We start from the raw sequence: 66,716 nt of genomic DNA, 5'->3' as shown, positions 1-66,716 counted from the left end.
TAAGAATTTCTCAAACAAGTAAAATTAATCAAAGCACCAACTTGAATGATTAAAATTCAAACTTTAGAATAAAAGAAGAAGTAGAAATACATAACCATATTCAAAAGAAATTGTTAGGAGCATGAGTCATCCATCCAAAGATTGGATGCTTTGAGTTCCAAATGAGATTACAAAATTGATTTTTGCATCTCATTTGCCTTCTCTTTTTCTCCTCTTGAATTACAAACTAAAATTACAAAACTTACCTAAAAAGAACTTCTAAGAACAAGAAGAGAGAATTGTTTTTCCAGGAAGAAGCCAAGAAGATATGATATGAAGTGTTGTGAAGTCCTTTTTGTTCGAATGGAAAGCCTCCTATTTATAGAAATTTCCTTGGGGATGTTGAGCTACTTGTTTGCACCGCTCAGCAATTGTCCAAACCCTTCAGCATGGGTTTGGTCACTTGATCAAGCAGCTTTGTCACCTCCTTAAGCTTGACTCACCAAAGCTAGTTGTGACTATGGGACCAGCTATGGTGAGCTACTCTGAAAAGCCTATGGTGGGCTACTTGAAGTGATATAATTGGTGACTTCATGGTTTGCTTGATGGCTAAGTGAAGTCTAGGTGCACACCACTTAGCACACTTGTGACACCACTCAGCTGCTTGTTGAGCAGCTTTGATCACGCTGACTGAGACGTGGCTTGGTGCTTGCTGACCTGGGCAGGAGTCTGTTTCACCGTTGAGCACACATGTGTCACCGTTGAGCACACATGTGTCACCGTTGAGCTGCTTGTTGAGCAGCTTGGGCGTGTGTCAGACTTGTGTCTAACCGTGCCAAGCTTGAGTTCTGACTGTGCCAAGCAGGTCCTCTCAGCTGCTTGCTTGAGCAGCTTGGTCCAGGTCAGCCTGGTGTCCAGGTCAGCTTAGCATGGCTTGGTCCACGCTCAGCTGCCTCCTTGAGTCTTTTTTCTCTTTGGCCATGAGTCTTTTTTCTCTTTTCTTCTTCTTTCTAAATCCTACAAAACACATAAAAAGGAATACAAACACGAATATACAAAATTTTGATATTTTATACAAAAAGTAATGTTTTAAGTTGGTTTTTCTCAATTATGCTTAAGATAAGTGTCATAAAAGTGTATGAAATTTAGGTATGTTTGGCACTTATCAAAGTGCCCAAAATCATGTATGCATGCTAAAATATGTTTTAATCATGTTATGTATGACAATTCTCTTTTATGCAATATGCTCATATTATGTCAGATTTATCAAAGTTTCACCCAACCTAGACTCTACTCATTCAAAGCATCTTATTGGACCTAAAAACATTATTCTTAGTCTTCATGATCCTTGCTTAAATATGAGTCTTATGATGTTATTGTTGATGGGTTCATTGTCTTTAAGCTTTAGTCTTTTGTTTTCATCAAAATCATGATCTTACATGCTTGCATTCATACATTAAGATCGAGATTCTGGTCCATTCTTTATTTCATTTATCATTAATGGTTGGTTTGCTTCTGTTCATGGTAGTTAAACTCAGATATAGCTTCTGCTATTAATGGTTAAGCATTGGATTGTTAGCTTATGTCCATGGTGGTTAAGCTCGGATATAGCTTCTGCCATGAATGGTTAATTTATTTCAATGCATGGATAACCATTGGATGATATAGTTTCTATCATGGGTAGTTAAGCATTGTTATTTCTTAAAATCAAGATTCCAAGTTGGGAGTTATAAATAATCACGCAACAACTTGAGGAAGTATTAGAGTATATCATTATGTTCAACACAATCATTTTCAAGTTTGGAATACATTACACATTCCAGCTGGTGAGGGGATGTTAAAGCAAGGTATGTGTCTCTTAGCTAGTTTGTTGAGATAATTGGTTATGTTAGTTTTTCTACTTTTCCATTTTTATCATTTCTTTGATGTATATAAATCATTATATTCCTCTTTCTAATTCAACAATTGAGAAATATTATGCAGTGTAACAAAAATATGTTCTTATTCTTGATTCTTTCTCCTTCTCCCTTCTTCAAGTATATGTTTCTCATCTTTCTTGTGTTCGTCGAGAAGTAATGTCATGGCTGCTACCATTGTAATAAAACTAAACGGTTTATTTCCTACCTTCTCTCCATATGGATATTTTATTACCTTCAATCACACTCTTAGACTATTTTTGAAAGTGTGATTTTGGAGGGGGACGAAACAGAAAGGAATGGATGGCTTTAGAAAGCCTCCTCCTTATTTAGGAGTTGAACGAAGGAGATGAGAAGGTTCTGGAGGGTTTTTTAACTATTTTTATACTTCCCCCAATTTAGGATTTTTCTAGAGACAAAGTGTAAAAATACCTAAATATTTTTGGTAAAATTATATAATTATATATTATTGTCTATTTCTCATTTTGAATTACATTTTTAAAAGAAAAATAAAAAATATTCTAATATTATCATTAGCTTACCCTCCCCGTCTAAATTTCATAATCACAAACATGGGAGAAGATTGTCTTTTTCCCCTTTCATTCCCCCTTCCTAGCCTTTTGATCTATCTCATTTCTTATCTCTCACAACTCCCAAACATAACCTTAATGACAATAGTGACATGAAAATCATCATATCTAACTGTTCTAAACGATAGACTTTGCTTAAGGGTTTGATTGTGAGTTCGCTTTTAGAGGGAAAGGAAAGAAAATGAAAGACTTTATAGACATCCCACAGGTATATTTCATAGAACTGAAGTCTTTCATTTCCCTTCATTCCTTTCCAAAACCTAAGTCACAAGCAAACCTAAAGGAACATGTTTCATAATGCATGAAGACCATTGAGAAAATAAGGTTTTCGTCATGGTTAAAGGTTAAAATTAAGGGTAAGTTTTCTTTTTCAAAAATTGGAACTCAAATCCAATATAGTGTCTAGAATGATAATGCATTTAAATTCTTGCATTATTTCTTTGGAATCTTACTTGTATGTCAGTATCAATTGTACTAAAATAGGAATTGGATAATTGGGGAAGGTATTCACTTCATTATATTTTTGTATTTTTTAAAGGTGTTATTAAATTTGAGCTGGTTATTAACTTGATCAATGTACTTGGTCAAAGGATCACTAGTGGAACTAGTGGTTATTGGTTTATATTTAAAAAATGTAATAAAGTCATAATGTAGCATTATTTAATAATATTTTATTCTAAATATGAAAATTTAACATTATACTAATTTAATTGCAACAAAAGCGTACAAATAAATTTTAAACTCGATTAAACAACAAAAGTTTTGTTTCAACATAAGGTAAAATAACAACTATAATTATAATAATAAGCATAATTAAAAAAGAGTTAGAAGGACAAGATTGTTTTACTCTCAAAACAATGTCCTTTTACAATTTTTAGAACTAATTGAACCGAACGAGTCGAACCAATCTAGGTGGTTGAGTCACCGGTTTTATGCTCAAACAGGTCGAGTTGAACCAATCTAGTGGGCTAAGACATCAGTTTTATGCTCAAATTGGTTGAATCGAAACGGTTCATACTAGTTTTAGTGCATAACTAGTTAGAATAGCGGCTCGGACCAATCAGATGCACAGTTCCTAGTTAGAATAGTCGGGCCGACTGGCCCAAGTCGAGTTTAATCATAATGGTTTTTATATGATAAATTCATAATTTACTATTCATTTACATTACTTTTATTCTGGAGTTAATAATAATTAATGCATGAGTGATAGATTATAAACTCACTCTATCAAAAACTAGTTCATATATATTAAACTTATATGTTTTAGGTCTCTTTTAATCAAAATTAAATTGATACAATAAATAAGCATGTTTCTTCCCTCACTCAACCATGTAATATTGGTAAGAAATTATGGGAAAACAATATGTTAATACAATTAGGGGTGAGCAAGACTCGACTTGACCCATGGACATATTTCAACCCGATGACTTAGGGATGAGTCTGATCTGTCCAAATAAATAAAAACGGACAGACCTGATTAAAAGGGACAGGCCCGCTGTCAAAAAAGGACGGTTTTGGGTCTATGTCTAGATCACCTGACACGTCTCTTATAGTTATATATCAAGAATAGTTGAATAAGTATCTACCAATACTCATTATGTTTAGTCCACATAACTCAAATACTTACAAGCCCACACAATATATCTACACCATTTATCATATACAAGAACACTTCAGCTTATGTTGATACTGGACAGTTTAAATTGTTCTGAAATTTTCAATATCTTCTATAATTTTCAGTCACGTGATTGTAATAGTTTTTAGTTTGAAGGATGCAATTTATGGCTTATAGTTTATATACTGATGTATGTGAGATGCATATTTTAGTTGAGTTTATATACATATTGTGATAATTTTGATTGTGCATGCTTAAAGATTTGATTAAAAAAATATGTTTGTCATTTTGTCCTTTTCCAACCTGGACGTACTCATCCCTATCTTGACCCATCTTATTTTGGACTTGTCCCTTACGTGTCCCATCCTAGTTAGGGACGGGTTCGAATTCAAAAATTGACTCAATCAATATTTAGGGACGGGTTCGAGATCAAAAATTGACCCAATCAATATTTAGAGACGGGTGAGGGACATGTTTAACCCGTCCCAACCCATCCTACGCTCACCCCTAAACACAATTATGTTTTTTTTAAAGTTAAAGACGTTATCAAATGGCATTGTTTTATACTTAATTGTTTTTCTTAAAAAATTAAAAAAAAAATGACATCATTTTCTAAATGTGATTTTAAAAAATTAGTCTTTTATTTTAAAAATTTGGCAAAAAAAAATGAAAACAACATCATGTTAATGTCTTCTACAACATTCTAGCAAGGATTGTACATTGTGAAGAAGATTTGGCTCCTGACCTTGGCAAGGTTTTGATGAAGACACCAACATCACATAAAAGAAAAAAATGAAGAATACTTATGAAGACAAAGCTTCAAGAAATTAGAATATAAGTCTTTACATACTTCTATCCTTATACTCTAACTATATGCTTAGTAGTAATGCTCAAAAATATTTTAAAAGAAAATTGATAAATACAAGTATAAATGAAAACAATTTTCAAAATACTGTGTAACAGGTTACCAGATCTAAGTAACAGGTTACTGTTACTAAGTAACAGGTTACCAGAACTAAGTAACAGGTTACATGAGTGAGAAATGAGTTATCCAACAAAATTGATCAGGATAATCGATTAACACATGTGGATAATTGATTACACAACACGGTAAATAATTACCCAGTTGGACAAAACAGTTGGATAATCGATTACACCTTTTGAGTAATCGATTAGTGCTTGTGAAAATTAATTTCTCAGTTGGACAGACTCGTTTGATAATCGATTACTGAGAGCTGTTACACCAGTTTTTCATATTCAAATCACAGAGCTTTCAACCCAAACGAAATGGTTTCATTCCAAACGAATCCTACCTTTTCATAAAGGTATTCTAGTTGATTGGAAGTCTATATAAAGGCTTTGAAACTCATTTCAAATATACATAATTTCCTAAAATAACTCAGATTGAAATCACTCACTCAAACTACAATTTTTTGAAATACTTGTTATACACTTGGTGCAACTTGTTCATAACTTTCAGAACTTGATTTGCAAAGTTGCCTTAAGTGTTATTACAAGGTATTCAAACCTTCTGAGCATTAGTACTAAAGTATACATTGAGTTACTGGATTGCAAGAGTTTATAACTTCAAAATCTTGTAAAGACAATCCATTGCCATTGGTAAACGTTTCTTCATTCAAAGTTGTGAATTACTTTCTTTCACAATGGTGTGAGAAGAAATGGGATAGAGTCACTTGAAAATGGTGTTTTCCAAGAGTGATATAGGTATTACAGAGTGAGTAAGGTACAAGGACTCTCGGGGTGAGAAATTGTAATTATTACTCTCAATATCTAGTGAAGAAATCTCTTGTGCTACAAGAGTATTGGGTGTAGCCTTCAGTGGACAAGAATTTGAACTAGTATAAAAATATATGTGTACTCTCTTCTCCTTTATCTCCTTACATTTACTTGATTATTTCTGTATATTATTTTCCGCTGCTATTAACTCTTGATTTGTGCAGAAAAATCAGTCATAGTTTTAAACAACTAATGTATCTCCCCCCTTAGTTGTCATCTCAGTCTTACATACATGTGCACACAGGTTAATACTTAATATGTCATGTGATTAACTCTATTAAAGTAGACATATGAGTAAAGACAGAAGGATTAATATTATTTTATGTTGCAAAAATTAGGGACTACAATGATAATTTAATTAGGGATTGAGTTGGTAACGTCGAAAAAACTTGAGTGCTAAAATAGATAATTATTCAAAATTTTATTTATATTTCTTAAAATTGTGACATGACCAGGTTTAAGCATTTTTGAAAGTTTTGTTTTGGTACTACTAATAGTATCTCTTCACCTTTTTTAAGGAACTAATCATTTTTTGGGTTCGTGGTTGTCCCTTCCAATAAGTGTCATTCCAAAAAATCGAATCATTAACCTTGGGGATCCAGTGGAGCCTTACACCATTAGACTAACGGCTTGTTGGTATTTTTGAAAGATTTATTGTGAGCATTGGATTTTTATGGTGATAAAAGTTGTTAACAAGTGCCAAGTATTTGGATTGAAGATTTTATATATGTATATAAGTTTGATATATAGAGATTTGATGATTGATAATAGAGTGAATATATACTTGAAGAATTAAAAACCTAAACTAATTTTCGAATATCGTGTAAGTCAGAATAATATTAAAATTTTAAAATAATTAACTTAACTCACATTTGATATTCTTGAGGATAATTTTGAATTATCATTTTTTTCAAGGATCAAATTGGTAAAAAAAAATTGAGAGATCTATTTTTGATAATATGATAATAGAATAGTAATTAACAATATATAATTGTTTTTTATGAATACTATGTAATTGATTATATTTGTATTAGGATGATCATAATATAATTATTTTTCACTACTATCAATCAGCGTTTATATTTTATCGTTCATCAAATTGGTTAGGGCACTGATATAGTGTTATAGCGATTTAACTAGTAGTTTACTCATTAAACCATATACTGGTGAATTAGATATACATATATAATATATTAACATTAATGTTGAAAAATCAATAAAAAACAAATATATTTTTTATTTTCATTAAAAAATTAATTTTAAATAAAAATCTGTCGATATTACTAGTACGGTTCAATTAAAAACCGGCTTATCTGACTAATTTAGCCAGTTTTGACCGGTATAATTATTGTACCATACCAATATTTGGACCATTTCACCGATTTACCGGTATCAAACGGTTTTAACAACACTGTTATCAATGATATCACATCACCTTATGAGTAAGTAATCAATCTTTTTCAGGGTTTGTAGTTGTCCACTTCAACAAATATCACTCACAGGAATCAAACATAAACATTTTGATTATCTTGTAGATCTAACAAAGCCTTATTAATTATATATCATTTGTTTTCATAACAATTTTTATTAATAATTTTTTAACGAGTAACAATTTAATAAGAGCCACTTGTAATTGCTTAATGTTTTGGTCTTAAAAAATAAATGAAGATAAATTTGGCATTGATTAAAGTCTGCTTATCCTTTATCTCCATAAAACCTGGATGTGAGAAAAATTAGAAATAAAATATAGAAATAGAATAATGATATTTCCTCCTATAAAATTATTATAAATATTCTAACACTACAAACAAGAAGTAACATATATTATCTACAGACTAATCATTAAGAAAAAATATTACTTTGTATCATATATTATAGAAAAATATATAATTTTATATTTAAAATATGATATTTGATGCTTTTCCATCAAGGTTGGGGGAAATCTCGAGAGAACCGGGCCTATCAACCACTCTTATCAAAATATGTTTCTGCTAGGTAGTTCAACTGGTGCATTGACCTTAATATCATTATAATATAATATTTATACTATGTAATTATATCGGTCAAAATCGATTAAAATCAGTAAAAATTGGTCATATTGATCGATTTTTAATTGAACCGTATTAATCATACCGACTGGTTTTATTTAAAATTATTTTTTATTGAAAATGATTTATTTTTATAAAAATATTTGTATGAAGAATCAAACATACAACTGCTACATTTTTTATACATTTAAAATATGGTCTATCATATGCATTTTTAACAAGTTATATAAATAAACATAGTTATTGTCTTCTATATTGATTATAACATTAATGTTCGTATAATATATATATAACTTTAGTAGTATATGATTTAATTAGTGAACTATCATATATTATATCAGTACTATGACTAGTCTAATGATCGGTACAAGTATTAATAATATTGTCATCAACTGTTTTATTTTTTTATAATTATATTAAGTTAAGTATATAATTCCATATAAAATTGTATCAGATATTTTTAATTCAAATCATATATAAAATATAAATCAAGAATTTAAAGAAACTAAGAATCAAATCATATTTTAGTAAAATATATGAATTCGGTCCATTATTTAACTATTATCACAATTTAAATTATTTAATTATTTTATCAGAGTAGATTGTGATCAAAATTAGATGTTAAAAATCACAAACTCTATCATCACAAATCACTTTAGATTCACTTTTTCCTCTAATCTAATCAAATATTTTTGTGTGACTATCAAAACTTTATCCCAACAAATAATTCCAACAACTATAAAAGTACTTGTCTCAATTTGTATTTTCCACGAGTCTGGTGCGAATATGCGTGGAGAGAAATAAGAAGATTCTTCACTCATCAGCATCTTCTTCTCTTTATTCTCTATTCCTTTTTTTCTTTCAAATCTCTACAAATTCAAATAAATGTTCTTCCTTTTTTCATCTCTGACCACTCGTTTAAACAAACCTTATAATTTCTCAGCATTTATCCTCAGGTTTCTCTCTTTCTCTCTCACACACCAAAAACACACTTTCACACTTAACAATTATTGGGTTTTTGCTTAAAATTTGAAGGAAGCACATCTACAATCCTACGGTGTGTCACTTGATGTGATCGGATGAAATAAATATATCAAATTTAAAAATTTAATACTCAATTGTTTTTCTAACTAATCACATCAAGTGACAGTGTAAGTATTATTCTTGTTGTTGTTATCTTTCCATGTATTTAGATTGTTAATTGAGGACCCTTTGTGAATTATAGGGGAACTTTGTAGTTGAAGTTGTGAATTGAGTAAGTAATCTAGTAATCTAGATAATTGATTTTACTCTTAAGTCCCTTTTTTTGACTTAAGTCTTATCTAAGACCCTTTTGGCTTGTTGGATTTTGATTAAAGGGAAAAACTTTATGGTTGAAATTGTGGAGTGAACTAGATAATTAGCTTGCACAACAATGTTATATTGATTATTAATTAAACAACATATCTTAACAACAAGCTCAAAATTTGAGCTATCATATCTGATTGCAGTTGGCTTTTAACAAGTACAAGTACAACTTTGTCACTGATTAGCTATTGTCGCGTCAGCTGTCGCGATCCGATCCCCGGCAGCTACGCAACTGCCATCTATGTACTTATGTAGGTAGAGATAGGAGAGTCTACAAACACTAATAGATGAATTCAATTGGATGCTCATAACATGATATATTTTTATTTTTCCAAAATGTAAGTCATCAAATATTTTAAAGTTGGAAGTGAACCTAATTTTGATTTCGGTGAACTAACTAACATATACATCATCTGTTGGCCTTTGGTTATGAGCATGTTCATCCTGTTAGGGAGCCATTTAAATGAAATCTAGTTACAAAAAATGCAGGAAGGTTACCTGAGTTAAACTCTTGTATAGTTTGTTACATGATAATCACCATCTCTAGCTGTTGTTCGTGCTTCTATGTTAACATTTATCATTGGATAAAAACATTTTTACATTCCAAATTTTAAAAAGTAATGCCATTATGATATTATTTGTACAGCATTTTTGGCTAGAAGTAAGCAGTCTCCATCCGACTGGTGCCAGCAATTTCTTGCTGGTGCTCAAGTTAAGCTGCATTTCGTGTGAGCAAACACATGAGTCCTACGGAAACCCCAAATCGCAGTAGAGCCCTTGAGGGTGTGCGCGGAGTCCATGTTGCACCTCATTCACCATTTTCATTGAGAGAGACTAATCAAAGTGGGGAGTTTCATCCATCAACATGTGGAACTTCAGCTACTGTAGAAAATCATCTGCTGTCAATGCCGTGAGTGAAACATATATATTAGACATGCCTGAAATTGTTAAATGATTGTAATTTTTGTGATGGTAAAATACTTTAAATTTACTAAGCCATGCACAATAACCTACTACTTGCATGTTCTCCAGACGGGTATGGGAACAAATACCAGCATGCTTGAGACCCATCCATTGCAGTACTAGTTGTCATGGTACTATTAAATATTTTCTTTCAGTTTGATATTACATTATTGTTTTTGCATGAAAATCCAATTTCACATGAATAATTGATATATTCAGCAGGTGATATGCATCTTGCTGAAACAGTTGCTAATGTTCTTACTTCAATTCCTTTTATAGTTCTTGGAATGCATACCCCAAGGTAATATTTTGCTCCAAGCATCATAAGCTTATTTGACTAGAAAACTGTCTGTATTATCTTATACATAATTTAATGTAGGAAGAATCTCAATTCTAAGTTGTATGCTAATTCATTAATTGGAGTTGGAGTGGCCTCAAGCGTGTACCATTCTTCCAGAGGAAAGTTGAGGAAATATTTCAGATGGATTGACTACACGATGATTGCCACAGCAACTGTTGTAAGTAACATATTTATAGATAGATATAATTATAGGCTACCCAATAAATGCAAAAATCCGACTATAGATGCTATATTCCGGACTTGGAAGCATTTATTAGTGTTAATGTATACCAAGTTACTGCCATGTGGCACTTCTTTAAATCTATTGAGCTCTGATCAGGAGGACTGAGAGTTTGAGTTTTCACAGCAGTTAAGTTGTGAGTGTCAACATGCCAACTAAATTTAGAAATATACTTTAACTTTGTTCCAGGATGAAGTTTCCTGTACAAGTTTTACAATATTTAAAATGAATCTGGAATTCTGGATGCCTATAATTTTGCTTCAAGCATGTCTTGAACAGAGTTCTTATAACTTGTTTGTTACAGAGTTATTCAGCAGGCCTATAGTTGGTGATTTTTAAAGATCACATTTTTTATATTTTTATTATACCGATAAGAATGCTGGCTCACTGACATATCCCTTTGATTGTTTGCTAACTGGTGGTCTAAATTTAACTAGTATTGAATTTTATCCTGTGCATGTGTGACATAATCTAAAATGTTTTCCCTATATTTTAAGGTTGGCACTTTTCTGCATTGCCTAGTTGCTTTGGTTTCTTCCATGAGTCATTCACTTGGATACCACTTCTGAACTTAAAAAATGTTTTGCAGTGTCTGTCAAGGGCCCTCAGAAATGAGAACCCAAAGATACTGATGGCGGCAACTGCAGCAGTTCTTCCAGTTCAGCCATTAATGGTGTCACTTATTCACACTGGAATGATGGAGGTACCTTTTCCACTCTTTATTTATGAGAAATTAATGTTCATTTCTATAATAGATAACTATGTTGCCCCAGAAAACAATGCTGACCAAGTTAATAATTTAAATGACCAGTCCTATATTAATTTGATTAATATATTGATTCTATGACAATAATCTAATAAATCCAATTATGAACATTATCAAGATATACTTAATGAAATATGATGGTTCAAGTGTCAAACAAATTGCAACCAGTTGCACAATTGGCTTTTACTTGGGTGAACTTTCATCTCCTCACGTCATTTGATCTTTGTTATTGCGTGAACCAGAACATCAGCCAAGCCTTTAGACTTTGTTTGCGTACTAGGTACAGGCCAAGAAGTGAACTATGGTTTCCAAATATTCAGTATCTTCAGCCACTTAGTCAGATTAAAGATCAGCAGCTAGATCTTGAAGTGGGCACTCCATTTGAGTTGCCATTTTTTTTATTTAATTTCAAATGGATCCTACATGGGACATTATCAATGCTACTTTTAGTTAATATTTCAAGGATCAGATGCATGAAAGATGCTGCATACATAGCAACTACAAAAATAATGTACATAGATGAAAAATTATACGAGGCTCCCACCTAGTGAAATTTGGGGAAGGTTGATCTACTCAGTTTTACCCCACAAGCGAAGAAGTTGTTTCCATTGTTTGAACCTGTGACCTCATGATCACTAAACAGCTACCTTACCATTGTATTGATAGATATATAAGTACATCAGTTAATGTAAAAAAGTATTATGTACAATATGTTTAATAAGTATGTTTTAAACATGTTTAGGGCCTACCTAAGAAGTTTCTGTTTGATATACTATATAGAGGCCTTAAGGTCACAAAGTGTTGGTATCCAGTAGGTGTTAAAGTTACACTGGCATGACCATTGTCTGGTCTTGGAGTGTAGATATGTAAATAATCTGAATCTATTTGTATGTGATATATTAGTTAATCTTCTATTACTATTGCTATAGGTAGATACCCAGTAGGAAGTTCATGTTAGAGCTTACTTTATAATTAATTAATTATTTCTCCTCTAAGAAAACATATGTTTATTTTCAGGTAGCATTTGCAAAAAGGGCATTGAAAGATCCAGACTTGAGGATGGCTCACACTGTGCATAAAATGTCGTCATTGCTGGGCGGTATGCTTTTCATAGCCGACGATTTATTTCCCAGAACCCCATACCTTCATGCTGGATGGCATCTAGCTGCTGCTGTTTGTGTAGGCACCTGCAATAAGCTTCTTGAGTAGGTCTTCATAATCTATTTCAAATCTGGAAAGCATTCATACTGCAAAGTAAGAATAGCATCTAAGATAACTTGCCGACTTTACCTTATCTGCAATCTTTAAGATTAGAAACTAGTACATTATCATGTACCAAATAAAAAAGAAACTAGTACATTATCCTTGTGGATTAGATTTATGTGGTAGATGAGTTAAACTCGGATTAGATTGGCCAATTTATTTTACCTTCTCCAATGTTAGTTGTAAGTTCATTAGTTGTATTTATTGGAAACTGGCAATTGATCTTATTATTCAATGAATATGCAGTTATAAAACCTCTTTCATTATAATCTCTATTTGAACATGTATTTTGAGATACTATATTCTTATAATTGTCAGTACTTGTCAATACTAATAATGAGATAACAACCTTAATGTTGGTTACACTAAGGTTCACATAAAATAAAATATAAAATATGAATGATAGGTGGCAAACAAGTATTTTATTCTAAACGTAAGGCGTGCAGCTTAATTAGCTTATACAATGATATTTCTTTTTTCTTCTTTGCATTCATTTAGGGTGCAGGAATACCTTTCCATTCCAATGTGCTGTACAAGTAAAATTACATATTTTAATTTTATCATGGTACTTCAAGATGACAATAACTATAGGTAAATTTAATTGTCGGGAAAAAATTATATGGTACTGTTCTTAGTTGGTTGTTAAGTATAATAAATTAATAACACTTAAAATATTGCTATGTTTACAAATATATTTTATAGTTTCAAACATTCCACCTAAAATATTATTAGGCATTCTGTAAAGTAGTATATATTTTAAGTGTAGGTTTTGTTTAATGATTAAGCTTCTATTAGTTCTTTTGTTTATTATAAAGTAGCTGAAATTCAAATTGTGATTAAGTGGACATGAAAGTCACGTTTATTAATTTTTAGCTTTAGGACTAAATAATAAATACATTTGACATTGTGTAAGGGCCAAAAATTTATTCTGGGTGCTGATATTTTATACCTTGTACTGAATAGATTCTATCAAAAAAAACTTTTATAAAGGTCATGTCCCATCTCTTTCATTATAAATGTGTTATTTTCATTAAACATAACTTTCTATCATCATTCTTCCCCATCAAATATGAAAAGGAAGAAAGAGAGAAATTATTCCTAACAGTTTGTCCTAAGTTGATTTTTAGTGGAAAAAATGAAATGTCTGATGGTCTTTTTATAAAGTAATTTATGATTTCCAAACTTTCTTCACTCTTCCCTCCACTTTCCCCAAAAGCCAACTCAATTGAAGTGCACATTGTTAGATTGTAATTCAAAAGTTAGTTAGAAGTGATATATGTACTTACTATATAAAGGAAGGTGCACTTAACTAATAAAAACCAGAAAATTTCCTGATATAGAAAGTGGTTATTCACTCACTCAATTGCTTATCATTTTGCACAAATTCTCTCAATTTCTTTCTTTTGTTCTTCTTTAATCTTTCATGTTCTAACAAAATTGGTATCAAGAGCTAGGATTGATTCTTCTTCTCTACCTAATTCTTCTTCTACTCAATCAACTCTGCGAATTCTTCAACACCAATGGGGCAAACTGGTTTTCCAGCAAATCTGCCAATACTCGATGGAAAGAACTGGAATAGATGGAGAATCCAAATGACAGCTATTATGGGATTCCAAGATGTAAGTGAAATTGTGGAAGAAGGACTTCCAAAGCTGACAGAGGCTTCAACTGAAGCACAAAAAGCAGTATACAAAGAGGGCAAAAAGAAAGACTGCGAGGCTATGTTCCTGCTACATCAATGTGTTGATGAAGCACACTTTGAGAAGATATCAGAGGCAAGGTCAGCAAAGGAAGCATGGCAAATTCTAGAGAAGAGCAATGAAGGAGCTGAACAATTGAAGAAGGTAAGGCTACAAACCATGAGAAGACAATATGAGCTCATGCAAATGAACTCGAGTGAAAGGATTGCAGAATTCTTTAACAGAGTAATTAGCCATACTAATGCAATGAAGGCAAGTGGTGAGAATATCACAGATCAGACTATAGTTGAGAAGATATTGAGAACCCTCAACCCCAGATTTGATCATATTGTTGTTGCAATTGAGGAGTCTAAGAAGATGGAGGAATTGAAGATAGGGGACCTTCAAGGATCACTTGAAGCTCATGAACAAAGATTGATAGAAAGATCAATGGAGAAACCAGTTGAACAAGCTCTACAGGCTTACACCTCAAGAAGAGAAGGATATGGAACCAAGGGAGGTCAAAGGGGCAGAAACAGAGGAAAAGATCCAAGAAAAGGGAATTTCAAGAATTCTCAATACACTGACCAAGAAAGGCCTGAGGTTGATCATGGAGAACAATCATCAAGGAGAGGAGAATATCAGAGGTGGCAAGGGAATAAGAAAAGGGTGGACATGAAGAAGCTGAAATGTTTGAACTGTGAAAAAATTGGACATTTCAGTAGTGAATGTCAATCAACTCCAAGCCATGGAAGGAGTCTTGGAAAGTCTCAAAATGAAGCTCACTTGGCCAAGAAAGAGAGCACTGAAAGTCTAGATGATGAACCAGTATTGCTAATGATGACTACATATTTTGAGTCAAGCAATGATGATAGATGGTACATTGACTCAGGTTGCTCAAACCACATGACTGGAAATAGGAATTGGTTGGTCAATTTTGATGACAGTAGAAAGAGCAATGTGAGATTTGCAGATAGTAGGCTCATCCAAGCAGAAGGGACAGGGGATGTCTTGATCAGTAGGAATGATGGGAGGAATGTACTGATAGTTGATGAGCTCTATGTTCCCAACATGAAGAGTAATTTATTGAGCTTGGGACAATTGGTGGAAATGGGGTTCTCAGTGCAAATGCATCAAGGCATCCTAGAAATCTTTGATGCTGAACACAAGAAGGTTCTAAGGGTACCTCTAGCACAAAACAGGACCTTCCAAGTGAGTCTAAGAGCATTCGAAACACATTGCCTATCAGCTACATCTCAAACAGAAGAATCATGGTTATGGCACCTGAGGTTTGGTCACTTGAACTTCAAAGACTTGAGCACACTAAGAAACAAAGACATGGTCAAGGGACTACCACAAATTCATGCTCCTAACAAGGTTTGTGCAAACTGTCAAATAAGCAAGCAACCCAAATCCTCATTTAGTGCATACACCCCCTCAAGAGCAAATGAATTATTACATGTTGTATACTCTGATGTGTGTGGTGCTTTTGACACACCCTCATTAGGGGAAGTAGATACTTTGTAACATTTGTGGATGAGTTGAGCAGGAAATTGTGGCTGTATCTCATAAAGGCAAAAAGTGATGAGTTCTCTGTGTTCAAGATGTTCAAGAACTTGGTAGAAAAACAATCTGAAAAATGCATAAAGATTCTGCGAAGTGATGGTGGAGGGGAATTCACATCAAGTGAATTTGATGATTTCTGCAAGGAACAAGGGATTGTGCATGAGGTAACAGCTTCCTACACACCTCAACACAATGGCATAGCAGAAAGGAGAAATAGAACCATCTTGAATATGATCAGAAGCATGCTAAAAGGAAAGGAACTGCCACATGAATATTGGGGTGAGGCAGCATCAACAGCAGCTTATATCCTAAACAGGTGCCCAACCAAAAGACTTGTTGGCCAAGTACCTGAAGAAGCTTGGTCAGGAGTAAGACCCTCTGTGAAACATCTGAGAATTTTGGATCTCTTTGCTACAAACACATACCAGATCAAAGGAGGAAGAAGCTTGACAACAAAGCTAAATCTATGATTCTGTTGGGATATAACTCTACAGGGTCATACAAACTATACAATCCTGATACAAAACAAGTCATGTTTAGTAGGGATGTGCATTTTGATGAGTCAAGCTCATGGAAAGGTCTAAAGGAAAATCCAAATTCTCTAACTAAAGTGCATCTAGACTAGGATCATGATGAATCAGTGATAGATGAAGGAGTACAGGAAACAACCTCATCACTCCAACAAGAAAGATCTAGGCCAACAAGAATGAGGAATCCACCCATGTGGCTATCAGATTATGTCTTGAGCACTGATGATATAGTAAATCAAGAATGAGAAATGGTTCAACATTTAGCATTGTTTGCTGATGCTGAACCTATCAGTTTTGAAGAGGCAGTGTCAAACAAAACTTGGAAAGCAGCAATGATGGAAGAAATCAAGTCAATAGAAAAGAATGACACTTGGTAATTGGTGGAGTTGCCAACTAAAAAGAAACCAATCTCTGTCAAATGGATCTTCAAAGTAAAATTGAAGCCATATGGGACAATAGCTAAGCATAAAGCTAGATTAGTTGCAAGAGGATTTATGCAGAAGGAAGGACTTGATTACTCTGAGGTGTTTGCACCAGTGGCTAGATTGGAGACAATAAGACTAATAATAGCTCTGGCCAGTTGGAACAAATGGAGCTTATGACAACTACATGTGAAATCAACTTTCTTAAATGGTCCATTGGAAGAAGTAGTGTACATCACACAACCTCCAGGATTCATCACTAAAGGAAGTGAGCACAAAGTGTTCAGACTAAAGAAGGCACTCTACGGATTGAAGCAAGCACCTAGAGCATGGAACAAAAGGATTGACAAGTTCTTGTTCAACTCTGGTTTTCATAAGTGTGAAGTGGAATATGGTGTGTACACCAAATCAACAAACCAGAACAGAGATATCCGCTTATTTGTCTCTATGTTGATGATCTCCTTATCACTGGAAGCTGCTCAAAGGGAATTGAAGAGTTGAAGGTAAGCTTGAAAGAAGAGATCTAGGACGACTCTTATACTTCCTTGGTCTAGAATTTCAACACACAAAGCAGGGCTTGTTTATGCATCAGAGGAAGTATCTACTTGAAGTATTGAGCAAATTCAATATGATGAATTGCAATTCAACTGAAACTCCAGCATAAACTGATCTAAAGCTAGGAAAGTGTGAAGAAGAAGATGATGCAAATGCCACTGCATTCAGGGAGATAGTGGGTAGTCTCAGATATATTTGTCACACAATGCCTGAAATCTCCTTCAGTGTAGGACTAGCAAGCAGATTTATGAGCAAGCCAAAGAACTCTCATGTACTTGCAGCCAAGAGAGTTCTTAGATACCTAAAGGGGACTATTGATTTTGGTATTGTCTTTCCTCATCAAACAGAATCTCTCAAACCTCAACTAAGAGCTTATTCAGACTCTGATTGGTGTAGTGATATTCTGGATAGGAAAAGCACAATAGGATACGTCTTCTTTCTGGAAGGAGCTCCAATCTCTTGGTGCTCCAAGAAGCAAAAAGTAGTGGCCTTGTCAACATGTGAGGCATAATATATTGCAGCTTGTGCAACAGCATGTCAAGCTTCATGGCTCTCTGCAGTATTTGATCAGCTTGGTGCTAATGATGGAGAAGGGGTTGAACTAAATGTGGATAGCAAATTAGCCATAGACTTGGCAAGGAATCCAGTCTCACATAGAAAGAGTAAGCATATAGAAACTAAATATCACTATCTAAGGCAACAAGTGGCAGAAGGAAAGGTCAAGTTGTTACATTGCAAAACCGAAATGCAGGTGGCTGACATTCTAATTAAAGTTATGAAGATTGAAAAATTCAAAGAGATGAGAAGAATGATGGGAGTTTGCAGCCTTGAGGAGGCTAAATTGGTGAACTAAAAGGGAATTGTGTAGCTTGTAATAGTATAGCTAAAGGAAATGTAATGTAGTTTTGAATCATGGGGGTGTTAGATTGTAATTCAAAAGTTAGTTAGAAGTGATATGTGTACTTACTATATAAAGCAAGGTGCACTTAACTAACAAAAACCAGAAAATTTCCTGATATAGAAAGTGGTTAATCACTCACTCAATTGCTTATCATTTTGCACAAATTCTCTCTCAATTTCTTTCTTTTGTTCTTCTTTAATCTTTCATGTTCTAACACACATGAGCTACTCTATGATATTTTTCATGTTTCTGTATTTGCAAATTGATTTTAAAAAAATGAAGAGAAATGAAAGACTTAAAAACAATGAAATATGATTCTGGAACCTTATTTATCTTCTTTCCTTTCTAGAAGCATAAATTTATTTTATATATTAAGAATAATTAAAGAGGTACACTTGTTCCTAGATTTTAAAACATATTTCTTTCCTTTCTTTTCTATTTTATTTGGTATACAGAGGGGCAAAAGCCCAAATACCATATTCCATGATCTTGGAGTTATTAGCATATTCAATTCACAGTAAATTTGATATCAGAGGCTAGAAATAACATAATTACAATACTTAGAAATAAACTGTTTAAACAAGTTTTATATATATTATTTAGAGGAGATATTCACTTACTCCAAGAAGAGGAAGGAGAATAATGTTATATATTTGTTTCAAATTCCTTCTAATATCATGTAACCGTAATTAGGTTTGTGCGCTTATACACCTGTTATCAAATAATATATTTACCCGCTGAGTGCTTCGAAAAACTTTATCTAATCTAGTTAAAAAAAATTGTCTTACTTCTCTATTATTTGCTTTTCGATTGTGTATAATGATAGTCTCCAATTGTAAAACAAGAGCCCGAATGAGAGCATCATACGCATGATACAGGATCTGTCCCAAAAACAAAATGTTTTTATGATTCTATTCAATAGTTATAATAATTAATATAAAAATATTAGTTTATATTTTTATAACTTTTTTAAATTAAATAAAAGTATAAAATATTTTGACTTATCCAAAACATAAATAGAGATATCAATAGAAACAGTAGATTTTCATTCCTTGTATCCATATTTACGAATTATTCTATTCATGTGAAATATTTATTAATGAGAAAAAGAGATATAAATAAGTTTTATAAATTATCATTACATCTTAAGAAAAAAAAACTTGCATAAAAAGATATATATAACACATCATATTTAGATATAAGTGTATTTTTACTTTTTTTGTGTTATCATTAATGACTAAATTTTAATTTTAATTAAATATTTAATGTGATAGTAAAGCTTTTTGTATATGTGATGAGATGGCTTTTGTGTACAAATTCCACGTAGACCACGCTTAATTTTGTGTTTCATGTCATCCACGTTGGACTGAAAATTGTGACAGACAAACATGGAAAAAATGGAAGGGGATTGGTTCTCTCAGACTAATCAATATTTGCAAATAAATGGAAAATAATTCTTCAATTTCATTTTATTCTATAAAAATAATTTATTAAATACATGTGTCTAAATATAAGTGACTGAGATAGGATTGGCAACATCAATTTGAGATAGGTGATCCTCATCCAAAAAATGTAGGTCGTATAATTTTACCAATATGAATTGGAAATGAAAATATGCACCGATAACATGACACTAACAGAGGTACTTTGAACTCAATCTTTCATCCCAAAACCGGAAGACTAGATATTGTTTAATACAAATAACTGTTCAATGGATTATATATATAAGGGTGAATACTCAATTTTATGTGATTTATTTACAAAATTTAAAAAAATATATATAAAAAACTCAAAAGCAATTTCAAATTGGAAAATAACATTTTTTATGTCAAGCAACTAATTATATTTCATTTGACCTTTTTATTTTTAACCAACAAATTACAAAATCTGATATGTTACAAATATTAAAAGGGAATGAATGATACAAGAGGTGTGATGTGGGGAAATAAAGGGAGTGAATCAATCACTCAGGAAAATAAAACGGATAAGAGGGAGGGATTTAAAAAGAAAGGAACATATAATGTTGAGAAACTGAACATGGAAAAAATGCACCCGGGAGTTTAAAAAAGAGAGGGGAGACTTCTGAAAAGGTAAAGAGAGAGAGAAGAAAAGGCAAAGAGAGAAAGATAGTATATGTGGTTCAACAATTAAACATGAGAAAAAGAGAGGTTGAAGCTCAAACAAGTTTTCCATGAAGTCAATGAGATGTGTCACATTGATATTTAAGGTTTTGTTTGAGAATGTGAATTTGGAGGCAAAGAGAATGAATAGTTTTAGAAAACATCTCCTTATTTATGAGTCATATAAAAAAAAGAGGAAAATTTTGGAGGGTTTCTCAAACCCATATAAAAAATACCTAAATATTTTTAATAAAATTATATAATTATATATTATTATTCATTTCTCATTTTTTTATTATATTTTTAAAGTAACAATAAAAAAAATATTCTAACATTATTATTAGTTTAACATATCATCTCACTTGCATACTTTGAACCCAAGGAAGATGGTTGTATTCTTTTCTCATTCTCTTTCTAGCTCTTTTATCCATCTCATTCTCTTTCCCCTCAAACTCTCAAATATAACATATCTTCTCAATAGCCATCTAAACCTTCTCATAACTCATCACTTCAATAATAAACTCTCTATCTTCTCCCTTTACATTACCATGGCTTCTTCTTCTGATACATTGAACTCTTTTGCAAACTCTTATAACAACTTCATCTTCTCAACACACCTTATAAAGCTTGATAGCCCAACTATGAACACTGCTCACTAAGGGTTTGCTTTGGGCTATTAAACACATTCATGAGACTCTCAAACCTTCCTTTTTTCCTTTATTTCCCTCCAAAATCTAACTCTCAAACTAACCTTAAACAAAACATGCTTGTTCTATTACCGTCGTCATAGACCTGTCTTATAAATAAAAGAAATTGAGAACCCATTGTTAAAGATCCAAGGCAATCCAACGTGATACTTGATCAACAACAAAGTCATTTGGCTACACTCCTCATATCAAAGGTATTATATTATTTTATTGACTTTAATGACTTAGTATATAATGCCCTTGGAGCTGGTTCTTTCTTTGCTGTTTATAAGGATTATGGTTACATATATACACTCTCATGTCAAAGCTATATAAAAAAATCCTATCCTAGTCTTAAGTCAGAGTATTAAATGATGAATTCGTTAAAGGATTATTGTCACATATATACCACTAGACCAACACTTTTTTAAATATATTTTAAGAAGTTGTTGTGATGTTATGCTTCTATTCTCCCCCTTAATTAATTATGATTGAAAAAATGTTTAATTTTAAATAGTTATTTCTAAATATTCTTATTACATTAAATATTTTTTATGGAATTTGAATAGTACGGTTTACGGTATGTTTTGACTCTTCCTTTATGTTTTAGGAGCGGAAAGTCGGTCTACGATCAGTATTGTATCTTTGCCATTAGTTCCACTTTTCTAAAATAAATTATTTCAAAACATATTTTAAATTAAATTTATTGGAATTTGAATAGTCTGGTCTATGGTCTATGTCGTTTCTTCCTTTCTGCTTCAAGAGTAGAAAATCGGTCTATGATCAGTACTATCTTTTTGCTATTAGTTCCATTTTTCTCAAATAAATTATTTCAAAACATAATTTGAATTAAATTATTAGAATTTGAATAGTTCGGTATACGGCTTGTGTCGTCTTTTCCTTTCTGCCCTAGAGTGGAAAGTCTCTCAACGACGAGTGTTGTCTCTTTGCTATTTATTCAATTTTTATAATAAATAAATTATTTAAAATATATACTTTAAAAATCTAAATATTTTAATAGGGATTTGATAACGAGATTACGATTCGTGTCACATATTTCTTTCCTTTCGAGTCGAGAATCTGATATGATCATTAGTATTTCTTATGTTATTTATTGAAGCGGGAAGGGGGTAATTGGCCAATATCGACTTTTCGTCTATTAATCTCCTCAATCAACTTTAATTAATCTCTAAATTTTAATCAAATCAAACCAATCAAGTCAAACATCTTTATAACTAGAACTACTTAGTTTTAATTTCATTATTATACATAGGATATGTAGGATCAAAATAATATATTGTCACACACAAATATAAAAAATAAAATATTTTGTTTCAATGATTAAATGTTTAAATTTGTTTAAGGGTATAAAAGTCCATGTTGTTAGTGAGGGTATCGTTTTATTATGGGCAGACGGAGTGCTAATATCTTCTCTGATCCGTAATTGAGTCCCTAACTCAGAAATATGTTCAAAAGATCATATTATCCAAATTGGGCACAATAGAGAGTTTTCTATGTTTTAATTGCAAAGAAAGTAGTCGCAACTCCAAATCTTTTAGGAGATGTTGAAATCGAGTTTGCATCTTCCTAAGTCGTAGAACCAGTCTTCCAACCAAAAATCGGTTGTGACAACTAGCGACTCCGCTGGGTAGGGACATAAGCAGTTATGGTTTAAACCGCTAAATCGATGGAACCGAACCAAACCACAAAATATGGTTCGGTTCGATTTTGCGGTTCGGTTTAGTTATTTTTTTAAGGAGCCATTTATATTCAGTTTGGTTCATGGTTGTAAAAATTTAGGAACCACTAGAACCGAACCGACCAAAAATTAAAAAAAATAGAAACTAGAGAATTCTTCAACCAATTTTGTAGCTTAAATTATACATTTTGTATGAATTGTAGTGTTATATATGACTATATGTTACTAAATTGTTATTATGTTAGTGTTATATATGTTACTGCTTACTAAATTGTTATATATATGTGATACTTAATCAGTATCATGATGATTTGTAATATATCTTTCTGACTTCCGTGGTACTCGATTTGAAAATAACATATACTATAATTTATTATACATGTATTCCTCTATATGTTACTAATTGTGAATTGTACTATTGTATATGTGGTCATTCATTTTTTTTTCCCTAAATTACATAATTGTTATATATGTTACTGTGTACAATTGTTATTTTATGGACAAACAATATCTCTTATAATACATTTTGAACTTTCAATTGTTGCAAAAAAATTATAAAAAAAACCCATAAAAATCGTGGAACCGAACTGAACCGTTCATGAATGGTTCGGTTCGAGTCTTGCAATAAATTTGCGGTTAATTGAGGTGAACCAAACTATATCTTTGTGACCGGTTCGACCATTGAATTGCACCAAAAATTGAACGAACTTTTACACCCCTACCATTAGGATGCCCATAAGAGAGTTAGACCCAGAGCCTGCTGACTACATGGACTTAAATACCCATTTTTTGCTTTATTTTTTAATATTTGCTTTATTTTTCTACTTTAATTTATTAACTATTAACTCTCAATTTAATTATTATTGCATATTTTTTAGGGTTGAGATTTATTTTCAATAAAAAGGTTTGCATGCTTCCCACACAATTTCCCAATATACTCGAGTTACACACATAAACTTCATACTCGAGTATTAGATATTAGGTTTGAGTAAAAAAAAAGGACATATGCCTTACCAATATTGGTCTAGTATCAAATCTTATATTGTCATAATGGATCACCCATGTTGTTCTTGGTATTGTGAGTTAGTTGTTTATAAGGAGTTCGTCTCCTTTTATTTCTTACCCATGATTTCAAATTTGCACACACAATTTATTACGATGAATAGATAAAATTATTTAATAAACCATAGTACAAATTTATTACAATAAATAAATATATATATATACATATATATATATATATATATATACATACATATATATATATATTATATTTCATTTGTGCCCATACCCTTCCTACAAAACGGTGGTGAAAAATTAAAAGTAGAAACAAATCAATTTTAAAAAAAAAATAGTCAACCTAGAATCAAACTCAACAAGTCAAGGCTGCATTACAACTAAATATCTTAACTTTAAGTTTCTTCACACTTTGAAAAAGTAAAAATCTAAACTTTTAAGTTTATTAATTATTGACACGTAGAAGAAGAGATGAGATAATTGAAAAAGAGAACACAACTTCTACCATATATTTTTAGCATCATTATCAATCTTTAGAAATTAACAAATTAGACAAAATTAATAGTAAAATAAGAGCCACAAAGCTTTGCAATATATGAAAATGAATGCCCACAATCTGAAAAATAAAAAAATCGGAACTTCTAAAAAATACAGAAGAAATCCATAACATAAAATGACAAAATGACTTATGAGGATACTCGGTAATGAAAGTTGTTTCAACGCTGAAACCCTCATTTATTTAAAAGATGCGTGTCTTGGATCAGATCTCGAACATTAGTATGTGTGGATAACCTTGATAACAATTGTGAGAATTCAAACATGTTCGAAAGTAAATCAAATTTTGTTTTTAAGTTTCTTATCTTCTTGCTTGATGAAAATGAAGTTTTTGTTATAAAGGTAAGTGATGGAAGGTTGAAGAAGTTAAAAAAAAATTTACTTGTGAGATAAAGAATGTTGAGTGAGTACGATAATATATAAACTAGAAAAAAAAATTAATTTGTCAATGAAAATCTCATTTGACCGATTCATGAATAATGAAATTCTACTAAGAATGAATAATGAAAATAAAATGAACATAAAATTATACTTACTTTGACGATCGAGATAATAGATTTTTTGAATAAAAATAAAAAAATATAGGAGAAACAGTTTCTGAGTCTTAAAAAGAGACAAGATGGAGAAATAAAATTGAAAAAAGAATAGAGAGGTGAAACACCTTTCGATAACTGAAGGAATAATATGGATAAATGTTCATCATCCAACATGCAAGATTAATTTGACGGAAATAACAGCTTCTTTAGAAAGTTGTCATAGATAATGTGTCTAGTTTAATAATTTCACTAGTCCAATCAATTTATAATAAGATAGCATGGCTTATGGTGTTCCGGACATAAATTTGGAAAATGAAGGAGAAGAGGCTTATGGCTTGTGGTGTTTTTCCATTTGTAATTTACGTGATTATTATTATTGTTGTTATTCTTATATTAGTATTAGTATTAGAAGAATTTGAAAAGACAGTTGATATATTTTTGGACTTGGGCTATCATGAGTGGTATGAATCATATATTTTGAAGATAATTGTGAAAAAGGATAGAAGGAATATTATGAAACTCAAACCGGATATCAACTTAAAATAGGTTTTGTATATGTGTTAATCAATTTAATTGGTTAAACATTCGGTCACACCATAAAATATCATATTGTCATATATAATTATATGATTAATTAATATAAGTGAATAGTGCATATAAACTAGATCATTCAATCTTCTCTGTATCAATTTATTCATATTCATTGTGTATTCTTTCAAATACAATTCAATTTCTTTCACGGCTAGAAGAAGATGTTGGTTGGTTCAAAATTTAAATAGTTAATTCTTATTATGGTGTCTCTACCTACCAAAGAATATAAAAAATTTAATTGGAACACAAAAAGTAGAACAAATAATCTTCACTCTAAATAGAAATAGTACAAACATCATAAAAACAGTTAGTATACTATTAGGGTTCTCTTGCACTTTCATTTACTTCTTTTTTCATGATTGGACACACCCTATGTTTTAAGCAAAGTTGGCATGAAAAAGTGAGTGCTTGGTGAAAGATTTTTACGCCCTTTACTCTGTGCATCTTATACATGGGTTTTATTTCTTCACCATGGTAAACTTTGGAGACATAATCAATTTCATAACACATAAATAGACCAAATCAGAAAAAATAACTTCACAACACAAACAACCATAAAACTAGAAAAAAATGGTCATAAAATCAGACATAATTCAAATAACATCACAATACATAAACAGGCATAAAACGTACTCTATGACGGTGGCGATGACACTCCCCTGCGACGGTGGTGATGACACTCCCCTGCGGTGGTGGTGACGACACTCCCCTGCGATGGTAGAGACGACACTCCTCTAGGACAGGTGACGGTGTGCGACTACATTTCAGTTGGCCAGTTTGTGTGCTGCTGTCGTTTTTTTTATGGTGTGTTGTTGTTGAGTGCTATATCTAATTTAATATTTAGTTTTTTAATTGTTTATTTTTTAATTGGTAGTTAGTTGGGACCGTGTGTGACACTGGGTGACAGTCGTCCATGAGGCATATCAGGCTATTCAAGCTCAAGAATGAGAGAAATATGAAAAAGTAAGAATTTATATATATTGAACTTCAATGAATGGAACTTTTTGATAAAAAAATGTGTTTAATTGAGCACAATGGATGTTCACACAATGCAAAAAAGATCAACAGATACTTTTTTTAGTAGCTAAAGAAATATAGATTTTGTATCTATATACTAATTTGTAAAGGTTAGAGAATTTTTATTTATAAAAGAGGTGAACCAAATCCAATATCTAGTTTAGATTAAATAAAAAAAAGATGAATATAATTAAGTTAGTTTGGATTAAATCAATGAATTTAACTAATTATGTTAGTTTGGATTAAATCAATGAATATAACTAATTATGTTATTTACAATAAACATTAAAATTATTTTGTAAGTAACTACCCTTAACTTACTAACTTTTGTAAACAAAGGAATTATTAAGATTACAATATAGGTCGCTTGCATTACAAGTTGTCACCTTTGATTTTGAATTTATGCTCGTGCTCGTGGCACTGGCCTTGTGTTAGCTCGTACCAGTGCGTGTGTCATCTCTGCTCGTGCTTGTGCCGCTGGCCTTATGTTGGATTGTGTTAATGATTGTGTCATTACTCTTCTTGTATATGTGCTACTGCAAGATTTTATGAAAGAGAAATATAATATAGTGAGGTTGAATCTTGTGACAGATCCATATGGTGATTTGAAGAGGGGTTGATAGCCATTAATAGCTCTCATACAATGTGAAAAAAGATAGAGAAAGAAAAGTGTGAAGAGGAATATCGAGCTATTCAAGCTCAAGAATGAAAGAAAGATGAACAGGAAAGAATTTATGTCTATTGAACTTCGATAAATGGAATGAATTATCTTATTTACAATGAAAACCTTAATAGTTTCTTATACAAGTAATTTTGTTACTAACTAACTTTTGGTAACAAAGGAATTAAGTAATGATTAGAACATAGATTGCTTTAACTACAGGCTATTGCCAATAATATTGGATCTTTGCTCTTGCATGTTCCACTGGCCTTGGACTTGTGCTGCTGGCCTTGTGTTGGCTCATGCCAATGACCGTGCCATGATTATGCTCGTACTTGTGCCACTAACCTTGTGCACGTGCCATTATCCCTTGCCATTGGTCTGTTTGCTCGTGCCAATTGACATTGCCTTTGTCTTTGATATTGGCTCTACTTGTGTATGATATGCTTCATTTTCAACTTCCTTGTTCAATAACAATGCATCCCATTTGACCATGTTTTGACACAATTTTCTTTTCCGATATTTCCTAAATTGTTTCCTTCCCTAACTGTTCTTTTTATTTGTGCAAAAAGTATTTAAAAATATTGTACTATGTCTTTGGTATGAGTAGGATCATCTCCATTAAATTTCACATTAGGTTAAGGATAAAAATATCATTACAAGTATAAATAGAAAGATATAACTGTCATTTCATTTTAATTTTTGCTTTATTTTACATAGCACTTCTTTCCCAGTAATGGATAGGAGTCTAGCTCCTTTGGCATGTATATTTGATGAAGTTGGTGTTTAAACGAATGAGGCATTCTTCAAGAACTTGATTACTTAATTTACCTTACTATTTTTATTTTTTTACCATTCACATTCATTTGTGTAATGACTGAATTGGATTTGGATAGAATAAGGGAGGGTGTGAACATTTCCAATCTTTTGATGGGTTAACGATCAGAAAAAATAAGTGGGTTTTATGCGGGCTGTAGTGGATCAACTCGACCCAAAATAATATATTAAACTCAAATTTCCAATAAATAAATAAAAACTAAACCTAAAACGAAAAAGTATTTTAGGCTCACTAGACATTTTGTCTTCCACTCAATTTTATTTGGCTCTCAAATTTTGGTTTTGACCATTTCAAATTTTAATATGCAAAATTCACTTTTTTTCCACACCAGATACAAAATGTTAAAACTGGCCTTGGTTTTATGTTAAGAGAATCTTCCTTGCCATGGGGCATATAATCAAGCCAGCAACCTAGTTGCTACAGGAAATTTTGGGTAAAAAAGAATCCGAACAGATTTTTCTTGCCGAATAACTATGGTTTTATTCACACAAATAGCAGCAGATGCATTATTACAACTGTATTTTTACATTAACACTAACATCAAACAGATATTAATCAAATCCTGAAGAAATTGGTCAATGATTTACCATCCAACTCTTTCTTGAAGAACCTGGTCATAAATTCATTGAATGTGAAATTCCTATAAAGAGCTGGTTTCTCTGCTGATGTTAGTTCTGACAAAGGTCCAAATATCTTCTCCCTGTTACTTGGGTTCAGGAAAACAGCAACCGAAACTCGTGGTTCGCCAGAAGAATTGGCTAACACCCGATGATCAGCACTCTTATACTCTTCATTAGAAATTATCTGAGATGGATATGAAAATCAAAATATGAAAATGGAAGAAAGAAAGATGTTTCCTATAATATTGTCAAAGAACAAATTTAACTAGCATTCTTCTTGTAGTTAAATTTTTGGAGTAATATGTTCAGACAGTAAATCAATTGATTCTCCAAATTTCCAAACTTTAGTGGTTTAGTCTGCATAATCTGCTAGCAATGTAGTTTACTAATTGTCTTGACATGAATAGATAATCTATCTACTTGAAAATTTGTTAGCAATTAACAAACAGGAAAAAAAATTATCAGCTAAGCATTACAATAATGTATAATTAAGATACTCCCTTATAATACTCATTGATTAGTAATGTTAATTTCCTAAAATCAATAGCTTTTTTAAAACTGAGTTCGGTGTCCAAAAGTCATTTTGGACCACAAGGTGGGAAGACCATTCATGATTCAAGGGACAAAGGTATTCCTAGCCCTTATTTTTATTCAAAATATTCAATCCCAAAATCTTGCTTAGTGGAATCAAATTCTCTGTCACTTAGATCAAGTATTACTATGACATATGCATACTATTTCAAGTACTGAAATGTTAGGTATTTCTTGTTATAAAGAAATCACACATAGATTAGTAAAAGAGTATATAAGTGACTAAACTGATCCACCTAATAAGCTAAGGTTTTCACTTAAAGATGTCAAATCCTTATATATTTTTTCAAATAGCCCATTAATAAAGATTTCCTAATATGTAGTATCAGAATGGAACTATCAACGACTCAACCGAGTATGGAAGCACTAAGTAGTCAATAGATCCATGTGGGATACATGTGTTGAGATGTTGGGTATTCCAAATATGAAAAAAAAATCTTACATTGATACTTAAAGACCGTATAAGTTGAAGGATTCATACACCTAATGTCAAAGTAAAAACACTTCACTCGTGGATCCCGACATGCATATATTATAATCCATTTATTGCATACTTTCTATTAAATTAAAAAACAAAATATCTGACCTGAAGTAAATCTCCAATGTTAATAACCAAAGCACCAGGCACAGGCTTCACATCCACCCAACCCTCTTTAGTCCTAACCTGCAACCCACCAACATGATCCTGCAGCAATACCGTCAATGCCCCTGGATCAGCATGAGAATTTAGCCCAACAGTTAGATCAGGCTGAGGGCAAAACGGGTAATAATGCCCAACCATAACCCTTCCTTCCACAAGCTCCCTAAACCTCTCCGCACCCAATCCCAACCCTTCACTCAATAAACCCAACAAAACCTCTCCAACCCTCACAACCTCTTTATCCCACTCCAACACTTCTTCTCTGCACACTTCTGGAACCTCTTCCCGATCCGCTGCAACCGGTCCTAGCCTAACCTGCAACGTGTCACGCCAGCTGGCAGCTTTAGATTGGAAGAGATCCACGTTCGATATATACGATACTCCTCGTCCCATTTCCCTACGGTACACTTGCGATCTTTGCTCTGGTGGTTGCTCGTGGAAGGATTTCATCGCGGCAAGGGTGCGGTGGAGGAGCTCCGGCGGGATGCCGTGGTTGATGACTTGGAAGAAGCCGACGGTGCTGGCGGCGCGTCGGATATTGTCAACGACGGTGGCGCGGGAGGAGGAGATAGCGGAGAGGTCGACGGTGGGGATGTTGGATTGAGATCGGGAATTTAGGTCGGAGAGGGTTTCGGGTGGGTGGACGAAGAAAGAAGGGATTGTTTTGATTCCGGAATCGATGAGACCTTTGACGCCGAGCTTGGTGTTGTCGAATTGTTTGACAGCTTCGGCGCGGTCGTAGGTGGCGGCGGAGACAGGCGGCGATGGGGAGGTAGTTGACATGGTTAGGAGTAGAAAAGAGAGAAGAAAGTTGTTGTTGAAGAATGAAGTTTGAGAATGATGAGGATGATTAGAAAGGAAGTAAGAGTTGCGTAACAAGTAACAAGAATGACGTGTAATAAACTTTGTTTCAACACGTCAAGTAAGAACATTTGAAATTTTGAATGGGAGAGATTATCTATCTTCATTTATGTCTCTCATTCTTATCTCGATCTAATAAAAAACGTTTTTTAATTAAAAATATATTTTTAAAATATAATAAATATTTTTATAGTATTTGGATGATATTAATTGACTAAAGATATAATGATTGAGATCACAACTTCACCTTAACATGGTGCATGATTGAAGTTGTGATTTTATCATAAGAGATACATATCTGTTTCATCATAGTGTTCCGTGCTTTCAACTTTCTTTAAAGAAAAAGGTGAAATTGGTGTTGTTAGCTCGTGTTGTTTAATGACATTAATACTATATTTAGTTGTATAGAAAAAAGAAGGAATGAAATAAAGGAAGGAAAACCGTTAAAAATTCTAAATTTGTTCTTCATCATGAATTGAAAAAGCCAATGTTGTAAAAACCATTTCGTACCGTCTGGTTCAACCGGAAAACTGGTGAACCGGACCCCTAACCAGTACGGTACAGGTGTTGAACCGGTCAAGTATCAAAATCGGTCAAAAACCGGTAAATCGGCTGGTATTTTACTAAACCGGCCGGTTTATACACATATTTTTTTTTTGAAAAAAATACTTAAAAACTTAAAAACTCATTACAATGTGACTCATCTTTCCAACCCTTCTTCAACATTTCAAGGCACATGCTTTCAAGGTATACATAAATTACACGTTTTGGTTCTAACATTCATGTGTAATCTCAGTGACATTTGTGTAATCTTAGAGTAGTGTCTGAAAATAGGATTTGGTGGAAAATATAATATTGATATGAGACAACTTTGACTCTTTGGTGTTAAATATTAAAACTCCAAAAAAATTTTGTTTTGTAGAGTGAGTTGTGAACTTGTGTCATTTATTTATATTTTGCGGTTATTAAGTGATACTTTTGGATTAATATATTGTAATTTAGACTTCGAATTTATTAAAGACTTAAAGTTGTTTGTTTATGTGAATTTTGAGTAGATTATAAATATGGATTATAAATTTCAGTATCTACCTATTTGGAATTTTTTTATTATACGTTTTTATATATATAAATATAAGTAGGTATGTCCGGTTTAACCGGTATGCAGTTTAATTACTGAACCACTGGTTAAACCACTGTACCATTATACCAGTATCATGACCGGTTTGATAACCGATACGATTTTAATAACATTGGAAAAAACAATAATCTAGGTGAAAATAAATACAATGTAGTAAATGTTTTTGTTTATATTCATTTTTATGTGAAATTAGTTAACTTAGTTTTATTTTTGTTGCTTTGGAGCTCACAAATAAATAGTAATTATGTATGCTAAAAGATGAAGTGAAAAGAAAAAAGAAATATCATTACTTAAAATTATCAACAAAATAAAAAATAATAAATAGATTAGAAAGACAAAACACAAATATGTAGAAGTGAGATGATTAAAAATATATAAGTGATTGTCGAATATCAGTTATATTTTCTTCTAGACACACTATTATGAAAAGGATGTATATAAAATGTTAATGATTTTCTTTGAATTTTATAAACAAATATTGTTATCGAACTTAGATTATATGTTACTTAAAAAATATTAATTAATATTATTAAAAATAAATTATTTAGTTATGTAATTTAAAAATTAGATATTTACATACTTATATAGATATAATGAGGGCATTTATGTCATTTTCAATACATTATATATAAATGTATTTTTCTTTCCTCTCACTTTCCTTCCATTTTCAATCATACCAAACAATAAAATTATCATCTCATTTTCTATTACTTTTCTTTCCTTCAATTCTCTTTCCTTCCACTTTCTTTCCTTCTACTTTCATTCCAAAACCAAACATTATATTTATATATAATGTATTATTTTGATAGAAAGTAGAAAATAAGATAAGAGAGATGAGAGAAAGATATATATGAGAAATAGAATAAATTTTTGTGTTGTTTAGTACAAAAGAAAATAAAAGAAAGAGAAGAGAAAGATGTAGATATAAATGTTTGAATAACAAAAATACTCTTAAATAAAAAATAATTTGAAAAATGTCTTATTATTAATTAAGAATTATAACTTTAAAATTTATTACAAACTAGCGTGTCAGTAGTTACTTCGTGTTTACCGACCCGCATTTTACTTTTTAGTATTGAATATTTAATTTTTATATACTTCATTTTAGAGAATTATATCATTTTTTCATACATGATATTATAATTTTTTGATAAAAATATAAAATGAATTGTAATATTATTAAAAAATGCATTGGTAGTTTGATATATTTAGTGGATGTAACTTCCTCTAACATTCATTTATATTTTTATTGTATGGAAAAATATTGTAATAATTATTAATTATAAGGGCAAAATAAGTAAGTAGAAATTATGTCATGTAGGTAATTATGGTTTGTTTTGCCTTTATATATAGTATAGAATAGATATAAATATTATATTATTGTAATTTCAAATTTTAGTTTTTAATAATAATTATGAAGTAAGAAAATATAATTATGAAAAATTTATATAAATAAACAATGATATAATATTGAGTAACGAAAATGTTTTTTAGTCATTTTATCACTTTTCTGACTTTCTCACCATACAATGATAGAAAAAGTTTGTGTGGGTTACATCCACTTTTTACTTCTTTCCTTCTTTCTTCTCTTCAAACCAAACATGAGAAATTATTATTTCTCTTCAACTCTCTTCTCTTCTCTTTCTCTACTCTACAAAAGAGAGGCTAAAAGAAGATAATACAATATGTATTGTGTTTTTTTAGAGAATAATGTATCTCCTCATACCAGGAGATAACGTATATCCTTCAACCAGTAAAAGTATGACATGTGTACTATTTTGTTTAGTTTTAGAAATATTTTTATAAAAAATGATAAAACATGACACATGTCATGATTTTACTGGCATAATGAAATAACTTATCTCCTTATAACAAAAGATATTATTTTTTTTAATAATAAAGGATATCATTCACTATAGGGTTAAAGAGCATTAATATGTTTGTGAAGAATGGATGTTCATCCCAATAACATAAATATTTGATATTTTTATATAATGGATTTGTACTATTAGATAACCCGTTGTTGGTAAAATTAGTTTAATAGTTTGGATTTGAATTTTTGTTTTCTTTAAAAAAATGTCTGTATTACAGTAATTAATGCAATCCAAATATAAAATAGGTAGCACTGCTATTTTGGTAATAATTAACTGTTTGTCGTTTGATCCATTAACTCATTCTCACCTCTTCGGTATAAGTTTTTATCTAACATCTTTAAAATATTCAATTAGATAATATTAAAATAATACGTGTTTCAGCACATAGGCTTGGTGGAAAAAAATATTTTTTACCCAAACGATTGAAAAATTCTAACCTTGTTAGGTAAAATTTTAGTTAGACTAATTGTCCAAACAAAAATAAGGTTGTTGAACCAAAATGAGATAAACAATTTCAAGGACCAAAATAACATTTTTATAGAAATATTGCTTTCATACGTCTCAAAAGAATTTAATACATCATCTATATATTCATATTTTTTGAAGAATTAATTATTATTAAAGATAAATGAAATTAGACAATGACAATTATAAAACTGATGCATACATACATTTTTCTATCCTTCTTGACAAAGGAAGCTAGACTTTCTTATCTAATATGTCTCGGTGATATGACTAAAGTTAGATTCTATCCAAATTCAATGAATTTACATTTCAGTCCATGTAATTTATATATGGTTATTATGCTGACGAGTGCCCTTGAAGCGATGGTGAAAGAATACGAAAGTGACTAGTATTAGAAAATTAAACTCACTATATTGGTGAAAAAAATACAAAATTGGTATTGTACACTCACTGTTTTAGATGTATTAAACACAACATTTTATTTGATGTATAATTGATAACATAAGGAAATAAACGTGGGTAACCAATAGTTAAGAGTTTGCTATTTCGATTCATCTATTGATTAACTAATTGTCAAGTTCATATTTGCAAAATTTAGTATATAAAATCATTAAATTAATCTATTATTTCGTTAGTCGTGCTCAATTTCCCTTGAAAAATAATGGTGTAAGGTCTCACTTAATCCCCAAGGTTGACAGTAGGGCTGGAAACGAGCCAAATCGAGTCAAACTAGAGTTCAATTCGATTCAGCTCAATAAGGATTGGTTCGACTCGAAACTCGACTCGAGTTCGATACGAATTACCTTTTTAGCTCAAATTCGGCTCGGTTAAAGTTCATAAATGTTCGACTCAGTTCGAATTGGTTTATTGAACAAATTAAATAGTTAATTAATTTTTAAAAATAGTGCAAAAGATTATATATATATATATATATATATATAAATATAAGATTGTTTATATATATATAATAACAATAAATATAAAAAATAATACATGGATCATAATAAATATATATATATATATATATATATATATTGAGTTAGGTCATGAACTCAACGAATCGAATTATAACCAACTCAATTTTAACCCATTTATCTAACGAGTTCAAGTCTGACTTACTTTGTTCATGAACCAAGTTTATCAAGTTAAATAACGAATCAAGTTTTGAACGAATATCGAGCTAGTTCAGTTCATTACCAGCCCTAGTTGAGAGTTTGATTCTTGAGAGCAACATTGGTTAAGAGGGGCGGTCATGAACCCTGAAATTGATTAGTTTCTTACCCAAAAAGGTGAGGAAATACTCTTGGTAGTACCAAAAAGATTTCCCTCAAAACATAAAAAAAGGAGGGGGTGCCTTTCACCAAGCACCACAAGAATTCCAAGAGGTTCCCTCAATATTTTTTCATCAGCCTTCACTACCCAAATTTAACATGTCCAAAATAAGACTTCTATTATGTTAAAGTTTATAAGTAACTACTTTGGGTACAACAACAATTCGAATCCTACCCACTAAATTATAGATAAATAAAGGATTCACTAGAAAAGGGTATGAGAATCAGTGTAAATCATTGTATCTCCTCAATTATGCATTTGCCTTTGGTTGCTGTTTTATTGTTCAATTTTTCAGCCTTGTTACTCCTTTGAGATTCCATCATTGATGTCTTTTCAGCAATCACAATGGCTGCCAAAGAAGACCAAGCTTCCTCTGGTTGCTCATGAACCCAACACATAATGAAATATATCTTCCTTTCTGCCAGCTTAATCGTACTTCTGATCTCATTCCTCCTCATCTTCCTTGGATTTTCGGATTTGGCCTCCTTTCCCCCTTCTTGAATCAACCGATGCATATCACAAAGTGCGCACACCAATGCAGAACTTCCCAATGCAAGGAGGCTGATCACATCATCAACAACACTCAACCCAAATTGCAGTCCGCCCATGTGTCTATAAGCTGGAGAGCAAATCTGCTCCAAGCAATGCGAGAGAGACTCCAGTACAGTCTCCGGCTGTCCACCTTGACCCAACACTGACGACACACTCAGTACAACCATGACTGACCCTAAGGCATCTGATTTCCAATCTCCGTTGTAGAGGCGAAGAGTGAAGCAATAGCTATATAAAATATCAACGAGGTGAACAGTTAAAAGGGGTGATGGCTCCTTCAAACTAAGCCTGCTTAGGGGAGGTAGCCGTGTTTCAGGGCCACGAGGAATGTCGCTAGATTCATCCTCTGGCAGTTCCTGCTCTGAAAGAGGTTGAACAAGTTGAGTTCCTTCCCTACTAAGACGGATTTTTCTTGCAGAAGGCTTTGACCACCATGGATCCCATGGTTTGATCATCTTGCTCAATTCCCCATAAGCAATAGCTCGATGAAATCGTTTCTTCTCTTCTAGTGATAAATCATTAAAGCTGATTTCTTGTCCTGTAGATAAATAACATCAAATCAGCCTTACCTAAACAGAAGTATAATTGAAAAAACTGCATACAAGACTAACATTTGCATAAACCTGTCGTACTAGTACTACAGACACAGTTAGAAGGCACAAGCAATAAAGAATAAGCATTATAAGGAACAATACCGGACAAAACTTTTTCCAGTGTCTCCTCTGATAAAGTTGAATCTGCAGAAGCTAAGAAAATAACCAAATGGAATTTTAGTATCTTTAGCAGTACTTTGCATAGCTCGTGATTAATAATTACAAATTCAACATCTCTTTCAAGTAATCAACATTTCAACACAAATAATTTTAGTTCATTTCATGCTATAAATTTTCATATTCTTTAATTAAATTGCCTACCAATATTGGGCTTCATTAATTTTAGAACAAAATTAATTAAATGCTCCATTTAACAGTACATCAATCAACAATTATGAGTTGCCACCTTCTAAAACAATAACATTTACACCAGCATTTAATAGTCCTATATCAAATAGTAAAAGCAAACAGATTTCTTCTACTGAAAAAATAAAATAGAAAGCAAACAGATAGCAACACCCTTTTCATCGTAGTATAGGAATAACACTTATCCATATGATAAAGCAATGAGTATTGCAGCACTAAATAGTAAATACAATTAATACAGATGGTTCACTGCAAACTAAGACCACAGAAAACCCTCCCAAATGTATGTGCTGTTTTTTCGAAGTTCCTCCACTGTCCTTCTACATATATCTCTTGCATAGGCTGTTTGGGGTCCTACAAATTTGGATGCAGTGCTGTTAACTGGAAGCCATAACAACACCATGGAGGATATGCAGTAAATCACTTTTCATACAGTGGCTGCAACGGGCATGGTGTGCTATGGCTGCAATAGCAGAGGGTAGCCTATGTTATGGTTATGGGGGTATTTTGGATTTTTTTGGTAACTCTATCTTGAAAATACTGAAGGAAAACCCTTATTCTATGAACAAAACCTTATTCTCTGTATCTGTGTAAGAAACCTCTCTTTGGCTTCTCTTCTATCTCATCCAGTCAGCCCTCGCTACTTCACTCTTATGGTGTCTAACTAGTCTGTCAGGTATGGCTGTGAAAAGCCAGTGTCTCTCTTCTTCCCCTTCACTGAAATTTTGGTTTTCTATAGAGCCAGATACATCTATAAATCGATGTACCAAACCCACCAATTGGGACAAAGTTTGGTTGTTGTTGTCTATGTAATTACTATTAGAATATGGTTAGTCTGTTAGGTTATTTGTATGTTGCAATTAATTAGAGGTGAGGTTAAGACTGTGATTCACTCATTGTGCTGAGCTGTCAAGTCTTGTGTATAAATACCTCATCTCTCTCTTGTAACAAATTAACAAATCATTAATAACAAATTTAGTTTTGCTTCAATCACTTCATTCTCCATCTCCGCTGCAAACCGTCGCATCACCGCTGGTTCTTCCAACGCCGGCGATGAAACTTACGGAACAAAATTTCCTCGTGTGGCGTCACTTTATGAATGCAACACTCACTTCCAACCGAGCCAACAGATTTGTTCTCGGTACAGAAATACCTCATCGATTCATCAACGATGATGAACGATTAATCAATAAGGTAAACTCTGCTTATCTACGCTGGGAGGAGCAAGATCAAGTGATCTTCTCTTGGATTCTGAACTCATTATCAGAGAGTTTACAACCTAGAGTTGTTGGATGTCAACACTCGTGGCAGTCATGGGAAGAGTTACATAACTTCTGTAGCTCACAAACAAAAGCAAGGAGTCGTCAACTTCGTTCTCAATTACGCTCCATCACTCAAGGTTCTCTGTCGATTTCTGAGTATTTTCGCAAGATTAAGAACTTAGTGGATGCTCTTGTGTTCATTGGCGCACCAATTTCAACCTCAGAGCACATCGATTATGTTCTTGATGGTCTAAATGAGGAATTTCATCCTGTTGTTACTTCAATTGAAACGAAAGATGATTCACCAACACTACATAGTTTGGAGTCATTTCTCCTAACCTTTGAAGCAAGAATGGAGAAGAACAAATCAAAAGTTCTTGTTGATGCTCTATCTGCAAATGTTGTTGCTGCTCCATCTCCTTCGTCTTCTTCTGGTCCTCATTCGATGCAATCAGTTCCATCGTTGTCTCAATTTCCTGATTCGGGTCATTTCTCACCAATGCGCCTTAATTTTGCTACTGGTGGTTTTCGAGGTGGCCGGAGTTATCAACGTCATTCACAATTGTATTGTGAATTTTGTAACCGTCATGGACATACGGTGTCCAACTGCTACTATGCTCCTCTTGGATACAACTCACTATCACACATTCCTCCTGGATCTGGAGTCCCTACTCGTCCAAATGGGCCTGGACTTCAGAACACACTTAATTTTTCCAATGGGCCCATGAAACACTTGGCCCATTACAACTCACCCTATGTTGATCACTATTACTCTCCTACTCACCTACATCCTCATGTTTCTTATTTTCCTCCTACAGCTGCTCACTATTCCTTTGGGCCTCCTCCTTCAACTTCTCTGCTTGGGCCTGGCCCAGTTTCCTCACAATATATTTTTCTTCCTTCCTCGCGAGAATAATACCATCATCACTCACCTTACACACCTCATGCCATGACTGTCAATGCTCCTCTCTCAACACAGAAGCCTTCCACCTGGTATCCTAACTCCGGTGCCACCAATCACTTAACCTCAGATGCTGATCTCATTCATGAACCTCAAGAATACTTTGGTCCTGAACACATATTCATGGGTAATGGTCATGGTATTCCTATTGCTTCTACTAGAAACTCTTGGTTTACTTCTTCTAACTCTTCTATTTCCTTTTCTCTAAACAATCTTCTACATGTTCTTAAAATTACAAAAAATCTCATCAGTGTTTCTCAATTTGCTAGGGATAACATTGTTACTTTGAATTTCATGCTAATGATTGTTTCGTTAAATCTCAGGGTTCTAATACGCTTCTCTTGAAAGGGAATCTCACCAAAGACGGGTTATATGCCTTTCATGATATTGTTCCTAGCTATGTTCCAAGCTGCTCAATAGCTTCGGATTTGAATAAGTCTTCTGTTTTCTCTAATTCTTCTACTTTGTGTAGTTCCTACCAATTGTGGCATTGTAGACTTGGTCATCCTCAGGAGGCCACAGTTTACAATGTCTTGAAACAATGTAAGGTGCTTCATAAAAATAAATCAATTTCTGATTTCTGTCAAGCTTGTTGTTTAGGAAAAGCTCAAAAGTTGCATGCTCCATTGTCTACTTCTGTTTATCATAATGCTTTTGAACTTGTGTTTGTTGACTTGTGGGGTCCTGCACCCATTCATTCTTATTCTGGTTTTAGATACTATTTTACTATTGTTGATGCTCATTCTCGATTTACCTAGCTATTTCTGTTAAAACAAAAGTCTGAAACTCTATCTTTGTTTCAGTACTTTGTTAAATTAGTCAAAACTCAGTTTGGTACAACTATTAAAGCTGTCAAAAGTGACTTTGGTGGTGAATTTAGGCCTTTCACCACCTATCTAGGGTCTTTAGGCATCAATCATAGGCTTTCCTATCCTCACACTCACCATCAACAAGGTACTGTGGAAAGAAAGCATCGGCATGTTGTTGAAACTGGTCTAACTCTCTTAGCCCATGCTCATTTACCTATGATTTTTTGGGAATTTGCCTTTAGTGTTGCTGTTTTTCTCATTAATAGGATTCCTACTCCTATTTTGCAGCATAGGTCACCTTTCAGGTTCTCTTTGGAGTCATTCCTGATTACAAATTCTTCATGGTGTTTGGTTGCTCTTGTTACCCTCTTCATAGGCCTTACAACAAAAACAAACTTGAACCTAGAAGTACTGAGTGTGTCTTCTTAGGGTATTCTCCTAATCACAAAGGTTACAAATGCTTGTCTAGGCATGGAAAATTTTACATCTCCAAGGATGTAGTGTTCAATGAACACTCATTTCCTTTTGTTCACAATCCTAGTTTTGGTGATAGTGAATTGCCAGCTACCACTTCCTCTACTCTCTCTCAGTCTGCTACTCTTTTGCATGTGTTTACTCCTCCTACCTCTGTTTCCATGCCTATTGAACTTGAGTCCAGTGGTGGTTCTCTACCCTCATCTCCTGGTCCTATTAATCTGTCTAACTTCACCTCTGGGTCTTCTGGTCCCCTTTCTTCTCCTCCTCCTCCTCTATCCATTCTTCCTGCTCAGTCTACTCATCCAATGCAAACCAGATCTAAGTCTGGCATTTTCAAAACTATTGTGCCTAGGGTGTTGCTTACTCACAGTGAACCAGTCAATACTAAGTCTGCTCTTGCTGATCCTATTTGGAAACAAGCAATGCAGGAAGAATATAATGCTCTTCTTGCATTGGGAACATGGTCATTGGTCCCCTTACCTCCTAATAAGCAAGCCATTGGTTGTAAATGGGTCTTCAGGGTCAAAGAAAACCATGATGGTTCTGTTCTTAAGTACAAAGCTCTTTTTGTTGCCAAGGGTTTTCATCAAAAACTTGGTATTGATTACACAGAAACCTTTTCACCAGTTGTCAAACCCATTACCATCAGAATTCTATTAACTTTGGTTGTTACTTATCAGTGGCCTCTTGAGCAATTGGACATTAACAATGTCTTTCTAAATGGCATTCTTAATGAAGGTGTATATATGCAGCAACCCCCTAGGTTTCAACATAGTGACAAGTCCCTAGTGTGCAAGCTTCATAAAGCAATCTATGGACTCAAACAAGCACCAAGACAATGGTTTCAAAAACTTAAGGCCACTCTTATCAATCTTGGTTTCTTTGTCAGCAAATGTGATAACTCACTGTTCATCCATTCCTCTACAAAGATTCAACTATTTGTTCTTGTTTATGTGGATGACATTGTTGTCACTGGTTCTTCTCAGTCTCTTGTTCACAAAGTCATCAAAGACCTCAGTACATCCTTTGCTCTTAAGCAACTTGGCAAACTTGATTACTTCCTAGGTATTGAAATCAAACATCTCTCTAATGGCTCTCTCCTTATGTCTCAATCCAAATACATTAGAGATCTTCTTGCTAGAGCTAATATGGAATCAACAAAATCGATCACTGCTCCTATGACTACAAGCTACAAATTATCCAAACAAGGTGATGATGTCTACACTGATCCTACTTTCTATAGGTCAATTGTTGGGGCACTTCAGTATGCAACCATAACAAGACCTGACATTTCCTATAGTGTTAATAAAGTTTGTCAATATCTAAGTAATCCTCTTAATTCTCACTGAATTGCAGTCAAGAGGATATTAAGATATCTCCAGGGAACTCTGTCTTTTGGTCTCTACATTCAGCAAGCAACTTCATCTGTTCCTCTTACCATATCAGCTTTTTGTGATGCAGACTGGACATTTGACATAGATGATAGAAAATCTACCTTTGGTGCTTGCCTTTTTCTTGGTCCCAATCTCATTACCTGGTGGTCCAAGAAGCAGAATACCATTTCCAGATCTAGTACAAAGGCAGAGTATAGGAGTTTAGCTCTTGCTACTCAAGAGCTTATGTGGGTTGAATCACTTCTCTAAGAAATTAAGTTTCAATACACTGTTCCTACAATTTTTTGTGACAATCTTAGCACTATAGCTATGTCTCACAATCCAGTTCTTCACAACAAAACAAAGCACATAAAACTCGATTTGTACTTTGTGAGAGATAAAATTCAGAACAAAACTCTAAAGGTCACACATGTTCCCTCTTCCTTGCAAACTACTGATGTTCTAACCAAACCCCTGCCAAGTTCATTGGTTTCAGGCAACAACTTCAAGTCAGAGACTATCTCAACATGGGTCAAAATTTTCAGAACCCAGAAGTTCAGGGGGGTATATTAGAATATGGTTAGTATGTTAGGTTATTTGTATGTTGCAATTAATTAGAGGTGAGGTTAAGACTGTGATTCACTCATTGTGATGAGCTGTCAAGTCTTGTGTATAAATACCTCATCTATCTCTTGTAACAAATTAAGAGATCATTAAATAACAAACTCAGTTTTGCTTCAATACTTAAAAAAGATTCACAAACTTCAAAACTTTAAAAGCAAAGATAATTATCAAGCATAAAACTACAAAGAAACAATTCTGAAAGTTTGGAAAACAAGAGTAAGAATATGGATAACTTACAATCCTCATCCATGCTATCCATTTCCTCTTCTGAATGAAATCTTTTCAGTATGTCCAACATTTTATGTTTGGTTTGTTCATCAGGCTGCATTTGCTGAAGCTCCTGAACTACATTTTCTTGCATGAAGGATTCAGTACAACGAAGACTATGAGACTGTCAAAATTACAACAAAAAGATTAATGTTCACAGCAGTTTATAAGAAACAAGGATCACGATTCAGAGCTATCTATAGGAATAGCATGCAAGCAAAACCATTTCGCAAAATCATACACATCCAATTACTGAAATTAAATGCTTGTCATAATAGTTAGACTACTTGCCAAAGTAAATTAGGAAAAATAAATGCACATGGATATACATATATATACATGCACAGAAACAAGGTACACTAGAGGAGTACCCTAGCTTGATAGCCTGTTCAAAGTACATACAATGTCAAAATTGGAATATTATCTTCTTGAAGTTTGTTAAACATTTTCAGATGGAAGGAGAAGAGGAAAAATGCAGTGTTAAACCCAAATAATAAAAGTTATCCTGCAAAATGTCCATTATGGTGCTAGACCTCAAAAGTACTAAGAGAATTTCCAAAATACTAAAACTAATTTAAGCATATTTCCTCATTAGTAAATGCTTCGCTCCAAACCATTTGTAGCATATATACTATCAAGTCTTGACATGCCAGTGCCGCATAACATGATAGAAAATCCAAAAGTTAGTAAATGATGGGCCACATATTGGGACTTGCAACACATAATTTATCAAAAGTTTATGTAATCAGCTCAAACCAGCATATAGGTAAATTTTACTTACTTTGTAACACTGGAGAGAGCAGTATCTGGAATTGCATCGAGGACATGTGTACTGGGAAAACTGCTTCTGACACCTGTATTTGTATGAAATAAATAAGAGAGACTTAATCAGTTGCTTACTAAACTAGATCTTCGGAAAAATAATCTCAAGAAAAAGATTACTTTAAGTTGCAAATATTATAACCAAAAAAAGAACGTGCAAGCTAATGATCCAAAAATTAAGGTTCTCAAATCTTTGTTAGCAGGGCAAAGAGTGCTTATAAGTTTTAAAAGTTTTTCCTGGAAGCTAACTATACATCTCCTCATGGACAACACAAAAACTATCCATCTCTAAGTAATCCTCACAAGTTAACAGCTCAAACCCAAGACCTAAGACTTGTATATGACATGCAGCACAACTCCTTACCAAGGCATTTAGATTAAACTCTTAAAACTTATGAAAAACATGATTAAAGATCAGCTAATTAGTTCTCATAAATTCACCAACAAGAATAGCTAACAGAATAAAAAAAGTAAATTATGCATCTCTTACATCCAAAACATGAGGATTACAAAAATTAAAAAAAAGGTCAAAATGGATAAACATTTTTCAACCTTGGTCTCAGTATATTAAAATCTTATTTGTAAAAGAACTATAGTGAGTTGAGTTGTAGATCAACATACACATGACAGATTATGCGAGCAGGGTTCAGCGAGGATGAAGAAGATTGGTCGGATGTAACTATAGTATCAGCCATAATTGAAACACCAGGGCCAGCAAGTTACTTTCCTTTGATTACCCGAGTTGTGTTCAGATGGCAGATGCAGGCATTTGGTTATGAAGTAGATTCAGATAATATTTGACCCAATTCAAATTGACTCAGTGCATAGGCCTTGACTCAGCAGTGGAATTCACAATGTCAATCACTCTCCAAGCAAAATCACAGCACGATCAGCATTCTAGTAAATAAAGAAAAACAAATTAGCCTACTACACCCGGTGGGATTAAGGGTTAGTTGTTGTTGTAATCTAATGATTTTTTTAACCAAAATGATAAACATAATCAAACTAGCAGATATGTACACACAGATCCCAACAGTGGACGTGGCAAGGAAAACAGCAAATTTAGTGGGTAAGAAAACCAGCACAGCAGAGCCGCCGGAATGAAGAAGACAATAGACTTTCCTCATATATGTAAGTCCTAAAAGTAGACTTTCTTCTTTTATCAGAAAAATCTTAAAAGCCCTAAACAACTCTAAAAATGAAATTTCCATTTCACCATGGCAGCTGCCACACATTCATCTTCATGGTGACTGCCCTGTAAAACCTGCAACGCCATGCAAGTTTTAAGCTACATTGCGCAAAAGTCACCCCGGCATGGGGATCAATTAAAAACATGGATCCAATCGCTCCAAGCAATCCACAAATTGAAACCCATTCTATAAAACATATATGACTGACGGAATTTGACACTCCAATTCTGATTATCACGCAAACAAATATAGGATCATCATCACAAATTCTTACCATCAATAAGATTAAAAAATGAAAGCTGACAGTCAGTGTACTCATTATTCAATCAAAACACTATCAAGCCCAAGTTAGCATTTCAACAAACAAGTGGTGGGCAAAGAAAATAACCGCAGGACCATAAACCAATAACTAAGCCTTGATTTAAATTAACACTCCCATCAAGCAAGAAACGAGCACTGAGAAGTGTACAATAAGATAAATGATCAAAGTATTTGATTTTCAAGTTCATCAAAACTCACTCAGTATAAGATGTTATGTTTGGGTATATGAACGTGATTAGAAAGAGGAGAACAAGAGGGAAGAGAATTACCTGAGAGTGCAAGTGCAAATAGGGAAAAACGAAGATTGTAACTTAGCTTATGTTATACCCTGAGTCGGATATAGATGGCAGCTAAAGTTGCTTCTTGATGTTTTCCTTTAGTAAAGCCCCTCACGATTTTTGTATACAGCATTTTGGTTAGAGGCAAATTGAAAAATTTTAAAACTGTCCAATTTTTTTTTAAATATGTGCTAAATTAGATTTTTAAAATTTTTTATATCCTATTTTAGAGATTTTTTTTTTTACTTATATTTATAATCTATGAGTAGTAGTAGTTTGGAATTTTGGATTTATATTTTTTTGAGATCAACTTAGCATACATGAAACTTTATAAAAACCAAATTGGGTTATTCCTCTATTTTTCAAGTTATTTCTATCAATTTTTTTCATTCTATGAATTTAATTAAAACTCAAACCTTACATTGTTAAGATATATGATAATATATCACCTATGTTTTGATTTAAAGATGTAAAGTTCCATTAAATTATATATATCCTATTGATATCAAATGTCAAAGTTTATTTATTGATGGGAGTAAGGATTTGCTTGGACACAAAAAAAATATAAGATAAATATATACATTATAAATTTCTGCATATGCTTATAGCATTAAAGAAATAGAAAATGATGTATACAATGAAAGTATAAGATATTTTTACATATTTGTTGTCTCAAGATGTGTATCACTTCATGTATTCTTCATTTTCATTAATCAAACAATATAAAATTAATATATATTAAATTTATGTATTACAAAGTGATACTTTATTTATTAATGATTGGTTTGCAAATGATATTTATTATTTTTTTGTGAGAAGAAAGATTTAATAAGAACATATACCATTACCCATTCTATTTATATAATAATGTTTCAAGATCACTAATTATTAACTTTTATAATAACTAGTGTGTACAGACATTTCGTGTCTGCCGGCAAATATTATGCGATACTACATATTCAATTTTTATATATTTTAATTATTTTAATTAAAATGTATTTGTTGTGTTCGGTGTACTTTATATTATATTTTTTTGTGATTATGATATTGTTTAATTTAAGGTGAGATATGTGGTTAATTAATATATTGGTGGTAGTTGCTTAGGATTTATATAGTTTTTTTTGTAAAAATTAAATAATGTTAAGGGCAATATAGGAAATGAAAATTACACCATGAGGAAAGTTATTTCAAGTTTTGGCTTTATATATAGTATAAATATATGTTTGAGTTTAACAAGTGTCCATTCACATGATAATAAATTTTAAACATAAATGACACATGACATGTTAATAGTGTAAAAAACATTTACAATGTTTAGTCACAAGTGTTTTCATTACTTATTTTTTGGTTTGAAATTCTGAACTAGAACGTTTAGGGAAAGTTGTCTCCCAATTTGGATGGGTTTTGAGTCACATTGTAATGGTTTGGTTAAAAATAAAGCATAAACCTATTTATGATTCACTTATTTTTTCGAGAAATCCATTTTATTCATGACTTACTAAATAAAAAAGCAATACAACTCATCCATGGTGTATTTTTATGAGTGAATATTCAACTCATCTATTCAAAAGTATGTGATATATTAGAACTTTATCTTAAACTTTTTTCTTTGATAATCAGGCCGAATACCATCATTAACATCAGACACAAACCAGACCCAACCATCAACTTACGTTTAACATACGCTTGGCCTTGACACCAATCATAACATCGCCGTAACCATGTGTCTGTTACTCATATTGGTTCATGTACAACCCCAATATTAGTTACACCTTAAGGCCAACCTTGGACTCAACCTCGTTATTGACTTTGGTTCGATGTTGACCATAGATTCATTCTCCACACTTTTACCAATCAATGACGAATTATTTTAAACCTTAATCACATGTTTCAAGGCTTACCTTCACCTCTCAATCCCATTGGGTATCATCCTTCAACTCAGTGTTATGGCCTTTAAGGCCCCTTGGTTGACCATTATTCAAATCTTGCTTATTTATTGGTACTAGTATTGATAATTAGGGTCGTCCTGTCATGTTCATATAATGTCCATCTAAATTAGGTTCATTTTTAAATAGGACATAAAATATCATGTCGTACTCACCCTAAACATGTGCAGGACGGACTTGTAGACCACCATAAATAAAACTAAAAAAATAATACAATTTATATACACTTCATACAAAATAAACAATATATTATTTGCACACAAATATACAAATGTATTTATCATAATAAACAATCATATAAATGTAACAATACATACAAAATATAAATGCATATAGTACAAAATATGCATAATACATAATTTACATACAAAAGAGATAGTACATATACATATATATAATATACAAAATATAAATACATATATAACAAATGATTACATTTTCTCATATTTGACAAAATACATATACATTTGCATATTTGATATTCAATATTTTATCTAATAATGCTCATGAGCTGCCCATTTTGCCTGCTGGCGAAAAAGACATGTTGAGTGGATATTTTAGGACAAATGGATACATTTTTCATACTCTGCCGCCTAATGAGTGTGAGCCGATGATGTGCTCCATGGAGTTTGCCTAATTTGCCAATGTCTTAAGAATATATATAGATGTTGTCTCGCAATGTGTATCATTCTACGTGTCATAAGCTTGTGATTGGTCAGAAAAATGTATTTAAGTTAAAATTTAATTATTATGTATTTTTCTGTCTAATCACAGCTTATATAACACATGCAGTAGCACAAATTATGGGATAAAAGATGTGCTCTCGCATTAAAAGAGACTTTCGTTTTTTGCTTTGATATTTTCGTAATTGAGATTGCTTTTTTTTTTTGTTGCATTTGAATTAAACCTAGTTTAGTTTTTTGTAGTGTAAAAATAAATATTGTTTGGTGATAAATGGTTTATTGTTGAATGTTTTCTCTTAGTTAACAAATATTGTTAAAATGGTAGAAGACATGAACTAACTTTCTTGATGAAACAAGAAAGAATGAGAAATGAATGTATAATATACTCATTATTGAATTGAATGAAAAAGTGAGCCAATATGACTTATTTATATAAGAGAAAAGAGGAAAGGAAAGCTTGTAAAACAAGCAACTAAAACAAACATAACTAGCTAATTCCTAACTTCCTAACCAACACTCATCTTCCAAAAATAACCTCTAAAATATCTTTAATATCATCCCTCAAGCTGGTGAGTGAACATTTTTAACTCCCAGCTTAGAATTGATTTTGAAGCAATAACAATGTTTAACCACCTATGACAGAAGCTATATTATCAAACGCTTAACCATCCATGGTAGAAGCTATGTTTGCCTAACCACCATGAACAGAAGCTAATCATCCGATGCTTAACCATCCATGACATAAGTTATATTTGAGCTTAGTCACCATGGACAGAAGCGAACCAACTATTGATGATGAAAGAGAGAAAAATAGATCAGAATCTTGATCCTAATATGTTGCTTCAATTATGTAAAATTACACACTATAATGATGTTGTATGTGTGAGAGGGGTAAAGAAAATAGGTAGTCTGGTTAGAAGTCCGCTATAACTCCTTGAGCAATGTTTGTGAAGAATAGATATAAGAAATCTCCAAGAACATGGGACGTCCAATTGCAAGTGTGCATAAAGATGCAACAAGTAAAGCCCCATATAAAAAAAGTATCAACTTGAATCTACATAGGAAAGTAGCAGACGACATGACATTTTGCATGAGTGACAATATATTCTTCATTGCATCAACACTATTGCATTGTAGGGACGTTACATTAGCTTCTCTTATGGCCAAACAATTTGAGTTAGATGTGACTCTTTCATGCATCACATGAAGAAAAAAACTTCAAGAACATCAAAATCACCAAGAACTTCTTGGTGAGTTTCTTGACTAAAATATTTCAAGAACTTCAACTTCTACTACAAATTTCATCTTTGCCTTTGAATTTACTGCATTTAGTTTCTTCTTCGCGATCACACCTTTATTGGACGAAAAAGCAAGAAGAAGAAGAAGAATGAAGAAGATTGGAAAAACAAGAACAATCAAAGAAAATGAAAGGAATAAGTGGAAGCGCACAATTATTGCTCTGATACCATGGTAAAATGGTAGAATGCATGAACTAACTTTCTTGATGAAACAAGAAAGAATGAGAAATGAATGAATAATATTCTCATTATTGAATTGAATGAAAAAGTGAGCCAATATATCTTATGTATACAATATAAAAGAGGAAAAGAAAGCTTGTAAAACAAACAACTAACACAAACCTAACTAGCTAATTCCTAACTTCCTAACCAACAATCATCTTTCAAAAAATAACCTATAAAACATCTTTAATAAATATCAACATATTTGAGTATAGTCTTGGGTTTTCCAGTGTGGCTTATCACAACTCTATAAAGTGAAGGCGCTTAAGGCCAAGAAAAACGTAGAAAAATATTCCACATGTTCATGAGGACTTCATGATATTATTGGAGGAGAAATGGTATATAATGATACTAATTAAACACATATAATTGTGACTAAATTTCGGGCACAAATCTATTGTTTCAGAAATTGTGTCACTATAGGTGTTATCAACTGTAATTGATCAAAAAAATAGTTAATTATTAAGTTTTAAACTTTTTTCAAGCAATTAAATGCTAATGGTACATGCAATGGTACAACTTGTATGATAATAGATGTGTTCCTTGAATTTCATGGATTAATTTATTTACAAATAAGGAGAATAAAAAAATCTATTGAGAACTAGAACAAAAAGGAAGAGGAATGAAGCTAGAGACCTAGAAATGATGAGTAAGATATAAAGCTTTAGCTTAACACTCTCTAGGAAATGAGGGGATGGAAAAGGAGAAAAGAGAAAATGGATGAATTTATATATTTTCCTTCCTTTGGTTAGTAAAGAAAAATAAGATGTAAAGAAAAAATTGTGAGTCCCACAAAAAAAATATTTCGAAAAACCTTTAAAAAAGCTTTTTATGTAACTATTAAAGGTGTTCGACAAACAAAATTCGAAGGTAGCTTGTAGCTTTTAAAAAGGAGCTTATGACGTTTGAAAGCTGCTTTTCATATTTCATAAAGATATTTCAAGTAATGTTTAGGAAGTGAAAGTAACTTTCAATAATTCGCTTTCTAAATTTGCTCTTCAATATTTTAACAAATTATATTTCATGTCCTCAATTAAAAAAATCATATTAACATTATTTGTCATTCCTACCTTTCCTCCATTTACGTTTCCTTCATAGATGAACATGAAGATTATGATATCAATTGTGAAACTTCAAATCAGACAAATTCTGGAATAAGAGAAGAACGTGACAATATTTCTTGCTTATTATGGGAGTCAATGAGATAAATTATTTTTTTTTCAAAATATTTTGTAATGGATAATTATTTTCCATTGGATTTTTTTGGTGATGTTGATTTTAAATGAATGTATGAAATATTTTCGTATTATATTTTTAACGATATACAATATCAATTGTAGAAGAATATTATAAATTTATATAACTTAATTGCATTTTTGGAAAAAATATTGAAAACAAAAAATTAAAATAAAATAATCAAATAAATAAAATATTACATATTCAATTATAACTAAAATATAAAAATAAATAATTATTTTACATTATCTATTTATTTAATTACTTTAGTTAATAAATAAATAATGTATGTCTTTTTTAGTTATTTTTCAAATTTCAGCTAGTTACAAAACTCATTTTACCGGAAAGCTCTAATTTAATAAGCTACTTTCACAACTATAAGCTTCTACCTATCTTTGCATCTACAAGCTATAAGCTCACATCCACAAGCTTACGTAGATTTACAATCTTACCTATAAACAACCAAGGATGAGCTACTATGATGTGGGATATGCAAACACAATAAATTGAATGACATTGAAATTTGTGTTAATAATATTTGTACTAATTTTAATATAAATATATTTTTTATATATTATTATTTATAGAAATATTTAATTCTAAAATAAAAGTTAATATTTGTATGTTAGTATATGTATCCTTTTAATTATAGTTATTTATGTTATTTTGTAACATCGTATATTATCTTTTCTCTCTTTACTCTTTTTTTCTTCTTTCATACCAAACAACTAAAAAATCATTCAATTTTCTATTATTTTTATTTCCTTCAATTTTCATTTCTTAAATTTTCCTTTCTCTTATTTTCTCTCACAAACCAAACACAGTGTTAAGATTCTAAAGAAGCAAGAGGAGAACAAGGTAAAAGGAGAAAAAATAGCTTTAATTTTTGTGAAGTATATCCTTTTGATTTTAGTTTTTTGGTAGTATATCAACACTTCAACACTTCAACAGTTAACAACTAAAATCGCCTTTTAAAACATAAATCAAAATAGCGATGACGATAAAAAATTTGATGACTAAAATCAAATGACTTGATATTTCTAAGGACTAGAACACAATTCTTTATTTCAAAAAAACTTTTCAATTAGAGAATAATTTTTTAATCCAACACAATTGTCCACTTATAATTTGTGAATATTAAATACTTATTTGTTACGAAGAATAAATAATGAAAAATAACAATAAAATTCAGAGGATAAAATATAAAAAATCAAAATTTCTTGAATTTTAATAAAATTAATTGACTAATCAACATGGTTGCTTCTAAAAACTTATTTTGAAAGATTTTCATATCTATCAAGTTTGTCTCAATAATTATGTTCCACCAACAATGTGTTAATTAAATAGTATAAGGTCCTGTTAGATTTTTAAGGTGACCAAAAAGTTACATATTAAATTACTGATAGTAACATTTGTCAAAAGGTTACGAACCAAAAAATGGTTAGTTGTTACCTAAGACATGAGAGATACCTCGATAGTACAAAAATATATAAAATAATAGTGTTCCATATAGGTAATATTCTCAAACCCGGAGGCCCAAAAGTGAAATTGTGAAACATAGTAGAACCCTTTTGTTTAGCGCAGCAGCATCTTGCACCATCACCCTAGGGTTACATACATTATATATTCACCTCACTAACCTTTTTGCCTCTTCTGCATCCTCCTCCCACAACAACAAAGGGTTTTCCTCTCCCATTGAATTCATTTTCCAACCATGGTATCAATTTCACTCTCACCAATGTTTTCTCTTTCTATCTCTCTGTTTTTTATTCTGAATATGGGAAATTGAATGTGCATTTCAGGCAGATGTTGAGGCTGATGTTGCAGCAATAGGGCAGATACCAAAGAAGAGAACATTCAAGAAGTTCAGTTTCAGAGGTATTGATTTGGATGCACTTCTTGATTTGTCAACTGAAGAACTTGCTAAGCTTTTCTCTGCTCGTGCTCGAAGAAGGTAATAAGAATCATCAATCATAATGGGTTGTTTGTTTTTTCTTTTTTTTGTTAAGGGGATTTTGAATTTGGATTTTTGTTTTGTTTTTTGGTTTATTTATATTGGTGTGATTGTTGTGTTGTAATGTAGGTTTAAGAGGGGTCTGACTAGAAAGCCATTGGCCTTGATCAAGAAGCTTCGCAAGGCGGTAATTGTTTTTTACTATGTTGTTTGTTCTTCTTTAGGATTTGAATTTTGGGTTTGGCATATTACATATTGGAATATTCATGAGACTCTGAATCTGATTATTTTTGTTTTTTTTTAATTTTAGAAAATGTGATATCATTATGTCATTTTAGCCTTCATATGAGTTTTTTATTTTTTCATTTTGAAAACATAGTCGTGGTTATTGAATTGGTTGAGGAGGGGATGATGTGGACGAAAACTAGTTTGGACATGTTGAGTGTTGAATGGGGGTAGTATTGGAGTTTTATTCCCTATGAACCTCTAGTTGTAACTTTGGGATTTCAGAGGGGAGATTCATCCATTACTTACCCTCATTAAAATCTTTCAAACAAAGGTTTCAGTCATCGGGAGTTGGTTTTATTTGATTTGAGTTGATATTGAAATCAATTTGTGTTTGGAACACATTAGAATGTGAGTTGGTTACTTGGTTTTATTTGATTTTATAATTTTGTCCCGATGAGATATATAAAAGTGGCCAAATGCATGAGGCTTCCACCTAATACAGTCTGGGAGGACGGCTAGATGTAATCAATATATAACTAGAGATAATTACTAAGGGTACAAAGTCTATTTTTATCAAATCAAATCTAATAATTCCTATCAAGTTTGATAGTAATTCTAAAACAAATGGAATGAAATGCATTGTATTTAAGAAATCAAATCATTTACTGACTCAAACATTCCTAACCCAAGATTTAATTTACGTACAAATTCATTTTTTTTTTTTCATTTTTATATTCCTAACAGATTCACCGTGTTGTGGTCAAGGAGAATTATAATGATAAAAAATGTTTAATTGAACTGCTTCAGTCATTCTAGTGAACTGTTTCGTACTACTCTTAATATGCTAATTTTTGCAATTTTTTCATTTTTATGATGGTTAATACGTTTGGTGACTTTTTGTTCTCTTACCATTATATGCACATGACTGTTATAGAAAACCTACCATCTGCTTCAAATAAGATATGATTAAAAGAAGTTATGTGTCTAATCAGCATTCATTTGTTTCCAGAAAAGGGAAGCTCCCCAAGGTGAGAAGCCAGAACCAGTCCGCACCCACCTGCGTAATATGATCATTGTACCTGAGATGATCGGGAGCATCATTGGAGTATACAATGGCAAGACTTTCAACCAGGTTGAAATCAAACCTGAGATGATTGGCCATTACCTCGCTGAGTTCTCAATTTCATACAAGCCAGTGAAGCACGGTAGGCCTGGTATTGGTGCTACTCACTCATCCAGGTTTATTCCTCTTAAGTGAGAAATTGTTCTTGAAGAGACCATGTATCAGATTTTGTTTGTTACACATTTTATTGCAAAATAGGTTACCTTTGCTTTGACTCATGGATTTTTAGGACATAGTTCCTTAATTTCAAAACAATTTGCTTTGGATTACTGAAGTTTATGGCTATATTTTGTTCACCCGTTTTATGTGATACAATTAATGGTTTCCGGGTCATGCACAGCAGATTGGTTTAAAAAGTTCATTATACCTTGCTTGGGATTTGGAACGTTTTAAACTAGTAATTGGGAATGATATGCTTGCCTCAAACCTCTATTGCTACATACCCCGAAAAGGATTACTTCCTTATCCAAAAAGGGTGAGGAAATACTCTTGGTAGTACAAAAAAAATAGAAGCAATCAACCAACATTAAAACACTTTGATCCCCTTAGAACTGGGTTTGAAGGTGTGTTTGGGCTAAAGTCACTTATGTGTGGATGGTATGAGTGACCTCATGTGTATTTGTGTTTGATGCTGTATATAGCTGCTGGTAATAAATTGAAAATTGTGAGGTAGTCAATTGGTGTAAGATTTCATTGAATTTTTATGATATCAATGATGAGTTATATTAAATGATTCATCAAAAAATGGTAAATATATGAGAGAATATGATTTTTTCATATTTTCTTAACTTTGTAGGGTTATATTTTCTTAATCATGAAAGATATTTTTTCCTTATAAAAAAGGTTAGAGGATACCTTTTAGTAGTAACAAAAAAATGATTCATCAATAAAAATGTGTTGGTTTAGTAATACAAGACTTTGCTAGATTCCAAAAAGACTATTAAAAGGTAAATGTTTGATTCCTCAGTTAGAGGATACCTTTTAGTAGTAACAAAAAAATGATTCATCAATAAAAATGTGTTGGTTTAGTAGTACAAGACTTTGCTAGATTCCAAAAAGACTATTAAAAGGTAAATGTTTGATTCCTCATAGCAACGTTTATTCGAAGGATGGTGGTAGACCTAAAAATGATTATTTCCTTACCCATAGGGTGAAGGGATACTATTTTATCAGAAAAAACTTTGTTGCTTGGATTATGAGGAAACAAATCACTAGCATGAGTTCTTTCTTTTAGCTACTATAATAATGAAATCCCAAAAAAGTCCTTGAAGAATTTCATTTATGGGACAATTTGGTTATGCTATAGAATAAAGTATCTCCTCAAACCAAAAGATAATTGTTTCCTTAAATTTATTCAGTTTGACATATGTCTTATTTTTTCTTTTATAATATATTTTGAAATGAAAACTTCTTGAAAGAAGTGAAATAACACACATGTCAAATGTCGAGTAGGTTTAAGGAGATAATTTATTTCCTGGTACGAGGAAATATTTTATTCTCTAGTATTTTGCAAAAGGTAACATTAATTTTTTTTCATTGTATAATTACCTTTAAAGTAGGTGCCATTAATTTTTTTTCTTGAGCAAGTAATTTGCTATATTCGAATCCAGACCTGTCCAAAAATTAAACCGAAAATTAATCCAAAATAGATTAAAACCACAAAAACAAAATGTGTTTTGATTGTATAGGATTTATTTTTTAAAGACTGATCGACCTGATCCAGTTTTCAATTTCACTTCTTCGATTCAGATCGAGTCGAAATTGTTTAAGTGTACTCATGTTGTTGTTTACTTCACTTTTGCTTTTGCTGTTTATTTTATTGTCATTGTTTTGTTGTTTATTCATGTTCTCTAGTGCTGGTTACTTTTAATGTTGTTTTGACATAGAACATTATTTTTTTTGTTTTATGCTTAATATTTAGTCATATTTATGAGTTTTGGGTGTACGTACAATTTTCATTTTTTATAAAATTCAATCTAAACTGAGGCAAACTGCATATAATATTTGGATAGGTTTGGTCGGACATATTAAAATAAACAGACCAGATTGAACCGGACTGCATGTTCATTAGTAATTACTTATTTTGCTGGGATAATTTTTGCCTAAAAACGATTCAAATAAACACTGAATACCCCTATTAGTAGCAACGCAATAATGTATATTAGTCAACATGATATCTAAAGAAAACCATCGTAAAAATGCAAAATTGATTAAGAAAAAGATAATAAGTAAATTTCAGAGTTTAAAGTAGTTAATATAGTAATATTGTTACATATATAACAAAATAAAACAATAATGATTTATAAGTTGATGTTAATGAATAATTAGAAAGAAAATTTATGTTATTTTTATAGTCTTTTGGCAAATTTACAGTATAGGTATACTTTGACTTTGTAATTACCATATTAGTGTAACTTTATTTTTTATTACCAAAGTAGTGTAAAATTGTAGAAATCGTAAATAGCCAAGGCGTTTCCCATTTTTTTTGTCTCATCCACACCTAAATCGTCAACCTCATAGGAGTTTTATTTTTTTATTCATTTTGTACAGAAATCGTCAACCATGTAGGCGTTTTTCATTTTTTTTTATTTTCCAGGAGCAAAATCGTTGGTGATGTAGGTGTTTTATTTTTTTAATTATAAAGTACATAAATCGTTGGTGCCATTTGAGTTTTTGATTTTTTTTTTAATTTCCATGACAGTCGTCAGTGCCATTGGAGTTTTTCATATATATATTTTTTAATTTGCCTAACAAAATCGATTGGGGCAATGGAGTTTTTGGAATTTAATTTTTTAAAAGATGTCCACATATATCTAGTAGATTAACTTTAACCCTAAAATGAATGGTTTTGTTTTGCAAAAGCACTCGCTGCATTTTCTTGAATAATTTGGTTTGAAATTTCATGTTGAAGTGTAATAATTCATGTGGTCCAGTGGGAAAAAAAGATATAGGTGATTTTGGGTAAAACAAATTTGAAACTCTCTTCAGGTGTATGTTCACACGGAGTTCTCTTGTTCTTTCAACTGACAGTTTGTATTTATTATGCATGTATAGAATTTACAATTATGCAATGATATATGTGGACATCTTTTAAAAAATTAAATTCCAAAAGCTCTGTTGCCACAAAAGATTTTGTTAGGCAAATTAAAAAAATATATATGTGAAAAACTCCAATGACACCAACCACTTTGCCATGGAAATTAAAAGTATATATATATATATATATGAAAAACTTCAATGGCACCAACGACTTTGCCATGAAAACTAAAAAAATAATATCAAAAACTCTAATGACACCAACAATTTATGTACTTTATGATTAAAAAATAAAACTCCTACATCACCAATGATTTTGCTCCTGGAAAATAAATAAATAAAACCGAAAATGCCTACATGGTTGACGATTTCTTTACAAAATGAATAAAAAATAAAACTCCTATGAGGTTGACGATTTAGGTGTGGATGGGACCAAAAAAAAGGGAAAACACCTTGGTTATTGACAGTTTCTACAATTTTACACTACTTTGGTAATAAAAAATAAAGTTACACTACTATGATAATTACAAAGTCAAAATACACCTATACCGTAAATTTGCCATAGTCTTTTCCCTTATAATAAAAACCATCATATAATTTCTGAAGTTTTTTTTCACGAGTCATTCACTTAACTTAGGCCACATTTGGGGATTTAATTATCCCATAAAAGAAGTTTTGAGGGTTCAAGTTGTCTTGCCCCATATAACTGTTATTTTGATTTTTCTTCTAGGGATTCGATCTTTCATTGGGAGAAATTTTCAATGTGACTACTTTAATTTTATTTTGCTTTTTAATAGTACTAGCAGTATATATGTGCACTTGCATAAGTTGTTTCTTTGTTTATGCATGATGTACATATATTTTATAATGTCAATAAATCATGTATTGAACCATTATATTTTTCTTTTGCTTTCATAATAATTACTTTAAAAGTCATAGATAGAATCTTGTACAATTAGGTGTTAGAGGGGAACAAATTTATATTGATAATGTATAAAAACTAAATCGTAAACTAAATTAAATAAAAGAGAAGTAATATCTTGAGTTATTCTCTATTTATATTTTATTTTTAGTATTATATTGTTTTTGTCTATATTTTTCTCATTTGAAAATATGTGTAACACAATGAATATTTGGTAATTTTTATAACGTTGAATTCCTTATCCGTTACATAATTATGAGGAAGGTAGACAAAATATTAATTTGACAAAGTAAAATAAGTGACTCGAGGGCAAAATGTAAGAAAAGTCTTACCCGTGAGTTCGTGAAAATTAAATTTTGTTAAATTTTCAACATCAAATGTGCATAAAATCTTCATTTTGTAAATTGTTTGAGTGTGACTATTTTTCAATAATATATAGTTTGTCTAAATGGTTGTCTCTTATGCATAGTTTAACATGGAAGTGCTAATAATTAAGTAAGTTACAATCTATTTAATTGTGATAAATGTGTTTTGTATTGCTTGTGTTTTCTATCTTTAGAAGTTCATATGCCTGTTTAATTGTGTTATTAATAATTCTCTGGATTTGGATCAAATAATTGTATAAGTTCTGCCCAATTTATTCACGGTAACCCAGTTCTAGACAACATATATTTTCTAAATTCAAAAATTCATCATAAGTAATTTTGTAATGCTTCTTTTTGTTATAAGCAAAGATAAATTTATTGATTTACTATAGTTTGATAAGGATTAATATTTTGCTATTGTACGTAAGTTTTGATTAATCCTAAACCCTAATAGTTATTATTGCAATGTTAATCATTGTTTTTATTTTGGATTCTTTTTTTATTTTAGATTGATACGTTCATATACTTGCAATATTAATATTAATTTTTGAGGTTATATGTACAACATTAACATTTATATATGCATTTGTATAAATATTAATTTGTTGAAAGTATGATTATATAAAGTATTTGATTCTAAAATAACTCGATAAATAAAATTGAAATTGTATTGGATAATATCTCACCTCTGTATTATCTATATAAAATTATAAATATAAGGACTTCTTTTTGCATCATATTTTTTTGGGATTACGTTTATAAGTACCGTATAAAGTTATAAGGATTTTTTTAGCATATCTCTCGAATGCTTATGTTTTATTTTAGATTGAGGTTCATTGTGTATAAATATTTGAATATATTTTTAGCATTCAAATATAGTATAATTAAATGTCATTTTATTTGATTATGTTTTAGGTAATAATCATTGTATGAAAATAACTCATAAATTAAAGATTCATTTCTATTATTTGGAAGATAAATTTTTCTATATAACTGATATTTTACTATACATATTTTTGTATTAAAACTGTCACTTTTATAATATACATACTTGAATTAATATTTTTAATGTTTGAATTAAGTTTATTCATATGCATTATTAAATTCATATGTTGTGGATAACTCAATGTATTAGCAATGCGTTGTTGCTTATATTAAAAAAAATGATATCTTGAAGAATAGTTATTGTGATATTTGCAAGAAATGTTTTTAGAGACGCTGTTACACAAAATCAAAATCACTGATATAGTTTAGAAATAATTCAAACAAACATAAATCAAATATCCCTTACTTTTGAAAGAAGATTGAGAATGACTTTTGGCAAAAATATCATCTTTCAAATCTCAGTGTCAAATTTTGAAATTATTTAATTTTGTAATTAGTATGGTTCATTCAATACATATATAGCCAATTCATATATAGGTAATAGATAATAGATTGTTGTAATTTTATTTTATAAAATATAATCATGAATATAAGGTAAAAACAAATGTAGCATATAGTTATGAGTTTATTTCTCTTAAGTCCAAATAAAGAATATTAAACGAACATTAATGGTTGAGTAGTTAATGTTAATTGTTGAACTAGCTAAACAATTAATGTATCAATTTCTAATTACTTGACAAATTGATCATTCGAAATAAATTGGAGTTAATTCATCCCTCAAGTGAATTACAAAGTATCAATGGCAGAAAACAACATATTGAAATTTGAACGGATAATCGTAAATTTCACAAAAGCAATTCATAAATGATTGTAATATATGAAATTTGATTGAAGGTGCTAAACCATAATTTTGCAATTTAAAGTAAAAAACTCAAATCATACCAAATAATTCCTAATTTGGTGGAAGCATTACAAACACATTTAATCAATTAAGAAATGAATAAATCGATTCATTCAAAATGCAGATTATAAATAATTCAAACAAAGACAAATCAAATATATATTACAAATTTACAATGCTAAAAATTTATGTATATTTTTTGATTGATTTTAATAGATTATACCCAGAAGAAACAATTCATTATCGCAATTAAATCAAATCAATGATATTGTTTTTTATTAAGCCATAAATACATATAGAAGAATAATATGATTAAAATGAATCATTTCGTTATAATTCATTACAAACTCTCACATCCCACTACTATTAGATCATCCACATTCAAACTTTCAGGTACCATTTTTTAGGGTTTCTTTCTTACTCAGTCATTCTTAGAATAAGAAATAATATGTAAAATAGTAAAGAGATGAAAATAATTTATGCATAATTATAGCTGAATAATAAATAGATTATGTAATGTAAGAGAATCTTCTAATTAAATTTCACTACTATTCTTAATTATCATCATTATTATCCTAATCAAATTTCCTCACCTTATCTTTTTTTATTATTACATTTCTTACATTTCAAATTATCTTATCTCTTGTTTTATCAATTAAGAAAGATATATTATTTTATAACATGAAGAAAAGAAATGATTTCAAATCAATTTTTATTTGATGAAAATAGCATCTTCTTTGGACAACTATAACAAATATATTCATTAGCCCATTCAATTCATATATAGAAGATAGTAGACATGTAAATATTTTAATAGAAAAATGCAAATGAAGAGATAAAATGATAAAAACAAGATAAGATGAGGAGATAAATAAATTAATAACAACAAACAAACAAATACAATAGTGTAACTTGTAAGTAAATGTATATATTATATATATAAATGGAGATCGAGTACATATCATAGTTTTTGAGGGTTTGGTCGTTGCTAAGGATGAAACCCTTAAAAATCAGACACTAACGAAGATGATTATTGGAAGAATAAATCTACGAAAGAATGAAATCAATCAGAATACATCTACAAAATAAACAAATCAATGAAATAATAAACAACAAAAACCAAAGAAAAAAGAAAGAATATATCTACAAAATAAGAAATGACTACACATGTTTTTGTGATGAACACAATTTTAATTCTATGAATGAAACATTGGATTGTAGATATGAGATAAATGAATGATGAAATATGAAACAAAAGGGGAAGAGAAGAAAATAGAGATATGAAAGGATAATAGAGAGGGATAAGTGTTTCAGTTTAAAATCTTTAACGTGATTGACAAATCATTGATGATGATTAAAATGAATAATGAATGTATAACATAAATTATTGATGAGAAAATCATTGATATTTAATGTGTTTGATGGGCAAATCATGTATGGTGATTAAAATGAATGTGTAAAGAATGTATAAGTTTTTTGGTGGGAAAAATTTCATTGAGGTGGTGACACATGTCATATGTGATGTGACAATGAATTTTTTGTTAAATAGTAAATAAATTTCTCTTTCTTTTGTATTTTAAGGATAAAAATATAATCTCATATTAAATAAAAATAATATAAATGTTAATCTATGTTCTTTTTCCTTTGCATTTTCACAACACTTTCCTCTCTATTACTAGAGATGAGTCTCACTCTTTTTGAGTGCTTATAATTAGAGATGACAAAACACATCGTCCGACCCGTTTCGCCCGTGCTAAAAAATGCCCATAATATTTTATGCAGGTCCGAGTATGTGCACATTGTCTTAACGCACAAAATGACATGCCCTGCCCGTTTTAAAACGAGCTAATGATAATAAATATAAAAGCAAAAACTAATACTATAATAGAAAAAAATTTAATAATTGAAGATTTTTTTTTTAAAAAACCTTATAATTTATTTGAAATTTTCTTCACTTTTTATTACATTAAGCCCGCAGGCTGCCTGCATTGTACAATAGAAATGTCCATGGGCATTGCGGCAAATGGGCCGGCGAAACACATTTTTCAGAGGTCTAGATTGATAACTATATGTATTAGTGACAGCTAATAAAACTGTAAGTATAGATACAATACACTTATGGACGTTAAATAAACCATAGACATCTATTACATTTTTGACCTATAGTAATGCCTCAATTCTCTACGATTTTAAAATTATTATCTTAAAATACATCAGTCCATGATTTTTAATAGTGTTGTCTTATTTGTTATTTTTTATATTTATGTACTATGATGGTTTTAGAGTATATTAGACAACAATATTACCGATATTAGACAACAATTTTTTAAAATCATTGTTTTAGAGTATATTAGACAACAATTTTTTTTATAATTTCTTTTATATACATTTGACCATAGTTTTCTAAGTGTCNTGAGAGGGATTGTACCCTTCTTCCCGAAAGCGCGAGAGAACGAGTCTCTTGTGCATGATCTGAAACCGTGACCAGTCGACATCTTTCCTCTCTCTCTCTCTCTCTCTCTCTCTCTCTCGGGTTTCAGTAATTCTTAGGTTATGGGGTTAGTATTTGGGGCGGGAACGACTATTGAGGTTGCACCACCGCCAATGCGCCCTTTCAGATTCGGTGTTTACCATAGATGGCTCCTCGGAAGCTATCCCGGAGAGAATGAGAAGATGGAATTAGGGATTATAATCTCCTTTTAAGGAAATAATAGAGAGGAGAAGAAGAGAAAACGGTCTCAGGGCGTCACCGTCGCCATTGGCGGCCCCAATCGTCGCCGTCGTCGATAGCCTTGGCCACTGACGCCGCCTATGGAAGAGAAGAGAAGATGAAGATTAGGGATTTTCATTCCCTTTTAGATTTCATACGTGAAGATGACCATTCCTTTTATTTTTATAATTTCTTTTATATACATTTGACCATAGTTTTCTAAGTGTCGTCATATTAGTTTTAAAAAGCCTATGCAGTACAATTTTAAACTATAATCTTAGTATATATTAGACAACAATTACTTTTATAATTTTTTTTATAACCATGGTGTTTTTAGGGTTGAGCTATTAGTTCATTCATTTGTTATTTATAAACCATTCTTACTTTTAGATTAATAAAAAAGCTACATGAGATAAACATCAATATGTCCAAAACTTTCTCAAACTATGCAAATAATCATAATTTCCCTATGTCGCGACCCGGTTTTTGATTGGAAGACTGACCTGCGACTTAATAAAAAATGAATTCAACTTCTATCTCTCCCGATTAATTTGGAGTCGTCACTATGTTTTTTGTGGCTAAAATATAGAAAATAAAATTATGATCTAATAATTATGAGATATCAAATATGGTAATTAAAATTATAATTGTCTAAACACATAAATACAATTAAATATGATTAAAGGAATAAAGCACATATCTATACCATTATATAAAGGCAAAACAATTGTTAACTGCCATAGATGGTGTAATTTTAATATTCCAATTTTAACCTTTGCTCTATTATTAAAGTAACTTCAAAACAAAAGTGATATGTTAAGATAATAAAATACATAGTATAACCACAACACTGTGGTGTAATTTCTGAATCCCCATTTTTCCCCTCACTATTTTTTAATTTCTACCAAAAGTTTCTTCTATAACCATCACATAGCCTCACAACATCACCTCATTGATCATCAATCAATATACCATCTCAGCAGCATGAAGAGAAACCAGAATCATGGGTCACTCTGGTAATACAAAAAACAATAAACAAACATTCATAAGCAAATATTTAGAGCATGTCAACTGCAATGCAGATGTTAAACAGATCATGGCAAAATCATCCTCATCATGGGTAAAAACTTCACAAAGATAATGCCACATTTTATGCCAGTTAAAAAACTGAACACCAATACCACCAAGTTACAAAACTGCCATTATCTATATCATGGTTGAAGAAGGTTTTCAACAGTTACAAAACTGCCATTGTCTATATCATGGCAATATTCAAGGGCATTTTTGAAGAAAACGTGGCAACTCCTTGGCTTATTACTACCTTCTACTAAGAAGGTTATTTTTTTACAAAAAATACTATACATACACCTTCCACTATTTCTCATCCTTTCTCTATTTCTTTTTTCATTTTTCTCTCTACTATAACAAATTTAAGATCTCTTAATAACCAATAACTCACTACAACTTCTACTTTTATTGTGTTGTTTATTGAAGAACATGCTACTACTACTCATCTTGGCTTGGAATTTGTTTCATTAGAGCCAATAATTTATTGGCTTCACAAAATAATTTCTTCCAACTCTCAGGTATTTCTCATACCATCCTGTTTTTTCCTCTATTTTTCTCTCTTCTGTTTTTATTTGTTGTTAATTCAGACTGTATGTTTGTACAGATTTCACCACTTAACTAGGAACTACCATAGGTTGCATCATTATTTCATGAACCAGTTTGTGTAACTTCAAACATTTTCAGGTACTTTTCACTTCTTTGCTTTTTTTCTTCTGATTTTCTATGTTCTATAATATATGTTCATTATAAACTTCATAATGAACATCCTACTCTTTAGACTGCAACTTCATGTTCTTTATTTATTCATTTTCAACCATAGGTTTTTAACACAATCTAAGAATTACTGAAAGGAGTTTGTGTATATTAGTGTGATATGATTAAAAAGTGGTTTAAGGTAGAAGACAACTTAATTTTCCCTTTTTTAATTAACCAAGCAATGATACTTTTTGTATGCTTTACTATAACTATAATTAAGATTTCTAAAATAACTGTTTTAGGTGCAGTATTACATGCTTCCAAAATCATATTTATACCCTATGTGGGAAGTATAGCTAATTGAAAATCTTAATTACAATTGTGATCATGACACAATTTCAAAGAGTTTGAAAATCTTATCTTGAGATTGTTCAAAGAACTGTTTTCAGTTTCTTTCATAGTCTTCTGTAAGATCTGTAATCTGCGACACTTTTTGTTTATAAAAAAAAACATATTTTGCTAACAACCATGTACAAGTCTGCATTTAGTTTAGTCAATGACTCAATGGTGAGAGAGACACGTTTCTTCACACGCCTAGCTGTATCTATTAATGCATGGAATGAGATAAGTTGACACCTTCAATCATATCACACTAATACACACAAACTCCTTTTTCACCAAACCAATCTCTCTCAACTACTTCTCCATATAATCTAAGAAATAGAACAACAGAATCAGAAACTACTCCCCTACAAAAAAAATAGAAGAACAAACATTACCCTATACCCCTCTGCTGCATTTTATACTATATACATATGTAAAGTACACTTATATTTTAACATAGTATGAAGGCTTGATCTCCTTATTATTTTAAAAAAATGTTATATAACCATGGTATCAGTAATGTGCTATAAAATTTAAAGTGCAGATTATTATACATGGCTTATAATTTCTATGATTACATTTAACTTTGAATATCAACATGTGTTAATTGTCCAATAAAATCTCCTCATATGCTACTTTTCACATGAAATACAATAATAAAAAACTTCAATGACAAAGTTGAACAATATACCTCTAGAAGACAAATAGTGGAAGGTCTGCAAAAGTTTCAACTCCACTTTAACAATATTTTTTAATGGCTTTTTGACTGGAAAAAGACAAACAGTTCATCTGGTCTTTTTCCTTTAGGGAATGTGGAGTCTGCATATGACATTTCTGAAAAAGAGCAAAATGAAATAATGACAAATTAGATTAATGAAGTATAATAAGGGAAAAATTCTAACATTATATACCAACAATGTCTTCGTCTACTACTGTAAAAATAACTCATTATATATATGCCCAGGCGATAAATTCAGATGGTTCAAACCACCCATAACTACTATCTCCAAAGAATGCCACCAATAAATTCCCTTCCCTCTTAGTTCTACACACTGAAGGCGGCACAAATGCTTCGTTATATATATGCCCAGGCCACCATGGATGAGCTTTCACCTTCCCCCGAACCATATCACCAATTTCAAAACCATGACCTAAATCACTATCTCTCATTCCAGCAACATAATCATCGAATTCCGAAAACAACGATTTCGATTTGGTATTAGAACCTCAAAACTTCTCAGTTCTATTGTTTAAATCAACAGTTTTTTGATCTGAAAGTTCAAAATTTACCTCTGAAGAAACTGTAACCCTAGAATCTTGGGTCTCTGAGTCGAGAGAATTGGCATTTGGAGAAACCGTAGATTGGAGTTCCGGCACCGGAGAATCGGGTTTTGGATTAGTGGTT

At 31.5% G+C, this 66,716-nt stretch overlaps 4 protein-coding genes across 6 annotated transcripts; 2 read left to right on the top strand and 2 right to left on the bottom strand.

Annotated features, from left to right (window-relative positions):
- Positions 1-8,709: 8,709 nt before the first annotated feature.
- LOC109341499 lies at positions 8,710-12,939 on the top strand. Of its 2 annotated transcripts, none has more exons than XM_019579431.1 (7): positions 8,710-8,901; positions 9,939-10,202; positions 10,325-10,386; positions 10,478-10,556; positions 10,635-10,773; positions 11,426-11,539; positions 12,620-12,939. In XM_019579431.1, the coding sequence occupies exons 2-7, from the start codon at positions 10,033-10,035 to the stop codon at positions 12,809-12,811; spliced, it is 756 nt and encodes a 251-aa protein (XP_019434976.1). In that variant the 5' UTR covers positions 8,710-8,901; positions 9,939-10,032; the 3' UTR covers positions 12,812-12,939. The 2 variants fall into 2 exon arrangements, with proteins under 2 accessions (XP_019434976.1, XP_019434977.1); XM_019579432.1 differs by lacking the exon at positions 8,710-8,901 and adding an exon at positions 9,112-9,200.
- A 15,804-nt stretch (positions 12,940-28,743) lies between these two features.
- Positions 28,744-30,948, bottom strand: LOC109341498 (1-aminocyclopropane-1-carboxylate oxidase homolog 4-like). Its single transcript, XM_019579430.1, has 2 exons — positions 30,036-30,948; positions 28,744-29,042 (listed from the first exon to the last, which is right to left on the bottom strand). Exons 1-2 carry the CDS (start codon positions 30,870-30,872, stop codon positions 28,794-28,796), a joined length of 1,086 nt encoding a protein of 361 aa, XP_019434975.1. The 5' UTR covers positions 30,873-30,948; the 3' UTR covers positions 28,744-28,793.
- Positions 30,949-35,803: 4,855 nt separating this feature from the next.
- Positions 35,804-45,775, bottom strand: LOC109341497 (zinc finger HIT domain-containing protein 2). Of its 2 annotated transcripts, none has more exons than XM_019579428.1 (6): positions 45,646-45,775; positions 44,487-44,762; positions 43,825-43,897; positions 43,014-43,167; positions 37,007-37,057; positions 35,804-36,849 (listed from the first exon to the last, which is right to left on the bottom strand). In XM_019579428.1, the coding sequence occupies exons 2-6, from the start codon at positions 44,558-44,560 to the stop codon at positions 35,993-35,995; spliced, it is 1,209 nt and encodes a 402-aa protein (XP_019434973.1). In that variant the 5' UTR covers positions 44,561-44,762; positions 45,646-45,775; the 3' UTR covers positions 35,804-35,992. The 2 variants fall into 2 exon arrangements, with proteins under 2 accessions (XP_019434973.1, XP_019434974.1); XM_019579429.1 differs by having other exon boundaries at positions 45,704-45,722.
- Positions 45,776-52,558: 6,783 nt separating this feature from the next.
- Positions 52,559-54,642, top strand: LOC109341500 (40S ribosomal protein S15-1). Its single transcript, XM_019579434.1, has 4 exons — positions 52,559-52,756; positions 52,842-52,993; positions 53,123-53,180; positions 54,231-54,642. Exons 1-4 carry the CDS (start codon positions 52,754-52,756, stop codon positions 54,477-54,479), a joined length of 462 nt encoding a protein of 153 aa, XP_019434979.1. The 5' UTR covers positions 52,559-52,753; the 3' UTR covers positions 54,480-54,642.
- The last annotated feature ends 12,074 nt before the right edge of the window (positions 54,643-66,716 follow it).

This window comes from Lupinus angustifolius, unplaced genomic scaffold (genome assembly GCF_001865875.1).
Source record: "Lupinus angustifolius cultivar Tanjil unplaced genomic scaffold, LupAngTanjil_v1.0 Scaffold_481, whole genome shotgun sequence".
In the NCBI taxonomy this organism is placed as follows: domain Eukaryota; kingdom Viridiplantae; phylum Streptophyta; class Magnoliopsida; order Fabales; family Fabaceae; genus Lupinus; species Lupinus angustifolius.
The sequence above is the reverse complement of the archived record's forward strand: the minus strand, read 5'-3'. Positions and strand labels throughout refer to the sequence as shown.

What these genes read in the sequence shown, in the direction of transcription:
- LOC109341499 (XM_019579431.1), top strand. Translation starts at nt 10,033, where the DNA reads ATGAGTCCTACGGAAACCCCAAATCGCAGTAGAGCCCTTGAGGGTGTG. An exon ending in TTGCAGTACTAGTTGTCATG is followed by an intron (nt 10,387 to 10,477) that starts GTACTATTAAAT and finishes TATATTCAGCAG; the next exon opens with GTGATATGCATCTTGCTGAA. An exon ending in TGATTGCCACAGCAACTGTT is followed by an intron (nt 10,774 to 11,425) that starts GTAAGTAACATA and finishes AATGTTTTGCAG; the next exon opens with TGTCTGTCAAGGGCCCTCAG.
- LOC109341500 (XM_019579434.1), top strand. An exon ending in TCTGCTCGTGCTCGAAGAAG is followed by an intron (nt 52,994 to 53,122) that starts GTAATAAGAATC and finishes GTTGTAATGTAG; the next exon opens with GTTTAAGAGGGGTCTGACTA. An exon ending in TCAAGAAGCTTCGCAAGGCG is followed by an intron (nt 53,181 to 54,230) that starts GTAATTGTTTTT and finishes ATTTGTTTCCAG; the next exon opens with AAAAGGGAAGCTCCCCAAGG.
- LOC109341498 (XM_019579430.1), bottom strand. Translation starts at nt 30,872, where the DNA reads ATGTCAACTACCTCCCCATCGCCGCCTGTCTCCGCCGCCACCTACGAC. An exon ending in ACATTGGAGATTTACTTCAG is followed by an intron (nt 29,043 to 30,035) that starts GTCAGATATTTT and finishes TATCCATCTCAG; the next exon opens with ATAATTTCTAATGAAGAGTA.
- LOC109341497 (XM_019579428.1), bottom strand. Translation starts at nt 44,560, where the DNA reads ATGGCTGATACTATAGTTACATCCGACCAATCTTCTTCATCCTCGCTG. An exon ending in GCTCTCTCCAGTGTTACAAA is followed by an intron (nt 43,168 to 43,824) that starts GTAAGTAAAATT and finishes TAATTTTGACAG; the next exon opens with TCTCATAGTCTTCGTTGTAC. An exon ending in ACTGGAAAAAGTTTTGTCCG is followed by an intron (nt 36,850 to 37,006) that starts GTATTGTTCCTT and finishes ATTTATCTACAG; the next exon opens with GACAAGAAATCAGCTTTAAT.